The following is a 72,089-nucleotide window of genomic DNA, read 5'->3' as shown; positions in this document are numbered from 1 at the left end:
CACACCCTGCCAAGACATGCCAAGTCATTAAGCTTTAAAATGTGCTAGAAAAATATAATACTTTAAGTAGTTTGTATTGGAAATATGAAACATGTTCACAACATAAAAAAATAATTTTTTGTTTATCTGTAAAGAATGTGGTCACCTGTGATATTCTTAGCATCTATATCTAGCACCTGCTTAGCAATACAGAAATATATATGCATGTAGTGGCTAAGCATTTCCTGCAATCTGAGTTAATGTAAAGCTTGTGAGAACACTCACAGTTTCCCTGTCAGCAATTACCAAGTAAGCTTTGGAGGCAATTGCCACTGGTTTTGACAGTCATCTCCATGTCTTTTAGGATTAATTAGCAAACATCTCATTAAGAATGTACCCTATTTTTCCAGGCCAAAGACAGAGTAGACAGTCTCTTTCTAATAAGTAGACATGTATCTACCAGACAGAACTTTCAGTAGGTGTGCAGCTTTTTCACAAGTACAAGAATTCTTCCATACTCAGCCTTGGTGATTGTTAAGCGTAACGCAAAAAGCGACTCAGAAATGGGAAGATCAACCTCTCCAACAAAGGTCTGCTTTCTTAGTATTAAGTGTTACAAAATTTATATTAATTCTTATATCCACTATCTGCATCCTGTATTCATGAAATAAAATTAAAACCTGCAGTCATCAATATATTTAGGGCACGGTTTCAAACTACATTGAACAGTTAGTTACTGTTAACTATCTGTTAACTATTCCTGTTTAACTGCTGCTTAGCAGATAAACAGGAATAATGTGCCAAATCACTAGGAAGTTCTCACTACAGAATGAAATAAAGAGAATTAAACAATACTTTCATTTCAGGTACTGAATAGATTCCACCTTCTGCTGCGAAGGAAAAATCCATCAGTGCAAAAATCACACGGCAAGGAAGTAATGTGACAAAAGCACTTTTTCTAGGCATAATTCATCATTGGCTTACCTTAGCATGTGTAGTACAGTTGCCTCTCCCTGGTTTTGTAATTATGAAATTTGAAAAGAAAAGGAAACAACTGACTTTGCAGTGATACACAGCAGGGAAAGAATTAAACAGAAAAAATGAGCTTTAGGGCTTGTTTATACTCCTGCTGATATGAACAAGAAATTTAAATGCTTTCCACATCAGCCTTTCTCAGCTGAAGAAATTTATTTTGCTACTGCAAGGTTACTACTTTAATAGCCCCAACAAACTTTAACTACAAATTTTGGTCAATGCAGCCTCAAGGATGTCCCTTTGGTAACTTCTGTTAAACATGCTTGTTACAGTGCCCTGCAAGTGGGATTAGTCACAGTGATTAGAAAAATCATCACTGTCTCTTCCCTCTTGTGTGGCCACTTTCTATGAAAAACAGCATGATCAGATCAGAGATACCTAGGTTGAATTAGAAACTCCAGAGTTTGCACGCTGAGTGGAGAGAGGATCCTTATACCAAGCTCCAACATAGATAACCAAGCTGCAGAGAAGGGCAGGAGATCATACCAGTTTCTTCATGGTAACTTGGCTGTGGGCTCTAGGCCTCGCTTAGCGTATCAGCTTCTTGCATTTTCCTCTGAAGGGACTGCAGAGGGTGTTTAAGACCTGCCGGAGGTGGTATGGTGGAATTTATTCTGCCAGGAATGTATACCTATATTTTAGGGCTTGTGACAACAACACCAAACATCTGGGCAGTTCATTTCTTCTGTGACGTTATAATGAGCACTGGCAAAACATGTCCCTGGAATGAAGAAGTTGACATCGAAGTAAGGGGACATAAGATACAAAATCCCATGCAGATTCCCACACTGTAAACTTCACATTTCTGTGGACATGGCCCTGACAGGGTGCAGCATTCATGGTGGAGCAGGTGGTTGAAAAGAAAAACCCTCAAGTCCAGGGGGAGCCTCACAGACCTCCACAGCTGCCTCCACCCTCTTGCAGTCTTAGGCCTTCCCCCCATCACTCCCTCTCAGTGAGCCAGGTGATTCCTGCTGCAAAACCCTTGCTACACTTCTCCACTATCAGACCCACCTCCTGCAAGGGGAGAGGTTCCCAAAAACATCTCCCAGGTCCTCAGAGGGGAGACAAAAAAAGACCCTTTTGTGTCCGTCCTGCCCCAGGTCCGCAGCCCCTCACATCTTGTGCTCCAGCCCTCCACAGGCACTCCCTGTTCACCTCCCCACCACGGCAAGCAGCCAGCAGACGAGGGGGCCTACAGGAAAGCTGGAGAGGGACTTTTTACAAGGATATATAGTGATAAGACAAGGGGCAATAGCTTTAAACTGAAAGAGGGCAGATTTAGATTAGATAGGAGGAAGATATTCTTCCCTCTGAGGGCGGTGAGGCACTGGGACAGGTTGCCCAGAGAAGTTTTAGATGCCCCATCCCTGGAAGTGTTCAAGGCAAGGCTGGATGAGGCTTTGGGCAAAGTGGAGGGTGTCCCTGCCCACAGCAGCGGGGTTGGAACTAGATGATCTTTGAGGTCCCTTCCAGCCCAAACCGTTCTATGGTTCTATGATTCTATAGCTAAATACATGCAACTAAACCTGTGTCACTAAATGTCCAGTGCGGCTAAGTGATTCTGTCAGAAGTAGGTGAGCAGGGTCCATCTTACTCCCTGAGGAAACTCTAAAAGAAAAGGTAGTTCTGTTTGTATCTTCATAGGGACTGGAGGAGAACACAACCTCCTAGAAAGTGTGCTTAGAGCCTAGATACGTTTTCTTCAGCTGACAGTCACTAACACGTGTTCCTTAACAAAGGAAAAACAAGGCATACAATCACAAAAAGAATTTAAGGGATTGTTCTGTCCTTTATCAGACCCGCTTCATCCATCATCTACCAAATGCATCAGGAACTCCAGCAAGAAGCTGACATGCAGACTTACCTCAAATATCAGGAACCTGCACAAAGAACGAGTGTATTTTTACTTAGCATCTCACTTTCAAAAAGCCCAGACACCATTGCTTTAGATTCAGTTGCATTTCTTACTCTTAACTTCAAATTACATTTGCCACCATTAATAATCTCTTGTCTTCTCACCTTCCTATGAAACAACTGAGCAGATGCCTGCATAGGCCTGAAAGAAGGCTGCTGTCTGGCAACGTAGGTCAAGTTTTGCACTCAGTGACAACTGGCTGAGGCAGTCACACCAGCTGAGTGAATACGAAAGGCCCTGATGCTTTGTTGTGGAACTGAAAGCAGTAGAAGCAATGACGCACTGTACCAAGACATGGTACAAATACCGGTTGCTCATATCAGTGGGAAAAAACTACCATTTGTGTTTACAACAAAGACAGTAAGTCAACAGCATAGGCCATCTCAGGTGTTCCTTTCTGTGATATGTGTGGCTGTACTCCATGAAAATACCAGTAACAGTTTAAGAAATCTTGAGGGAAGTGCTGGCAATAACAAACCTGGAATAAACCTAATATGTGTCTTCCCAGGGAGGCCAGGCAGCCTCCAATGGTCTGTATTAGGGACTACCAGAAGAAGGATAGTATGTTGTCTTCGGTAGTACAGTTTCATAAAAGAAGTCCAGGATATAGGACAAGGACCACAGTTTGGACATCCCGGCATACTGACTTTGGCTTTCACAGAATTCCGGTGAGAGCTAAACGTCATCTCAGGGGAGAGACTAAACTTTACCAGGTGGTGCTTCTCATACACCTGTAAGACAACAGTGGTGCCTTTCTCTTGTGTAAAAATAAGATGTCACAGCGGTAGCCAAACAAGTGAAATGGAGGAGAACAGGTAGTCAAATAAATGCTGAGAAGCTCAGGAAATTGGCAGCAGTATCTGGTATCTCCTGAGAAGTCAGCTGATTTTTGGATGGTCTGCATAATGTAAACTTAAACAATCTATGAGCTGAAAATTTTTCTGGAACATAGACAAAACAACTCCAGAAGCCATAGCATCCTGTTCAACTGTTACTCCTGACTTTTGCCTTACTGACATAGACAAGACCTGTGGCATTTGGTTCAAGCCTGTGCTCTGCAAAAGCTGTTCTGTAAAAATCGAAGTTGGATGAGTAAACGTTCAATTTCAGCTGTATTTTCACATTTTTGCTGAGTAACAAAATGGACAACGTTATATTCTCACTGAGCAGGTATGATAGAGTGCACAATTAAATATGATAGACCAAGCTTAAGAAAGCTATTCACATATCACTCTGTAATTAGTGTCTCAAGGCTGGCACTAGAACAAACACAAGACCCTTCTATCTCCAAGTACTAGTAACAGCTGTATTTGTTCAAAATATTGATGTGAAGCACTTCCTTCATCCTTTCAAATTGCCAGAGGCAATTCAAAGGCAGCTAATAACTGGGAGCATTGTTTGTGGTCAGCATATCAAAGCTCTAGTCAGTACAAGAAGCAAAGCCAGACATTTCCTGGAAATATTTGAAGAGCATTACGGAACATAAGCTATGAAGAACCCACACTGTCAATAATGTTATTAGCTGCCAGCACATTCTCAAGGATGCAGTGATATTGTTTGCTGGAAAGATTTTACCTAACTGAAAATTTTACCCAACTACCTCTGTCAGAAAGGCAGTCTTTTCTTGGATTTCAAAGTCACTTTCACAATCCTGAAGCGAGCAAGGTTTCTTGGTACTTTGGGGTCGATTTGCGTCAGTCTGTTGAGAATACTGCTACCCTATAACCTACTGCACCATGCCTGATCCACTTCCAAATATCAGTGAAAGCAGCTCCATAATGCCACCACACTTGTAGTTCCCCAGCACACCTCAATGCTTATATCAAGATTTCCTATTTTTCCTTTGGATTTTCCCAAAGACCCCATCCAGCTGGGAAAAAAGTGAGATGTTCCATGTAGCAAAATGCCAAATATTCCTTGCACCATCAATAAACTAATGGGCATATTTTCATTGTCCTTATGTTCTGAACCTCCTCAGAGTTATCTGTAGCAAAAGTAGACACAAAACAATCCAAGAAAAGCTACTATCAAGAGACTGTGCTCTTTACAGGATTAAACAGAAAAATCATGGAAGAGAAATGTCACTTTTCTTTTGAAATTGATTGCTTCCGTAGTAAAGCAGGAAGGGAGAAAATCACTAAAGTGACTACAAATTCTTGTAATTTTCCAGAAGTTATCAAATTTTTTTATATGTGAGAAATTTGCATAGGAAAAAACACTTCTACTAATGTTTTCTCTGAAAGGACAGGGAGAGAAAAAGGGAGAAAAGTGGGATCAAATCAAACTCTCTGCACTGTACAATTTTGCAGTATTCCTAAACATGCTGAATTTTGTCTTATGCACACACAAATACACACAAAGACAGGTTGATAAAACTACTGTATTTTTTCATTCCTTACAGTTATTAGTTCAACTAGTTATTAACTAGTTGATTAGTAACAGTAACTAGTTCAAATCCAGTTTCTAGGCAGCAACATGCATTTACCCTAGCCATTCCAATACTTTTATAGCCTTCATTACAGGTAGGGCTGAGCACCAGCTGATTTAAGGACAATAGTGAGAGTGGGCATTTGGGGATCCATTGCAAGCACTACACCACTAATTTATTACTGGCACTTCCATACAGCATTTGAACTTCATTGTTTTGGTCCTTTACTGCTCTTTTCCTTGCCATCTCCAAATGTTCTACCTTTTCCTCACTTCCTCTTTTATACTAACATTATGATTCCTTTTAGGGTACGAGTCTTTGTGTTACATCTCTGAAACTCTTCTTTCTGTGGATTTCAGAGGGAAAATCTGTTTTGGGAAAGAAGGGCAGGAGATGCAGAGAGCATATTCAGCTGCGTGTGGAAAGGCAGTGCATTGACAAGTCTCCTATGTTACTCCCTCGCAGACAGTGTCACATCCAGACTATGTACCCAAGAATGCTTTTAGTGCAAGGCAGTAGTGTCTGCACAGCCAGAGGGAGGTGGGCAGAAGAAACAGGCAGAGATTCCCTGAAAACTCTAGGATGAAGTACTGTCGGTGAGCCTGCTAGGATCAGGAGATAGCAGGGAGAGAAGAGAAATGAGCAAAAAAAAAGTGAGGGGTCTTGAAGAAAGGTCGTACCTCTACAGACAGGATACTACTCAGTTGTAGGTTTGCCACAAGCCCTGCAGGACAGACCCCCAGGCAGAGCAGATGTTACAGAGCAAACCGAAGAAGCCGTTAGGCGGCCCTGTGCTCTAGGCTTTCTACCAGATTGTAGCCAACATCATGTTTTTAGATCAACTGCGGTTAAACATTTTCAGTTCCTGTAACTTGTTTCCTTCCGCAGCCTACAAGAAAACTTTCCAAACAGGCATTAAAAAGTTAGCTCCTTTATATTTTAATGGACACGGAAATTTTCCAATTATCTCAGCGTTTTCCCAGCCCTGCTGGGACCAAAGTTTGGCAACACTGTAACAGGAGAGAAAGGAATAACAATGAGTGTTTTGCATCAGGTGTCAGCAGTGTTATGTTCTCAGTGAACAATAGGGACATTAGGCACACATACCACTGGTCTAAAGTACTTCTTAAGAAAAAATGCAGGAGGTCAAAACCAAACCTTCAGATTTCATTTCTAGACATTTTTCATTTTTCATCATTGTCTCAAATAATTATCTAGAGCCAGTGCTTCATCAACAGAACAAAAGGTGGGCAACACCAGAATGGAAAGGGGAGATGGTCAGTGCTGTTCCCCTAGAAGATTTCTCCTTGGTCTCAGAACTATTTATGTGGTGAAATTGCCTGATCGCTGATGTGGGGAACTGGCCACAGCAGTCTAAAAGGAGCCCTCCAAAGCCAACAAACCTTGTCTGAGCAGCACATGGGATGAAGCAGTAGGGATAGAGGGATCCTACTGCACCTCATACATTTCCTCATTCACAGGAAACACCTGTGAAACGCCTAAAAGGAATTAGGGTGTGTTCCTCTAAAAAAGTGACACGGTCGATAGCCCAGCTTACGTGCCTCTATACCAATGCACACAGCATGGGTAACAAACAGGAGGAGCTGGAAGTCACTGTGCAGATAGCAAGTTATGATGTAATTGCTATCCCTGAAATGTGGTGGAACGAATCGCATGACTGGAGCACTGCAATCGATGGCTATAAAACGTCCAGGAGGGACTGGTGAGGAAGGAGGAGTGAGGGGGTTGTCCTCTGTGTAAAAAAATTGATTGACTGCACACAGTTATGAACAGTTTGAGAGCTTATGGGTAAAGATTAGGGGCCAAGCCAACAAAGGAAACCTTGTGGTTGGTGTTTACTACAGGTCACCTGATCGAAGAGAGTCTCTTGACAAAGCGTTTGTACTTCACGCTTGCAGGCTCTGATTCTGCTGGGAGACTTCAATCACCCTGACATGTGCTGGAAAAGGAACACAGCAAGCTGTAAGCAATCCAGGAGACTCTCTTGGAGCGCACCGAGGATAATTTCTTAATCCAGTGATAGACAGCCCAGCCAAAGGAGAAGTGTTATTAGACCTGTTGCTTAACAACGTGGATGAACTAAATAAAATGTCAGGACGGGCAGCAGTCTAGGCTGCAGTGATCATGCCCTGGTGGAATTCACAATCTTGAGGCATATGGGCCAGGTGAAGAGTAGAGTCAAGATGTTGCAAACTTTGCAGGAGAGCAAACTTTCAGTTGTTTAAGGAATTGGTGGATGAGACCCCCTGGGAAATTGCTCTCAGTGATAAAGAAGCTGAACAGAGCTAGCAGCTCTTTAAGGACATATTTCTTAGGGCACAAGAGCTCTCAATCCTCACGTGCAAGCAATCAGGAAAGGAAGGCACAGCTGAGTAAGGATCTCCTGGTCAAACTAAAGTGTAAGAAGGAAATGCCCCGGTAGTGGAACCAGGGACATGTATCCTGCAAAGAATATAGGGATGCTGCTCAGATGTGTAGGATTGGGATGAAGAAAGCTAAGGCATAGGTGAAGCTGAATTTGGCAAGGGATGCAAAGAATAATAAGAAGGACTTCTATAGGTACGTTGGTCAAAAAAGGAAAATTAAAGAAAAAGTAATCTCCCGATAAATATCACAGGAGAATTAGTGACAACCATCATGGAGGAGGTTGAGATACTTGACAATATATTTGCCTCAATTTTCAATGATAACATGTCTTCCCACATCTCTCAGGTTCCTGAACCTAAAGGCAGAGGCTGAGGGAATTAAGTATCTCTCATTGAAAGTGAAGATCAGGATTGAGACCACCTGAGGAATGTGAATATACGTAAGTCCATGGGACTCAACAAGATGCACCCCAGGATCCTGAGAGAATTGGCTGATGTAGTTGCCAAGCCACTCTCCATCATATCTGAAAAGTCATGGCAGTCAGGTGAAGTTCCTAGTGACTCAAGAAAGAGAAACATCACACTCATTTTTAAAAAGGGTGAAAAGGAGGACCCTGGCAATTACCAACCAGTCAGCCTCACCTCTGTGCCCTGTAAGATCATGGAACAGATCCTCGTCAAAGATATGTCAAAACATAGGGAAGACAGGAAGGTGATCAGAAACAGTCAACATGGCTTCACCAAGGACAAATCATGCCTGATTAATCTAGTGGCCTTCTACAATGGAGTGGCTGCATCAGTGGACAAGGGAAGAGCTATGGATATAATCTACCTGGACTTATGTAAGGCCTTTGATACAGTCCCCCACAACATTCTTGCCACTAAATTGGCAGGATATGGATTTGACGGACGGACTGTCAGATGGATAAGGAATTGGCTGGGTGGACGTGTCCAACAAGTTGCAGTCAATGGCTCAACATCCAGGTGGAAACCAGTAATAAGTGGTGTCTCTCAAGGGATAATACTGGGACCAATACAATTTAATTTCTTCATCAATGACATAGATAGTGGGATTGACAGCACGTTTGCAGATGACACCAAGCTGGGGTGCAGTTGATTCACTAGAGGGAAGTGTTGCCATCCAGCCTTCACAGGCTTGAGGAGCGGTCCCATGTGAACCTCATGAAGTCCAACAAGGCCGACTGCATGCTCCTACACCTGGGTCGGGACAATTCCCAGGATCAATACAGGCTGGGCTATGAATGGATTGAGAGCAGCCCTGCAGAGAAGAACTTGGGGATACTGGCGGATGAAAAATTGAATATAAGCTAGCAATTTGTGCTTGCAGCCCAGAAAGAAAATCATATCCTGGACTGCATCAAAAGAAATACAACCAGCAGATCAAGGGAGGTGATTCTGCTCCTCTGCTCCACTCTTGTGAGACCCCATCTGGAGTACCGCGTCCTGTTCCAGGGTCCCCTGTACAACAAAGACATGGATGTGTTGGAGCAGGTCCAGAGGAAGGCCACAAAAATGACCAGTGGGCTGGAATACCTCTCTTATGAAGAAAGGCCGAGAGAGATGGGGTTGGTCAGCCTGGAGAAGAGAAGGCTCTGGGGACACCTTATTGCAGCATTTCAATATATAAAGGAGGCTTACAAGAAAGATGGAGAGAGACTTTTTATCAAGGCCTGTAGTGATGGGACAAGGCACAATGGTTTTAAACTGAAAGAGGGTTGACTTAGATCAAATATAAGGAAGAAATATTTACAATGAGGGCGGTGAACTACTGGAACAGGTTGCCCAGAGAAGTTGTGGATGTCCCATCATTGGAAGTGTTCAAGGCCAGGTTGGATGAGGCTTTGAGCAACCTGATCTAGTGAAAGATGTCCCTGCCCATGGCAGGGCAGTTGGACTAAATTATCTTTAAAGATCCTTTTCAACCCAAACCACTCTGTGATTCTATGATACCTCAACCAAACAGTCTGTTCTGTGCCTCAGCATGAAAAGGAGACACAAAGGGACACAGCGCTGAGAAAATAGTGGCTGCTAGCACTGAAACATAGCACAGAAAAAAAATGACAAGAAAAGAATGGGTGGCAGCTGCACACTTTTGCACAGCATTTGGAGCAAGTGCTGGTGGTCTTCCCTGCTTTTCACACTCGGGACCACACAAGTCCACCAATACCCTCAGGGTAAGCTTCATTGAGGTCAAGCTCTGAATATGCTGCTTTTGGAGCAGCTGTAAGAACTGCGCAAATCCAATGTCCAGGGAGGCTGGTGTGACACTAGTTTCAGATTGGACCACCAGGCTGCTGCAATACTATTATTGGACTGGGAACATCGAATACTCTTTTGTTTGTCTTTGCTGCAAAGCATGAAACTAAAAACACGTTTGCCCTTTGCAATGTTGAAGAAAGAGACCCTTAGTAGGTGTACATATGTAGTTGTTGGTAATTACAGTCCATTGGTGTTTGGATAAGGTCATGTATTGTGTTTTGAATGATGTTTGACCGTTATACTGACACTTGAACAGTTCTTCAGAAGCTGCCATATCCACACAATGCACACCTTAATACCTGTGACTAAATCACAAAAGGAAAATACAACAGTACAAAAGTCAACAATAAGTTACAAGAGTGCTTTTATTAAGACACCAAAACTCTGCTAAACCGACTCAGCACAGTAGCAGTTTCTGCTGAGCATGCAAGATATCAAATACAAGCTATTGTTTTCCATTTCATCTTGAAGGCTCGTGCTCAGCCTTTGTAAATGGCATAGCTCCACTGAAACTAATAGGTGAATCTCCAGTCCTGTCGCTTTCAAGCAGTTCAGGATTGTTAAGTACTGAAAACTAGAAAAATGTCTATAGTAAAATAGCCTATCCTTGCACTGTGTGCAGAAGGCAAACAGAGAGATATATACTTGAGAGCAAATTGAGCAAAAGTTAAGAGTCCTACATGATAAAAAGCTAATGGTTATGTTCATCAGACTCCAAGACTGCAAAGATAATTTGCAGTTTCACTAATGAATTGCAATGAAATAGATCTTTTTTATATCAGGATCTGGTAACTGGTATTTCAGCAAGGAAAAGACAACTCACAGATTTTTACTCCTTATAGATCCACTTGAATCAAAAGCAAAATGCAAATGATTATTCTGAAATTTGTTGATGTACTTAAAAGGTGTACATATAACCCGTAAGATCAATCAGCATAAACTTTTGCAAAATGCAGAAGTCTTTCACCCAGTAATCACAAACTGGACTAGGGGGAGAGAAAAGCAGCTTTCCAATGCTGTTCTGTACCAAAACATCAGTACCTAAATGGTATGGCTACTAGGAGCATTGATGAGTTCAAGTTAATGACAAATTTCCACTGAAAAGTTAGTTACGACGGTGTCCATTGAGCTTAAAGAGGAATTAGGTTGTTCACCGTACATTGCCGAATTACACGTGAGGCAGACACAGCAGACTCTCTCACTGTGTACGGAGGAGTGCGTGCAGCAACCAGAACCAACGGGTGGTGGGGACCAGTTACTACACTGCTTTCCTCTCCCATCTTCTAACACACTCACTGAAGTGGAGGTTTGGAGCAGCAGTGAAGAGCACGCTGGGAAAGAGTCCTGCAGGAGATGCTTACTCTGTGGAAAAGATTTTTGTTTCAGTTTATCCAGCTGAACAGACTGTTGTTGTATCCATTGGAGCATGTAAGATAAATCTTTGCTGCTGCACTAATGGTAGGGTCTTGCAGCCATGCAAAATTCAGTTCAAATTTATAATTATTCTGGTTCAATTGGAGTGCTTTCACTTAGGTGGGCAGCACACTCTGTGGCTCAACTGTGCAATCATTGTGGTCTAATTAAACAGAATAAGTAGATTCCAATTGACTTATCTGGAGAAACATGGGCTGCTAGTAGCAAAAATAGTTTATTTTCTTTTTTTCCCCCACTGAGTCCTTGTCGATTAAAGAATTTAATCAAATCTCAAAACTCATGCTGAAGAACACTCTGAGTAGGTTAAGTCTCAGATTCATGGTGCCTTTTCTTTATTTGATGGCAAATCTAATGCTTGTTCTCCAGCCTCTGTATACTCAAGGTGTTGCACAATTAGGTCTTTAACATTTCTGCAGCTCAAAGTTTCAACCTCACCTTAAGTAAATAGCGAATTACAAACTGAAAAGGAGATCTCTCTAAATGTTTCCTGATTTACTTCCTGGAATATTTATAGAAACATGCAGCTTGTCAATAGTAATGGCACAAGTGATGCTAAGATGGGCACACATCAACGTGGCATAGTGAGAGAGACAAATGTTGGAACTTGAATAGAGAATCATAAAATCTTTCCTTTTTCCCCTCTATTTTATCTGCAGAAAAAAAAGCCAAAATTCACTTCAACCTGGAGCTGCAGTCACAAATAGTTTTTAGCACACCAGGGAAGAGCTAGATTGTTTGGGGGGGTGGAGGTTGGGGGGGGAAGGATACAGAAGCCTTTTATATGTGACATTAATATGGAAGAGTCAGTGTTGCAACCAGTCATGACCACCATTGTGAAGAGTATCAAAAGACAAATGCTAAGTGAAGACAATCTTCAGTTCTCCATGTGATGGGACATGATCCAACTAGAAAAAGTAAAAAAACAAACTAACCATGATTGAGAAAGGTTGTCAACTACTTTCCGAAGAAAGTAAACACATAGAAAAGAAGAGCTGAGTAGTTCCAGCATCTAAAAGGGGCCGTTAGCTGAGATTCCAACATGCTGATTACGTTATGAGCCTGACAATATCCTTTATGCTACAACCTCATTGCACAACTCCAGAATTCCCATTACTATTAAGTATCACGACCACCTGTGACCACTCATGAGAGCAGAATGATGAATGAAGACAAGCCATTCTTCTCTCTGTGGAGCGACTTAGGGGGCTTCCCATACAGGTGTTAATTTAATGAACCTAGATATGCTCTTTACACTGGCTTATGGCTCCCTAGTGGGACCTGTATCACTGGTGGAACCACACAGCTGCTGGAGCTGTATCAAGGAGTCCTGGATACCTTCCCTTTGGGCTCCCAACAGGCAGTCGTGCCCAGCCTTTGGGAAGCAATCAGAGCATCACCCTTGTTTACAGCTGCCCATAGATGACTACAGAGGGTGGTCTCTGTAATGTTAGACTAGGGGAAATAGAGCTAATAGTGACTATTCAAGACTTTATAAGCAGATAGCTGGGATACAGTCTTACCAGTCCTTTGATCCTTTCTCTGTGATGTATGTTAAGAGTCGTTGTACTTATCTGCAAATACCATCATGATGAGTCTAGTGAATTTACTGTGGTCAAGGCAGCTGCATTGTCATGTATGAGGCCTCCATCAGGAAAGAGTTACTCACTAACTTTGGTAACAATGTCAAATAATCCTGTTCTCAGGAACAGAATTCGATCAGATCTCAAGTAAACATCCTTGAGTTGTGAAGCAATGTCAGGTGTTCTTTTTTTGGCAAACCAGCTTTCTCACCTATCTCTCCTCCTCTTAAAGAGACAAATATACAAATGGTGGTGAGCGGCTAGAACGCACCCATTTTACAGGAAAAGTGCGGAATCCTATGGCATTCTGGAAAAGTGTTGAATTCCCAAGTTGCAGAGGCAGAACGTGTAGTAGTGGTTAACACTCCTCAGAGCTGTGTTTTCAGGCGCAGGCACTTGCAAGCACTGCTTAGGCACTACCGATATTTCAAGTTGTTTATATCTAACATCCCACTATTTTATTGAAAAACAAGCCCCCTCCCAAAAGAAAATTAAACTCAAGCTTTTGCAGAAAGGAATAACTTCTGAAGCAAATTAGCTTCTGAAGCAGATTTATAAAGAGAGTGGTAAAGTTTCTCTCCTTTATTATACTAATCCATGATTCAAAACCAAAAGTGATATGCTTTTTTGTAGAAATGGTTATTGATGTTCTTCTAAAGCAGTGTGACATTTACTCTGAGTGAGACCAAAGCCATGAAGGAAGATGAGGAAGAGAAGGCCATCTTTCTCCTCCGTAGTCTGCAGCATTTGAAAACAGGCAAGAATAGTAGAAATCTCATTCTTACTTCTATGACCTTCACCCACAGCAAACAGGACAGGATGTTCCAGTACCCTTAAACAGAAGACGCTCATCTGCAAGTATTTAACCATTTCAGGAAGAGCTAAACAGCTAAAAAAAAAAGTAACTGATCATAATTCAGTACTTACATCTGGTAACCTGGAAATCGCTAATCATAGAACACTTGGTAGCTGAAGTTGTCAGACTTGATTCGGAAGTTGTATCTTCCCATCTTTCGGTGGTACTGGAAAATGAAAAGGCTCACAACTCCCAGCACAAGACCAAGCACAGTAAAGGCAATGAGGATGATGTATCCAACTCCCATCCCAGCCTCCTTCTCTCTCTTCAAATCAGATGCTAAAAAAACCCAAAAGATGAAAGAAAAAAGCTTTGAAATTTCTCAACCTTTTCCTGGGGTAAGAAACCAACCCTACCTACAAATTTGCCAATGTGCATGTCGAAGCACAGAGCTGTGATACCGAACTGAATCAGTCTTTTGAAGGGGGTGATTCTCAGGGAAAGGTCTGTGATCCACAGTCCAAGTTGTAATTTTACATACAAGTGTAGAGTTCCTGCAGGCATGAGTGTGATGTGTTTGGAATTTGACTCTACAATTTTCCGTTAAAATAAGAATTAAAGGATCAGCACTGGTGACTTTGAAATGCTGCCTTACTTTCAGAACGGCCCTAGAGGTGAAGCATTCTCCCATCTTAATCCTACCCCCATTCATCTATGATTATTACAAGCCACTTGATTTGTTTTTATCTCATATTTAACACTTCTTTAAACATAAAGTATTCAGGGAATGATTCTCCATGTGTGCTGGGTCTCTAGGCTCTCATTTTAGTCAGCAGAGATCTGGCTGGTGCAGTCCGTGGAGGCAGGTAAGTGAGTCACACTGAAGTGGTCATCATGAGCTCAACTCTGTAGCCTGAACATAGGTATCTAGTGCCACTTGAGAGGCCCAAGGGTGTCTACAATTTCTGCACAGGTCTGGCAGACATGGCATGGGACCTGCAGGAGACCTGTTGTCTTTTGGAATAGCACCCAGTCACTGAGAGGAAGGAAAGAATGGGGCACCATGGGTCATAAGCACTAAACATCTATGTGTGGGCGTCAAGTCCCTTGTTGCCAGCTGTCTCATCCACAGAACGTGTTCACCTGGTTCACACGTGGACACTTCCATGTACTTGTCCAAATCTGTGAGCAGAATCCCCTCTCCCTTTAACATTATGCCTTTATTCATGTATGTACGTGTACTCTTACACACTTCTAATTGGTTCTTGTAAACACTTGATGCACCTACAAAAACATCTGTCTACACACATTTTCAGGACAGCACTTACTTAAGCCAAGCACTTGTGCAGTACCTGAGGGGCACAGAAGACAAATACTAAGGCGTACATGCCTGTAATTAGAGACAAGTTCTTTGGTCAAAGGGCACTATTGGCAGCCACACAGGTATGCAATGGCGGTGTCCAAGCTACGTAACATTTAAAGCATCATTCCAAGACAGGCCAAGGCAGTGTTGCATAATATATTTAGGCTTATTTCTTAATTTCAGTAGGAAATAAAGAAATCAAAAATAAGATGCATAGTGAAAATGGCAGCCTGTAGCCAGACACAGACAAAAGAGCCCTTCCTGAGCCCATGTATCAGTGGTCTTTCCTACAGCATTTGGCCAAGCAGTATAGGCAGAGAAGTTGAAGCTTTTTTCATGTTTCACTGCAGCAGCTTACCTGACATCGTAACTCAAGCTGTGTCCTTCAACACAGAGATACGTATCACTATCTAGGTCTAGCTTCACACTTAAAATGCAATGTGAGTATCCAAATTGGAAATAAGACACGACATCTAGTAGTGCCACCTTTGCCTAGGAATCAATGTAGTACAATCCAAATAAAGCTCTCCTCATCAGAGTTCCTTTTGTGTAACGACTGTTTTTCAATATTAGAAATGCATCGGGATTCCCAGTGAAAATGGGAGGGAGATCTACCTGATACAAGTCCCGTACAAAGAAAGCCGTATTAATTGCCAAGTTTTGAAAAAAGAACTAATTCAGAAATGAACACTGAAGGCCTGTTCTAACAGACTAATACTTTCATGTACTGGAAAAAAATATAATATGCTAAGCCAGAGCCAGTTTGTAGGTCCAAAAGAATATTGTGGCCAATACAGCAGAGGAGAAAAAAACACCCTGAACCCACTAACACCTCGGCATTAACTTATCTCCACAGTCAGAAGAGCATTAAGTGACTTTGCAGAACAGGTAACCAGCAGGAGGAAAGCGCGTGACTTCTGTCTATTCACAGTAGCCATGTGTTAAACTCTGATATTGGTGCGTACAAAAACTCTCAATGAGTGTCTTATGCTAATGCAATGTGAATGCAAATGGCTGGAGGTGGCCAAATGATTGAAGATGTTAGAGGCCACAGGTGCTCTTGAAAACATCACTCAGGGTAAATGCAGAAGAGGCAGCTTCGTAACAAATCAGACCTTGCTTGTACACAGTGCCGGAGTTTGCTTCCTATTAAACTGCACTGCACCACTCCACCAGATTCACCAAGGTGCTGTGCATCAGCTGTGCTCTGCCACCTTCCCTCATGGTAGTAATGAAGTCAACACCAGGGAGTCTAAGAAAACATGGTAATACAATCTCTTATCTCCTCTGATTTTGGACCTCAGAGCTCAATTATAATTGCAGTCTAACAACAGTGTAGAGTAAACACTTGAAAAACTGATTGCAATCTAAAAGATTCAAGCTGCTTTCACACTTCACAATTGCAATAAATGTCTGATTTTGTGGCTGTTGTACTTGCTACCCTGCCCAAATAGTTACACAGAGCACTTTACCCTCTCCCTTTCTACATTCTCTTGACAATCTGACAATCACTTCACCAAGGAGGGCATGTGCTTTTCCACACTGCCACATGGCTTCAGTAAGAACACCTGCTCCTCAGAAAAATAAGCAGAGGGGCATAAAAACCTTATATGACAGGTCTTCAGGTTCCTTTGCCAGTGACAAAGAATCTTAAAATGGTGATTACTCTGTGTCCCCTTTTTGCAAGCCTCTATTCATAACTCACCAGCCGATTTACATAGGGGTCCCCAGGATGTTCTGTGTGTAGCGATGGTTTCACCAGTCTTCAGGGATCGAACCATGTGGCATCTCTGCAACAACGAATTCAAACTCCAACAATTAATATGCCTTACTAATTAAAACCACAGAACCTTCTAATGAGTATGTGAAAGTGCAGTGCTATTCTCACTCATTAGGGTCTTTGTTTCTTAATGCTATGCTTTGTTAAACTGAAATGAGCACCAAATGGAAGTTCGAAAGAAATGGCATTAGGGAAACATCAGTATAAAATCTGTAATTAGTACACTGGAAAACACTGCTGTGAACAGGCATTTCTCACAGATTAAATGTTTTCATTTCATTCATTTCATTTCTTTTCACTAACATTTTGTTCATTTTAGAGAAACCTTATGGGAGAATAAACTTCTCGCTATTTCTATATGCCAGGGTTTTGCAAACATTTTTGTTTGGATGTTTCTGCTGTCCACGGCAGGCACAGCAGATACTACAACCAGCACCAGCAAAAGCAGTGACAACTTTCGGCCCCTGCCGAGCTGTGTGTCATTTTGAAGCAATGCACAACTCTTCAGTGACATGGGAATTGCTAATCTGGGAACTACTAGTTTGAAAGCCCTGTCCTGTGAAATGTTGAGGATTCGCTGCTTTAGCTTTGTGTGAGCAGCACGTGAAGAATACACAGCACACTCATCTTCTGCACACTTCCTCGGTAGAACTGTTCAGTCTGTTTGCTACCTTTTTTTATATATATATTGCAATCTAAAGGTCTCTGATGGGAACTGTAGCCTGTTGAGGTTATTCAAAATATACCGTGGCTCTCCTGGGAGTGCACATAAAACCAGAGAAACTGCAGTACCATACTATAATCAGAAAAAAAAAGCAGGGAAGTGCAAGGGTGTCTTACCAGCCTGTCTACACAAGACTCTGCAGTGTTACCAGCCTGGTTACATGGCAAAACAGTCCACTGTCAGCAACAGTCTCTTTAGCTGGGTCAGCCCCTAGAAAAATGCCCATGTAGCTGCAACTTTGGCCTACCCTCAAATAGCTTTCCCAGCTAGGCAGATCCATTAGAGATTATGGTTACATAGCTGTTCCCTTGATGCCAATGATTTTTTGGTTCCACATGGCTTTGGAGCAGTCATGTTCTATGAAACATATGCATGGTGGTGGCACATCACTCCTCTTCCCAATCAAAGTCATGTTTCTTACTCATTTCTTACTACATTGCTCTCCGGCATATTTTTTTTTTTCTACTCTAGAGTACCTTACTCTCTTCCACCACAAAAACAAGGAATAAAAAGACTAGGTTAGAAGAAATAATACAAGATGTAAGTTTCAACTTTGCGGACAATGAGCTGAAGCAAATCTGCCCTGAAGCAAGTCAGTATTCTCCAGAGTAGCATACACATCAGGGAGTCAGATTCTAGACTCTGAGCACTTTCCCAGCCATCTCATGTTATTTCCAAATATACTCTGTTCTTGCTCCAGTTTTCCATGATCTTTGCACCTCCTGCAGCTCCCCCTCCCTTCTTTGTAAATGCCATTGTCATCCTGTGCAGATGTGCCCAGTACTTCTCTTTTCCGCATATTAACATATTAATATTTTTATCTCTATCTAAGATACTAAATTCACTAACTTTTCATAGGGGGTAAATTTTGCATAGCCTAAAAAACAGTATATCTCATATATATATATGAATAATATAGAAAATAATAATACAGAATATATGAAAGAAGAGGGCCTCACTGATGAACTCTTCTCTGTCTTGTTTACTGTATACGTCGATCTCAATCAAACCTTCTCTGGCACTAGCAGAGTTTCCCCATCACAGACTCCTGTAACTCAGATCAAAGCCAGTTCTTCAGTTAATTGTATTCCTAAATTCCCATCCATACAGCTAAAGCCTGCTGTAACAGCAAACCCAGTGGTTCCTAGTAAAGCAACTCTTTGATTCCTTGCAGCAGCCATACCAGTTCACACAGTCCCTGTCCTGCCCATCCCTCTTATTTCCCTGCCTTACACCAACCACCATGTCCCTCCTCAGCTGTGCAGGACACACAGTGAACTCAAGGAGGGCACCATCTCCTCCAAAGCAGGTCATAGGCTGAGGGTTGCTGAAGCACTGGTTCTTAACAGCAAATTCAGCTGTGAAAACTGGAGCCATCTTTCCATCTGTCAGCTGTGTTTCCTGTCCCCACTTTTTTTTTTTTTTAAATAATTTGGAGGAAGCTTTATACTTTGAGAAAGGAAACAAGTATCTTCTGCTAGCCATTTTTAATCTTTTAGGAAGAGATCGTTTTTTTTATAATGGGCTTAAAGTGAGTTATTTAAAGCTAGAGGAAAGTGTTAAACAATGGAGGAACACCAAACTGCTAATGAAAACATCCTTGACAGAAGAAGAGCCAGGAAAATTGGCAGAGGGAGAGGAGAATTCCTGTGTGTCTGCTATAAAGAAAAAAAAAGCCATCAGCAAAACTTATTTTTTCTTATTTCTATGTTAGCAACACATTTTTAGATCACGCAGTGTTCATCACTTACTTATAAGCAAAAAGAAACAAAGCAATGCTTTGGACCACAGACAATTAGAAACCGAAGTTGTTATCAGAACATTGCTTGGTTTATTGCTTTAAAAAGCAACCAGGTTTTAAAAAGTTTTAATAAATAATAAGCCTTAAAAAGCCTTAGAGTCACAGCCCTATAAACTTAATGCCACCAAGCTTCCTTTCCTGGCACCTAAACTCTCACCTGGAGAGGCAAATCTCTAGAGGAAAAAAAAGACAGAAAAAAACATCCCAAATCAAGGTACTCAGACTTTCCTGCTGACACTGCCAATATGGGTGCTCGCTTTTTTGTGACATGTCCATCCAGGCTGACATGTTTCTGAACAGTCTATCTCATTGTGACTTCTGTTCATTGCCTTATAGCCACCCCTATGCAGAGGTGAAAGGTTCAGTTCTCGGGTTGCCCAACTTTGATTTCCCCATTCCTGTGCAAGCTCCATGCTTCTAACTATGAGGATGAGGAACGGGGAGAAAGGTAGACACTCCCATATGGTTGTAGTTCTTCCCCACTCCTCTCTGCTCTCAGCAGAGAATGAAGGAAAACTTCAAGAGCTATTTTAAACCCTATTTGGAAACATTACTCCTTCAATTCCATAGCAGGACTGCATACGGCATGTTGGAGAAAAAGAGCATTCGGAGCAAAGCACTTACAGTCCTGCAGGTGCTTCCTGGTGTCTCCATACAAATACGTATTTTGCAGTGTAGGTAAACCACAGAATTGTTGACAAAGGAAAAAATTTTCATCTTAAACTGTGCTTTGCTTGAATTCCCATTCTCTAGTAGTGTGGTGTACGTATTTGGGATGGGACAGCTGAAAAAGAAGAGTGAAAACATACATAGCAGCTAGGGCTATAGAAGGCATGTTGTGATTATGGCACACAACTCGGGTTGTAAGAGTCCTTTAGAAAGCCACAGACAGACCTGCCACGGAGCAACCCTCCAGCAGTGCAGGGGTGACAAGGGGCTATTTACTGCTTTATTCTCACAGTACCCAAATAGAATAGGAGATTCAATTGTTGGAGCGTGTTCAGAGGAGGGCCACAAGGGGCTGGAGCACCTCTGCTACGAGGACAGGTTGCGGGAGCTGGGATTGTTCAGCCTTGAAAAGAGAAGACTTCGGGGGACCTAATAGCTGCCTTCCAATAACAGGAAGGCTGAGGAGGGACTTTTTACAAGAGTGTCCACTGACAGGACAAGGGGAAATGGGTTTAAGTTGAAGGAGAACAGATTTAGATTAGATCTTAGGAAGAAATTCTTCAGTACGAGGGTGGTGAGACTTTGGAATAGATTGCCCAGAGAGGTTGTGGATGCCCCTTCCCTGGAGGTGTTCAAGGCCAGGTTGGACGGAGCCTTGAGTAGCCTGATCTAGTTGAGAGGCGTCCCTGCCCATGACAGGGAGGTTGGATTAGATGATCTCTAAGGTCCTTTCCAGCCTATGCCATTCTATGATTCCATGATCGGAAAAGAAGGGAAAGAGTGACAGAAAGAAGGATTTAAACTTAGCTTCACTAAACACAAAGTGAAGAACATCATACTAAAAGTAATAGCTTTTGTTACGGAGTAAAAGGACCATCCTGTACTTTAAGGTGGTGAGTGAGCCCAGGGAATATGACAACAGGGTGAGATCAGGGATCCAGACAGAAACAAACCTCCTCTTTCACTAAAGACTGCATTAATATCGTCTGTGAGTCACAACACATAGGAATCAACTAACCAACATCTTCATTGATGAGAGTCACATAAGCTCTTGGTGACATCTGAACCACAGAGAAACAGATAAATGACTCACTTTTCAATGTTCTTTTATTACTGACTGCCAAACCCACCTATTTCTTCAGGTCAAAAGTATAATTCCTTTACAAAACAATGAAGAAGACAATCAAACTCTAATAACTACCACGTTATCCTTTGAAAACATTTTGGTTTCATACCTACCTTTCTTGTTGAAAGAAGGTGTGACCAGTCAGAATGGTAAGAGACAGCATATATGAATGATGAGAACACATAAAAGACATTTAAAATATAACATATAAGGAGTCTGCATCACTGGAAGATCTAAGGTACGGCCCATGCAATTTGAAAGTGGCATTGCTGTACCTGTTGCTGATAAAAGCAAATGAGAGGGGATCCACTGAATTATTAGTTGGAGTCGCCCAGCAGTCAGTGAGGACCACCTTTAGCTTGCTGTCTGCTCTCTGGATCCCCACTTCAATCAGTATATCATCACTGGCAGAAACACTGAAATTTTTTGGTATTGGAGAGTTTCCAATAAACAACTGCATTTCCGTTCTAAAGCGTCCAGATCCGTGCAAATCCTCAAAGATGGTGTAAAGTCTGAAACAACAATTAACCTCCTTTAAAGACCACAAATTTGACTGTGTGTTTCTATAAATCAGTGCCTGCTTCTCCACCTCTTGCACATTTAAGTAGTGAAGAGTTTTCTACAGTCCAGAATGTAAGGACACTGTTCAAGAGGAAAGGGTGAAAATGCATCGAGTTTTCAGTTGGGAAGGTAGGAGGCATGGAAATGGAAGTGGAAAAAACCAAAGGATGGAATGTCTTGGCAATACAAATAGAGCAGAGACAGAGATTTGAGTGGAACAATTCTTTGAGCTGTTTTAAAGTTCAAAACAAGGAGAGTAAGTGAAGTAAGAGTAAGTTAGTGAAGAAGAGCTGAGCCAAAAAAATTAAGGACAAGAGACAAATCTGAACAGTAAGTGAGGGACTCAAATTTATAGAGGTCAGAGAGAAGGGGCATGACAAAGACTTTGCAGGGAGACAGAAAGGAAAATACAATGTCTGGAGAGTTAGGAAACAAAGTGGTGATGACAGCTTAAGCATGGTGCTAGGCAAGAGAGACGAGGTGCACTTGTGTGAAGGGAGAACATTCAGCATCAGAGCAAAGCTTGTGCTGCCACCTTTTCTGTGAGTAGGGGCTTGATTTTCTGTGAACAGTGGATTAGATTCCACCTTACTTGGAGATGGGGCCTTCCATAAAAAAGTATCCACGTTACATATCTTCTCTTTTTCCCAAGTTGGTCAAATAAGGATTTGTGGGGTTACAAATTGCCATCCTCAGCACCCGTACAGCAATCTGCACGCTATGCACCAGTTGAAAAGATACATCATTGTTATGTTCCAAAGCAGGAAACTACTATTACTGCTACACATGATTTCTCAGGAAGGCAAAGAGAAGTCAGGAATTCTGGCTCCCAAACCTGCACCAGAATCTCCCAAAGGTTTATTTTCATCTTTTAGCTAGGCAATTGCCAATCTTGTTGGCTGTTGGATCCATCGACACAGGAGAGAAGCCTGTAGCAGGGGTCACCTAAGTACAGGACTCACAGGATGGCAGACTACTTGGCACAGCAAGTACTGTCACTGGATACAGCTAAGGTCCCTGGGGATTTTTTCAGATGCAGAAGCGCTCAGCCACACAGCAGCATTTCAAAGCAGAGAGAGTTGTCACTTACCCTTCTGCAGTGTATCCAGAAGAAGTCAAGAGATTGTTTTGAAACACACAGTGAATGGGACTGGCAACTTTTAAATGGTGGATTACTCCCTGAGCAGAAACGTCATTCCGAAGGATGGTTTTCACCACAGTATTCGTCATGTTCTGGAACACAGAAAGAAGAAAGCATAATGTGTGAACATCAGTGTATCTAGGGATATAACAGAGCTAGAGGCTTACCAGCTCCAAATGCTTAGGAATTCTCTATTTTCCTAGCTGCAAAAATCAAACAGATTAAACCTCTAGTATCTTATTTGCTGTACAGTGAGACAATGAAAATCCACCAGCTTTCCTTCTCTTCCTCAGTCTGCTCCACAAGGGAGTTTCTATACATTGGCATGGCCTGAGCATAGCATTTGGTTTGGGACCCAAAGAGATGGACATCAGTCTTTGTGCCCATTACCGGTAGCAATCAGGATATTTGTCTAAATATGATAATCAAAATGCTTTCAAGAAAAGAGAAGCTTCTGACAGCTGCAGAGGGAACCTAGAGAGACATGGGAAGTGACTCTCAGTTTGGAGAAGCCCTTGAGTTTTGCTGCCTGACCTCAAAGATTCCCTTTCTCTTTCTTGCTTGCCCTCCTCTCCAACCAGCCAGGTAACTTTCCACTTACAGGAAAAGGTTTTCTTTCTCCAAAGAAATTTCTTAACCAACATTTCAGCAACTAATAGACTGTACTCCCAGCTAAGGATCTACCATTGGCCCACTCCTCACCCCATCCCTAAGAACAAAAACAAATGCTGCAGGGCTTCTTCACGTTCACCAGTTCAGAGGACTTACAGTCTCAACTTCAGTGCCGCAGTCGCTCCAGCCTGCCTGCAGCACAACGTGAGTGCCGTTGCTGATGCTTACGTTGCAGCGAGGCTCCCCAAGGTACAAGGAGGTTTCCGGGATAGATTCCTGCTGTAAAAATCTCTTCTGGATGGCAAGGATGATCTTCTCAATTTCACAGAACACTCTCACCGCATCTTTAATGGAAAGCTCTTGGGCAGGTTTAACAAGGGGGACAGGAGATGGTTGAGGAGAAACATCAGGAGTAGATACAGGATCCGTGGTGAGAGGAGGCAGCAATACACTGGAGAACATGGTGTCCTCCAGAGCTTTGTGCTGAGCAGTAGAGAAGTCCAATGAAGCAGGGGAGGAAACATGAGTTGAAGTTTGCAAAGATGTTGCAGGTAAAACTGTGTCGTGTATAGGTTTCTTATCCGTCAGTGTTGCCTCTTGGCTGATAGGAAATGCTGAAGAGTGCCAAAAATAAAGACACTTTTGTAATTTACAGATTCAAATTAATTTTATAAGGTAAGAAGAAACCCTTAGGAGGAAACTCACAGTTACCAGCAAGGAAACTAGCTTCTTTTGTTTTTTTTTTAACCCACCCTACTTACTGGCAAAGCTGTGGCTTTTTTTTTTAAGAGCACAAGAGAAACATGAAGTGCCTGTGAGTAAAGCTGAAGTCCTTTATTTCCTGACAGCTGCAATAATTAGTGTGTTCAAGTAAAATATGTATATACAGCTTTTGGAAGATCAGTGCTTGCAAAATATCCCCAGCTGTAAGTTGCTCAGCAAGTGTTCATATTTTTTTGCCTAGTACTGTAGGAGACTTCATACCTCTGGATGTGAGGTATGAACAGGAGCAGAGTTTGTTAAAGAATCTGGCCCCATTTGTGCTACTGAAAAGATATGACCCTGAACGCTTTGAAAAACTCATTTCGGGGGAAATGTGGATAAACCTCAGGTAGCGTGCCCATATCACACATATGTGCCCTGAGAGACACAGTGAGGAGTAGAACAAATGTGTTAGTAGCAATCTCGAATGGTTTCAGGAAGAAAGCAAGCAGGGGAAAGGGGAAGCACAGGTTGAGATCAACGTGTATGTTGAACACATGACATCCAGCACAGGCTCTGGGGTTACCCCATGGCTCTTTGCTGGTAGAAACAACCTAAGTATTCATCCACCACTGACTTGGAGAACACCAAGATAATAAACTCCATCTGCAGTGAAACACAGAGGATGTGTCTCATGGCACAAAAATTCTCTTAAATAATTTTGTGGGTTGTACATATAAATAGCATCTATTTCCCAAGCAATACATGGAATCTGTACAAATATATATATCCTTCTGGAACTTCCCAGCTTTCGGAAATGTCACAAATTAAAAAGTTGCTGATTTGAACATAAAAGGAAGAAAAAGAAAAGTCTGAGCTCTTTCAGAGCTGAATTTCCCAAGAGATCAGTATCATAATGCTAAATCTCTTGGTTAAACAAAACTGAGCAAAGGTTTGTATCAGTCGGCAAATCCTTGTGACTTCAGCCAAAGAGTAGCTTATCACCGCGGTTACAAAAACAAATTTAAATTACTGAAGAAGGCTAAAAGAATTTAGGAGCTTAAAGACCCATCATACATCAGCTAACAAATGATTTAAGGAAAGAGAGAAGCCAGATGAACTGACTCATACAAAAAAGTAGTTTGTCATATCAACACTCCATCCCTGTTGTCATACAGAGGTCAAATCACATACCTAGTGATTTCTGTTACCTTCTCCATTATCTCTGCTGTCCCCTCTGCTACTGCTAATGAAAATAACTAACAATCTCGACAATCCTATCTAATTTCAATGGCACATATGAGAAAACAGAAGGATTAAAAGAACCTTACAAAGACAGCATTAAATATTAATATAGTAAACTTTCATGATGGACTATTACAGTCAGAAATATTTAAAGCGCACTACAAGACTCTTCCCATTAGGTTCCAGCTGAAAACAATGAACCAAATTAATCCCTGGCAAAATTTCAAGACCTGTGGCAAGTGTGACCATAATGCAATAAATATCAGATCACTAAGCGTTCAGTTAGCCATTAGATAAGAAAAAAAATTTTTGCCTTCACAGCTTCTTCCAGGGCTTTCTGGATCCACATCAGCAAATCCTTCATTGCAGCTGCACTGGTAAAACCCAAGTGTGTTATGACATGATGCATCCGGGGAGCAGTCATCTTCTTCACTTTTGCACTCATCATAATCTGTTGGGTATATTTAAGCAAAAGACAAAGATGGAGAGTGTATAAATGAAATTGTGATGGTTCTGAAACTGGAGCACGGTCATATTGTCATGATATCATGGTGGGATTACACTTCTTAGGCGTTATACTCTACTGTACGTGTCAGGCAGCTGTTGGGTCTAGAAGAGGTGGGATGCTGGAAGCACAGTCTAGAAGGCTAATTGCAAGGCACTGACAAAACCCTCCAGGAGCTGTGCTACCAGTGATGTTCAGCAGATACTCACTGAAATGTAGGCACCCTGCTGCAGAGCTATTATCCTCCTACACTGATCAGCAGCCCAAGGGGATGTTTCTAACCCCAGGGGTTGCCTCAGCTGCCTCCCTCATTCCACACTCCTGAGGAGATGATTAGTAAATGCTCAGCATAAGTGAAGCAGAAGGTTTGCGTGACTGGTCCAAGTTGCAGTCTAGTTGCTTTCTTAATTTTTACCTGGCCAAAATTTTCACTTTTGAAAGGAAAAATATGCTTTACTTCCCTTTCTCTTTCTAGGGTCTAATTGAAACTGTGCAAATAAGGACGTAACACCATATGTGAGACTCAGAAAGCAGTGCTAACCACCTGCTCTATGGGGACCTGCACCTGAAACAAACCATTTGTTCTAGCATAGGTTCGAGGGGGGCAGGCACTCTACAAAGCCATACCACAAGATAGTCATGATCTTGCCAATTCACAGGATATGGAACTTTCCAGATTCACAGCTCTAAGGATAACAGGCAAAGAGAATGTACAGGGTGGACTATATACACCATTCTGAAGTAATTTTACATGAGATTGTAATTGATAGCTTATAACAATATTCTTTGGACAAACACATCGTCTTAAGGATATAGAATTTGCTATTTTTTCCAGAGATGACACATCGATTTGTGAAACAAGTCAACAGCAGTTAGTCAGGAGACTAATGTTTCTTGCTAATGACCTAAAATATATATGAAGGAAAAGAAGTTGTACAATCAGCCATTGTGCTGGTCTTGGTAAGGTGTGGACTTTCATCTGAATTTGCAACCCACAGGTGTATGAGGAAAACGTATACTCCTAGTGCAGAAGAATTCACATGTTCATTTATTTGTTTCTTGAGGTGTCTATCAAATTATCAGTGCAAAGCAGAGGGTAATGTGTTTCAAAATTATTTTAAACAGAGCTAGTTGTGTCTGTGTACAAGGACTTGTCTCCACTGGTAGCTTATAAAACTGTCAATTTGTGACCATTGTTTCTAACGTCTCCATATCTTCTTCTCTATTAAATTAATGCTAGCTATAGACAAAAAGACCAGTTGGTTTTGTCATTTTGGATCAGGAGTACCTCACTTCTTATTTCATCTTTTGATCTTCTCTGAAAAAACTTATTTGATGGATAAGCAGGAGCAATATAAGGAGATAAAGTGGCTTTTCATCCATCCATTTTACAGATACTTTCACCTCAAAAAACACAGATTAATAAGAGGCTTTATCATCTTTCTAGTTCTGAAGAACTATTGGGATACAAGCTGCTCCTCACCATTTATGGAGAGACTGCTCTTGTCAACTGTGAAATAGGAGCTGTGTTCAAAGGCATCACGAAAAGTGGTGTTGATGTAGTAGATATCCACATCTTCTGCGATCAGTAAATTGAAACTTACCACTGTGCTCCCATTAGTAATACCCATTACCAACACTTTAATCAGACCAGCATCCATCTGCTGAAGAACCTCAAGGGGCAGAGATTTATGTACCTGGAATGAAAACAAAATGCTTGTGGAGGTAGACAGATAGAAGCAATTACATTTTAGTCTTTGTACACTACCCAGAAGAGAGTATTATGCATTAAAATTGTGCTTCATACTCTGGAGAGAGGCAGCAGAAAATTGACTTTTTGCTTTACAACGTTTCCACTCTACAGCAGCTGAAAGATATGGTATATATTTAACTGTGAATGTTAAACAAGCTAAGCAACTAAAATACCTCATCTGTCATTTGACACAGGTCCTTGCCTCTGGTAGCGGCAAGGGAGGGAGGAGACTGCAGGGAAGCTACCATGTTCTACCTCTCAAAATGCCTCTGCGGAGAGGGGGCAACACAATATGAAGAGGAGCTGCTGATGGAAGTGGAGAAGCCTCCTGACACTCCACGCTGCATATATATCCTAGAGAGCTCCCTCGGATCAGGTATGTTATAGCTTAGAGCAGACCACTCTCAAGTGTTTCTTCACAGGTGATTTCTCATCAGAGCCAAGTAAATCAGCAAAATTCTCCTGCTTATCATTCAGTGTAAACCTGCCTCTTTTTAAATGCCTAGACCAGAGTAAAGAAAACCAAAAGGTGTTTCATGCCATCAGCATCGCCACACAACTCAACCTCCCATCAAGTCAGTCCTCAAGTTGATTTCAGAAATATTTCATTAAAACCTTCCCTGAGGAGTATCATATTATTTCTGCAAATTCTGACTGTTATCGGGACACACAGCCCTGACTCACAGTCCTCCCCCAAGAGTCCAAGGGCAGGGCAAGGAAATGGCTCTGCAATATTTTGAATGGGAACAGTCACCCTCAAAGTATTGCCAGACCAAATCACAGCTGAACTTAGGGCAGTCTAGAGAAATCAATAAAATAAACATTCCATGACCTTGGACTTCAATACCTGACTAAGAAAGAAAATGCCATCTTTTTCAAAGCACACTGAGCCTTATTCACAATAGCCCCTGAAGCAGCCTCCTTTACTACACTGGAGAGCGGAATAATCCGCTTCCTGTGGAATAGGAAAACACAGCCCTGTGTGAGCCTTTGCATCAGGTGGGCTGCTCAGCCTCTCTGCCATCCACCTCAGATGGAGGTGCCAACACATCTCAAAGAGATAAATAGACTGAAGTTGTAGGTTTGACCTCTTCCCTTTCCACCCTCCAAGGCTGAGCAGGACCTCTGGAGAGCCGCTGCCCATGGGAACACCTCCTCCTCCTCCCACAGGAGGTTAGTCCATGGGGCAGGGCATCTGAACACAGGCAGGAGCCTGGTGGGGACATTCAACAGTTTTTGCATTTCCAGCACTTTTCCCCTTCATCCCCAGGCCCAGCACCAGCCACAGAAGGAGCAGATGCACGCCAAATGGCATCATCTCACGGGACCAACCCTGGACAAGATACAAGGCTAATATTAATTCAGCTTTAAAGAACATGAAGAGAAAACATTATACATAGAAATACAGACCTATTTCTGAGAAACTCACCACAAAGAGAAACTGGGAAACATCCTCAAGGGCTTCCCTCAGTCCTTGTCCTTTAGCCGCCCAGACAAGGGGCCCGATAAGACTGCACTGGACTCCCTGCCTGCCTGCGTGTCCCAGGGGAAAGTGGGGCACACACACACACAAACACACACACGCAGAGGTTTGCATGCCAAGTTTTGTTTGCCCCAACATCTAACCCAATGCAGGCAGAGCCCACACCTGAAGACTTGATGCCAGGGTAAGTACAGGCTGTGCCATACCATCCATCAATATACTCAATTTTCCCATTACAATTGTATATTTTCTTCTCTCCCTTTCTCCAGGAGATGCTCACAGATCCTCTGTGCTTCTTAGAATCTTTCACGTATGTCTGGGAGAGTCTTTTTAAATTCTTCCTCACAATAAAAAGTGCGGGAACATGAAGTGTGGGACATCATAACTTTCAAACCTGCACCAGGGAGGCAGTACAGCCTGTTCTGAGATCTTTGTATTAAAATTGCACTTGGATACTGCCAACAAAAGTCCAGTGGGAAACTGTTCATGGTAAGAGAGCAGCTCCCAGCAGCATACAAAGGACAAATCCCATGCCGTACTTGTCAACCCTTCTGAGGCTGGGATACACACAACTTCCTTCTACATAGCAGCCACTAGCTTCAACGAAGGACACAGAGAGATGGAAATAGCCACCGAAACACCTAAATTTTTGTGATTTCTCAGCATACTTGCTCTTTGCCTTTGCCCTCCCGTGGCTGCCATGCTCCCAGGAGATGCCAGCAGAGACGTAGGCACAGGGCAGGAGAGCAACCACACTATAAGGGCCAGGTGAGCAGCAGTTGGCCTGGGTGAGAGCTGGCACATCGCTGCACTGCACAGGAGAGTCGCACCTCTCTCCCAGCACCTTGCTCTGCTTTAGACCCTCTCTTTAGGGTACATGGCTCTCTTCCTTCCGTAGCTCAACTTTCCAGAGAATTAAGGGGGCAGGCAGGGTCTATGTTGTGGTCACCTCCAACCCCTTCTTCCTCTACACATGTCCTGCAGGAAATATCTGGAGCAGCAGGGCTGGATTTCAGCCATGAGTTTAAGGCAGAGCTTATGTCAGTGGTGTAATGTTCAAGGGTGCAGGCAGTGACTCCTACTAGGGAAAGCCCAGGGAAGAGGCAAGGCAAGGGTCAGTGGTGGGAGCCGATGGGAGAAGCCAATGGGAGAAGAATGGGTACATTTCTCTTGTACCCAGGCACAGAGCTCATGCATTTTGTGCTGTATTCTCCCAGGTGATCACAGCTTTTGCACACCTACATGCCAAGCCTGACTTACCTGCCTGCTGTGTGTTATCCAGCCCCTACTCACTTGCCCCCTACGTGTTAAATGGGCTCAGTGGCAAGATAACACATATGGAGCAACCCCCCTGCTTGCACCTGGAAAAGGCTCCCATGTGCCTGGAAGTCGCACACAGCAAACCTTGCAGTGCCCAACAGGGCACGCAGGTACAGCCAGGAGGGTGGAAAGTTCCCTACGAAAGCCTGGGCAAACTATAGGCTGTCCTCCTCAGCTCCAAAATCTCCTGTTTCACCAAGCCAGGTGGCTCTTGTGCCCCTTCTCCTCTCTCTTTCTGCTGTTTCACAAGCATGTACCAACAAGTTGGAGGTCAGTCCTAAGTTTTCATCTTTCATAGCTTTTGTTTGTCTGAACTTCTGGACACCCGTGACAACCTTTTAGGCCATCCCCAATTTCACATGTATTCCCTTTGCATCCGTCCTGAAGATTTTATTTTATTGGTGCTTCTTTTTACCTAAGGCTTGAGAATTCTTTTTTTTTTTTGTCGGTTTGTTTGGTTGGTTTCTGTACTTATTCATATTTTTCCTCACAAAGCAGGACTCGAGCTTGAAAAGTGGCAGGGGGCCATTCACAGTATTGGTATTTAGCCACTAGGTGACACTATAAAACCCTTTATCCAGAAGGCTACATGATTTCACAACAGGTACCACACCCCAGGTTATCAAAATAATGGTTGATGAAGTGGGGCTGGAAAAAAAAAGGAAAAGAAAGAGTGAACTTCTTAGAAGGAAATATTCAATATATAATACCCTTCAGTATGAGGGGTATTTATTTATCTAGTATTCTTACTAGATAAATAAATTATCTTGGGGTCCGTCATCGTATCTACAATTTCTGTAGCACACAAAGGAAACACTAGCAATGTCAGACCACGAGCAATCAGTATGCCAGAAGAGCGACAAAAACAGAAGAGAGCATGACCAAAATTAAAACCAGCATCAAGGGAAGCGAATGTCTCTTGCTCAGGGAAGAAAAACAGGAGTCAGATGAAGTCCAAGTTCAGGGCCAGATGGAAGCCACACTAAAACTGATTTAACAGGATGGGAAAGGCCAATAGGTTTTTTGAGCAAAAGGAAAGCAGCAGGCTCAGGCAGCCAGGCTCACCCCATGGGTGGCTGTGGCGTGTTCGGTGGTTTTTCTGGGACCACCCATCCATAGGTCCCAAGCAAAATGTCAGCAGCTTGTTGGAACTATTGTGGGTACCTGCACAGGAGCCTGTGTGGCTGGCAGAGCAGGGAACATACTGGCAGTCTGGAAACTGGAAGTAAGTAAAAGGTACATTTAACTTGAACAGAACGCTGCATGAAGCCTGTTTTTTCACTTAAAGAGAAAAAAAATGCTGCCCACTGTCTGTGCTTTGGCTGCACCTTCAGAGAGAAGGTACTGGAGTGCACATCCGTCCAGCAGCTTTAAGGATGTTCCAAACTGGGGATAAACTCGAATTAACAAAAGGGGTGAAATTACACTGGAATAATGAAACTGCCTTAATCCCTGTATCAACACTCCTTCCACATTCAGACACTTTAACCGCAGTCATTTTAAGTGCATTAAGCTACATCAAACAAAGGCTATGTCACTTCCTAATGAGAGAGTCATCTTGATAAGGCAATACCATTTATTAGTTTCACACTTTTTCCCTATCGGTTAAGTTTGAGACATCCAAATTCAAAACAACCTTTTCCACTGAGGAATTTAATGCACCTTAGTGAATGCACTTTCAATTCTAACCTTTTGTTTTCCTGATTCATTCAGCCCTAGCTGCCATGATATTCTTCTTGGCTGTTGCAAAAGGCAGGCTGAGCAAAACCCAAGATTAAAATACTCTCTCGGCCTTAGCTATGTTGTTTTTCAGTTGCCTTGCAAGGAGGACAGTGAAACTAGCCTGGACAATAACAGTGCAAGTTGTCACATCAAGTTTTTGCCTCAGTCTCATCTAGACATTATTTAAAGGGCAGTATTTCCATTTGCTGTGCTGCCAGTTTAACCACATGGCACTTAAGTGCTGGAGCAGCTCTATGCTGAAGAACATCACACGCATTAGGATTTATAAATCCTCTGAATTGTAGATGGTGACTCCAAAGAGGTTTAAAAAAAATGTCTGGCAAAGGTTATTTAACTGGAACCTGATAGTGCTTTTAAAGCCTGTGAAATTTTCCTCATTTACTTTAAAGGATCAATTCCTGGACCTTATAACTTGAAAACAAAATAGGCAGATCTTTTTGTTTTCCTAAACTTCCTTTTCTTTGGCATCTAGAAACACAACATTCGTAATAAAACACTCGCAACATATTTTGCCATGTACAGTAGCTATGATACTATAGCCTATATATGGTGGCTCAGAGGTAGATGGAATCAACACTTACACGTCTCGCCAGCTGGTCCACGAAACCAGTGTGCTGAAAAAAGGAGTTAGTCCCTTATAACCACAAGTGATAATTTTCTGCTTGAAACTTTGAGAACTGGGTAAAACTGATATAAAAAACATACTTTAGTTCCTTTATGTAATCATTTTACAAATTTTCCAAAAGTATTTTTATCAATTGTTTTCTGGATTAAGGTATCTGACTGAATAACCCATACAGAAAATATATTCGTTTTAGTCCATTTTAATACTATGCTATTCCAAAATAGCCTTGGGCAGAGAGTGATGCTGAATGAGAGTGAGGTCACTGGAGAATTGTTCCGTTTTCACTTTGCTAATCACGTCGCTCTCATTCTGTGACTGTTTTTCTGATGCGACAGCTTGCGACCGAAACAGCCCCAAGAAAGCTGTGCTCCACTAACACATCCAGAAAGGTGCAAACTGGTAACGACCAGTGGGAAACCGATTTGATATCCAAGAAAACATCATGCACAGCTAAATGGATCATGCTTTTCCCTCCTTACAGTCGTCTCTAACTCCACACTGGCCTGACCTCTGCCCGAACACACGTTGCTGTCAGTGCACCCACTGTGGACAGCTGTACTTCAGTGACAGGTTGTAGCTCTGGACACAGCGAGAGTTTGGGGAGGCCGCTGCAGGATTTGAAAATTCATACGACTGTCAGCGAAGGATTTATCATCACAGTTATCAAGGCCTCTAAAAACACAAACAGTTAAGGGGAGATAAGGAAGGCAATAAAGCAGCCCAGCATAAACAGTGGTTCCCCAAGCACAGGTGCGTTTGAGTAAACACCAGCAGGCACAAACTTCCAATAAATTCACTAAGAAATTAGGAGAGTAATACTGTCAAAGGCAGTGCCTGAGAATTATGAGAACATTAAAGGCACAGTTGATATTGCAGTGTGCTTTGATACCTTGTGCTCTAACTAGAAGTGAGGGCAGAGGTGATATCAACAAACCACTCCCTTTCCAGATACGGAGCTACAAAATCAAGGATGATTATAAGAAATGTGAGCTTTAAGGTAAAATGACAAAGGGTAATAACAATCATACAGTTCATTAATATACTGCTGTGCAGGGCAAGGATATCAGAGCACTTTCCAAATATCCATTAACTTTTCACCACATCCCTGGAGGAAATCAATAAGCCCGTATAAGTGGATACAAGAAGCAGAGGAAACAGAGGCACCAGAGAATCTCCAAAACCTGATCTCACTCTAAAACACTGCTGCATGCTCATCCTGCAGTCTCAGACATTCAGGGGGACTCAGACCTTACAGGTGTATCAAGGGACGCACATGTGGCATACAGCCTTCATGAGAAAAAAAATCATACAAGTGGGTTCATTGGGACGGGTAACAGGTCACGTCCTTCTTAGCCACTTACTTCATTAACGAAGAGCTGTGCAAAGGTTTGGTATTCCTCGCTGCTTGTATTGCTAAAGCCCAGAGAGTATTCCACATTTGTTATCTGCACCATGCCACTAAGTTTCCGGACAGCTGCAAAGCAAGAAGAAGACAATTTTAATTATTGCTCCATGGACTGTAGTCCGTGGACAAGTGTGTGACAGTCGCTGGCACGCCTGGCCACACGGGGTATGTGTCAACTTGTAACAGTGGAAGACCAGCCCTCTGAAATGTAGCTGAAACCCCAAATGCCTAAACACAAGCATCCAGCACCTTAGTCTGCCCTGTCTGGCCCCTGGATGCCTCTCAGGAAGGGCACTGACCTTCTGCACGTCTTGTATCTGCCAGCTCTGTCTGTGAGAGGCTGCTTTCCTCCCTACACACATCTGTCCTGATTTCAGCAGTATATAAGGCACCAAGTTCCAGCTCTGAGACTGTCAGACTCATGCTGAATTTTGGTCTCCCATATTAGTTGTTTTTTATGAAGCAGCAAGAATTGAAAAGCAGGGCTCTGCACAACCCCTGTGGATCACATTACATTAAAGTTAGTTGTAGTCACACTGGGGACAACAATCCTTGGAGCTGGGACAGGTACTAGAGAAAAATAAATAGTTGTCAAGTAAAGCTTTGCAGGGCAGAGGAGGAAGCCATGCCTCCTTAAAGAAAGCCTCTGAAGCAGGCTTCCTTTATCTCAGCATACTTCTGATCCCAAAGGAACCCTCAACACCACCGGTCAGATCAAAGGTTTTGGGCTTGCTTTTTGCCATGGCTCGTCCTGTCACGTGAACATAGGTATTTAGGAGATAAAAACATTCTAATGGTGAGAGAGGAAAACGTTCTGAGCAATTTTCGAATTGAAAAAAAAAAATAAAAATCAGTATTTAAAGACATGACAGACTACGCAGATTTGGCTGAGGTGGACCCTCCAGGCCAGAGACGTTGCCACAAGGAGGAGCTCTACATTAAACTACACCAAACATGGATTTTTGCCCTCTAAATTTCCTATCTCAGGCTGGTGAGATACTACTATGTTGGCTCTTCCTCTTGTTCCCCAGGCATAATCTCTTCACAGGCTTCTTTCCTAGCAAAAGGAGTTGGCTGAATTTTCGATTCATCAGGAAGAGAAAAGAAGTTTTTATAAACTGAACTTGTGTGTGTAGAATTCTTTGATTTGTTCTCCAGCTGGAAGAAAATGACCTTCGTTTTTTGTCAGTTAAAATTAGTTATTTCGATATTTAAAAAAAAAAAAAATTTTTTTGTTTTCATTTTGAAAAAACACAACACATTTTTTTTGCTCTTCCCTACATTGAAAGAGGGCAGGGGGAACACAAAACAAAGCAATAAATAGAGCTTTTCAATGTCAACATGTTGTTCAGTTCAAAATTATTTGATTCTTCCATTTGGCCTCCTAAGTCCCAAATCAGCAATTTGCCCAGCTCTGTTCCCAGGTCTCACCAATGCCAGGCAGAATGAAGGGTACAACATGAAGTAGAAAGAAGCAAAGCAGAGGCATCAGCATGGCTGCCCAGAGCTTAACAGGACTGGAGAAGTGGACACTGTGGCACTGGCAATCAGGACTGGTTGTACAAGAGAGACTGGAGAAGCAGCAGAGCTGGCCTTAGGTGGCTGAAAAAGAAGTTTTCCAGGGAGAAGGCAACAACGGAGAACCAGAAGTGGGACTGGATGAGTGGAGACCCCAGGGAACAGGAGATTGTAGATGAGGGGAAGAGAAAAGAGCAGAAAGGAGTGTGGTCTGGGATCAGAGAGATATGGAGGGCATGAGAGAAAGAACAAAGAGGAGCAGAAACAAAACTGAAATAGGTATTACTTACTAACACACTAAGGAAAAAACACATTTAATGATGGATAGAGACAGCAGCATTCCTATCCCAAACAAAATCACAATTTGAACATCAGATCTGACTCTAACCTTGAAATATGGTTCAGCTCCAATCAACAGAAAAATCCTCTAATTAGCTGCAATACATTTGCCCCAATCCAAACAGACTAAGTCCTCGCCACCAGCCTAGTTATTCTCAACTACAGCTCTTGAAAAAGTGGCTCACAGGTTTCCACACAGCTCCTGCCCCACAGGAGATTTGTGGGGCTCTGCCTAATCCGTGCTCCACTGAGAGGAACAGGAAGGTCTCTATGGTAACTTTATAGGCAGCTGCTGCTGCAGTACCCTCGTGCTGGAGCACGCAGGAGAAACGAAGATGCACGGCAAAAGAACAAGCAGTATACGTTTTGATGAGCCACACTCAGCACACTATATGATTTGCTTCATCTACTTTGAGATGAAGAAACGTAACATTGATAAAACTAACTGCAAAATCATCAGAAAGAGAAATTATTTTGACATGCTGATTTAGAAAAAAGTGACAATTCCTGCAATAAAACAATTTTGACATAGACTAACTAGTTTCAGATGCCTTCATGCCAGACCACTGATTCCAACCGTGCATCTCTCTAGACTCGCAGTGAGGCTTTCTTCTCATGCAGCTGAATTACCATGCATGCAGGTCTCTGCCGGACGGATACTCACTGCGGTCCACGGTTTGGCCTGGCGTTGGGCTGGGAGCTGGAGAGACGTCTGGCAGAGCTGATGACCCCAGGGCTCCAGAGTATTCCTTGGACCAAGAGCTTTTCTCTCTTCCTGTCTCTACATGTGCTCTGAGAGTGTCGTTGGGGGTGTGAGCACCAGCATCCCCTGTGGCTGGCAGAGCTGTGCCAGGACCACCTTGAGAGTTGGCTTGAGGCTCACCAAAAGCTGTGTGACTTCTAGTGGTAGCAAAGGCTGTTTGATTTGGAAACACCAGCGATGGTGAACTGAGCTGCCCTTGCCCAGCTGTGCCCACGGGTGCATTTGTGAGAGCAGCTGCTTGCTGTGATGCATTGGGGGAAGCCTCAGCTGCAGAGCTTTGCTGCAATGGACTTACGGTCGCCAGCCACGCTGTGTTCATGGCCACTTCCTTGCTGGCTGCGACCTCCGTGGCCATGGGGCTGTTGTCCCCACCAAAGCCCATCTGTGGTGTCAGGCCTTTTTTCCAAGGGTCTGGAGGAGCGCTGGTGGCAGAATGACCATGGGGCACTCGCTTGTCACCCAGGGGCAGTGCAGCAGGGATGTTTACGGCAGTTCTGATCTCAGAGCCTACAGCAGCCACCATCTCAGTGGTGGGAGGGGAAGCAGGGCCTGCAAGGCTTACTTCTTCAGGAGCAAACTCCGTACTGTTCGTTACTTCAGGAGCCGTTGTTTCAGTGAGAGGGCCCACAATCTCACCTGCAACATAGCAAATGTACATTGAAATGGGACCTCAAACTGGATGAGGAGCACCAGGGTCTGACCTGAAAGTGGGGCTGAGACCACTCAGCCACACATAATAGCAGTTCAGAAACAGGTCTTGGATATTTCGTTAACACCTTGTAGCATACGTGACTTACAGTGTTGAATCTGGTTTGTGCCTACACAAAGAAGCAGATTTGATTCCTGAGTCTCCTCTTCTGGTTTGGAGAGCATGGATCATTACAGTGGGAGGAAACTAGCCACAGACATACCAACAGAAGAAAAAGTATTTACTCTGTCAGCCAGAGACTGCAAAGGTACATCCATATACGCTTTGTGTGCTGTAACCAGTTGCAGTAAGAACAGAGGTAGAAAACCACAATTCATTTCAACCTTTCATAGCTAAGAGAAACTACATGCCCGTCTTCTCCTCACCCTCACAGTTTCTTCCAGGTCGAGATGGATTGGTATCCATGGTTGTCTTGCATCTGCACAAGTATGAGCCCATCAAATTGATGCACTCTGCAAACACAGAGCAGTCATTCTCGGTGTGAGAAGCGCATTCATCCCAGTCTGTAGGATCAAAACCAGAACATCGGTCAGACAGCCTCCCTTCTGGCTGCATTAAGCTAGAAATAATCACAAACCAGCCTTTTATTCAGTTTTTGAATTTATGAATGTGGTCTTCCTTTTTTATTATTCACCTGATAGACAAGCTTTGAGTGATGCAGATCTGTATTGTTATTCTCTCACATAAAAATCAACCTTTGTCCTTCCACTCTGAAACAATGTTTTCTCCAGGTAAAGAATTTTTTAAGAATTTTTTTTTAGAAGTATGTATTTATTTGAAGTGAAAAAAAATATTGTAGCTTTGTAGTATATCTATATCAAAAGCATACTTTATACCAAGTTCTGCGTACAGTACCTCCAGATACATCAGATCTGTTACCACAAGCTATCACTAGATAGAATATCAAATTGAGACTTAATCCAAATAATTTTCTGCTTCAAATAAAAGTTAAATGCAAGTAACTCCCCTGAGAAGCACTTTTCACTTCTTAACTAAGGACGTGCTAAGGGCAAAAACTCTTTTTAGAAAAGATTTCTTCTCGCAGGTAACACTATAAAACTCTGACCTTCTTGCTGGTAGTCTCAGAAAAGAGATCCTGGTTCATCAAGGCATGAGTATGCTCTAAGGGTGCTCCTTATGTCCAAATTCAGCTGCTCTGAATCAGCCAGAGATTATTCTTTCATGCAGTTATAGACCTATTTTATTGCTGAGTCTCTTCATTCTTGAAGGATTTAGATCTGGAGTCTTATATTACCATTCGCACTCAGCTCCAGCAGACAAGGGCGAGTTAATGTTTTGGACACGAATAATCCCAGTGAATCCCATGTGAGCCCTCCCTGTGTGCATCCCTTGTGCATACACCTTCGCTGCCTCCGTGCCGTAAGTGAAGGTGGGCAGAAAACTAGACTGAAAACTGCCTTGGGACAAACAATTCTGCTCAGAGGCTAGAAAATTATTTTGAACAATGCAGTATTGTAAGTGCTTCTTCTGCAACATGCATAGATAAATCACTGTGATTATTTCTCCGAAACAAAGGAAAGTCCCGTTCCAGAAACAGAAAGTGTAGAGCAGGTGTGAGCATGCGCATACATGCGCTCATCTTTCTGCTTGCACCCAGCCTTCCCCTTTTATTTCCTCCCACCTAATATTGCGTTCTTTTTCCTTTCTTCCTCATTAGATAGTTGTTGTATCCGTGATCGTTTCCATCCGACAATTTCATGTGCCTATGGCCAGCATCTGCCGATTATGTTGCAGCCCAAGCCACTTAGAGGGAATACCGAAGTTGGCAGGACTGACTAAAGCACCAGCGATGAAAGTGCCACACTACCGCCTTGCTATGTATGCTACGAGGTAATTGTGATGCCTGATGGCTTCAAACACGAGATGCTCCCGTGCTAATTGCCAAACAGCTTACATTCACTGGCTCCATTGTCTCTGAGGGCTTCCTTTCCCATCACTTAGCGTGGCTTTCCTCCATAAATACTACATCTCAAGCCAAGATGCGCTCCATGCTCTCTTTCTGCACTCTTGGCCTCTCTCTGGCCTTTCACATTTGGCAAGTGCCTTCCCCCCCACACACCTCAACCAACAGTCCTACTCCAAGAATTATGAAAAAATCGCCGTTGTGCTTGCTCTGATTACCCACTATACCTGTAAGAAGTACTTGTAATGGGGAAAAAATCTGTGAAACTCCTTGCCTAACGATGTTGCAGATGCTAAAGGTTTGCATGACTTCACAGGGAATCCATGGAGGAGAAACCCAAAGAAATCACTTTGGATTCAGGGACTCCTGGAGCTGAAAATAGTTGCTGTCTAAGGGAGTATTAGTAAGACTCATCCTCTCCACTTGCTATATTCTTACAGTTCTCCAGGAATTGGCTCCTGGCTGCTACCGAGGACGTGATACTGTGCTAGATGTATCTTGGGCCTGACTCAGCACACTTCCCTTTCTCTTTTTTTTACCCTGCCTCACACAACAGACAAGACATTTTAGTGTCTCTATTCATCATGGCAGTGAAATTAGTAATTTATGAGTCTTCAAAGAGAGACGCAATTGCTTCACTCCCTTCAACTGTGCTATACTTTCTGACTTCTCATCCTTGCTGTTTCAAAGTTGAATTCCCTGATCTGCCACTGTCACTAAACCAAGCATATAGCCTTTTGATGGCCAGGCTCCACAAAGGATCCAGGTGGCATTGCTTCACTGGTGCGTGAGGAGCTGTGTGGGCTTACTGCCACAGGACATCTCCTGAGGCTCTCAGGGGTCAGGAAGCAATACAGTCCATTATACAAATCTTTCCTTCATGTGCTGCACTCCTTCACCTTATCTTCCACATCTGACTTTAGGAAACACGTGTTAAACAAATGCTTGTTTGGGCAGAGCTAAGAAATAGACTCCTTTTATCTGCCTCTAAGGAGGGGTGGAAGAGTTGGCTGTGCTCCTGGCTAAGAGTGGTGCTACTGGAAGCCACCTGGCTTTCTGCAATTAAAGTGACAGTCCAGAGCTATTGCCTTCTTCCTCCTCACTCTTTCAGTCTCGGGATCAATAATGTTCGTAAAGTATTTTGGCACGCATCAGCATCCTGCAATTCAGTATCTGCTACCACTGTGATATTTGTAGGCTTCAGGCGCAATTTGTCTCTCTCAGTTTTATCCCCATCCTTTCCCCCTTAACCTCCATACACTCTGCAACTCCAAAGGGAGTTTTCCCTCATCACAGTAAATAAGTTTTTAAGGGCTCAATACAATGGGAGAGAAGAATAACCCATTCTGTTGATTTTGGCAACTTTCTAAAGTCTGGCTGGCTCTGCCAGCTGGGAAGCCTGAAGCCAGAACTTAGTCCTTTGAAGATAAAACTGGTGATTACTGAAGATCAAACAAAGGCCTAGTTTAACATAAATTTCATACGTATTTTTTTAGTCCTATTCACTGAGAGGGCATTTGGGAATTTATCTGGCTGGATTTCTATAGTGAAGATGTTAGATCTCTTTTCTTAAACCCTGGCCCAAATATGGCCCCACAGCCTTGAAGAACAAAACTGTTTAGAGGGCATGTGTATGCTAAAGGCTACAAATATTTCACAGTAATCCTATCCACAATTCAGGGAGAGAAAGATATGGCAAACTTCCAACTGTTCGCGAAGAGGAGAGAGAGGAAAATTAATAGGGAAACTAAGGTCTCCACTCCTCTTTAAACACAGTGGAGGGAAGCAGTGCCTGCAGGTACCTGAGGACAGCCAATGCTCTTTCTTCCGACCACTTCTGGGCTTATGGATGAAAGCCCACAGATGAGTTCTTGGCCTGGTTTTCCCTCCAACGAACCACTGTAAGCTCCACATATTTTGTCTCTCTATAAAGTACTTTTCATTAGGAATGCTGGTGATACTGTGCATGATCAAAATACAAACCCTGTTTGGCTGTTTGAGAAAAAAAAATTACCTTCTACTGCAGTGTTTTGCTGATCCACCAAAAGCGAAGAACGATTATGCAGGTACGAAAGCACTGGGGTAAATGTGGAGGCATCAGCTGGAAACTCGTAATCCTGCACAGTGATTCTGAGCCTCACAATGATGCTTCCGGCTTGCAGGGATTCAGTCTGCACTTTCAGCTTCCCAGATTTGTATAAAGCAGAAATGTTGAGTGGAAATGAATTTTCAAGCTAAGCAAAAAGAGAGAAACATTGACAATCAGGAACCCAATGGGAACAGCTCCTTTTAAAACTGAACTATGGTGGTATCATTTCAAAGATTTACATATGTACAACACGGAAAATGTTGTAAAAAATGTTGTCCCAAGTTTCAAAGTGTTTCAGAAATTCTACTTTTCAGAGATTATTAAGGCACAGAGAAGCATGAGTCTCCTTGGTGCACCTAGGTACCCTGGGAAATGGTACCCATCTGACCACTGGTCTTACAAAACAAATTCCATTTTGGCCCAACGGAGCAGAATTCCTTCTGCCCCTGTTTCCATGCGTCACAGATGAATTGGCCCAGTTAGTTTGCATGCATTAGATCCTTGATGTTAGCTCTGTGCGTCATGCAAACTTTTTCTCCCAAGTCTCCAATATATTCACTTCTGCACTCCCAGACCCTGGAACTCCATCATCTCCACTGTGGTTGGGGTAGACTCGGGCTTGATTTTGGCTGCTACCAGCTAGCAGTCCCCCATGAAGCACCCAGGTAGAGATGACACTTAGCATCGGCCAGGGGCCAGTCCCAACAGGCAAGCTGAATGTGACTGCTGTATTTTGGAAGACTCAATTGCATGGATTCAGGCTGATTAGTGCCAATTGATGTCAGTGTCAGAGAACAGTTCAGGAAATGTTTCATTTACGAGTATGGGCATAACTTTAGCTCTCAGAGATTATTTCAAACTCACCAGTCCAAGTCCAGCCTGCAGCTGACTCTAATGACAAAGAAATCTCAGGATGAGAGATAAGAAAAACGGGGGGGGATAACTTCAAGAAAATGTGTTTGAGACAGCCCAGCTTCAAGGCAGTATATCAATTATGCTTGTCTACCGATCCGGTAAGTAGACACATCAGTTGAAAAATGGTGTTACTCTGAACATTAAAGCTGGCATACTGCTGTCAATATTTGAGCTGTGCAGGAGTCGGCAGTTTTGCCTTACATCTCTAGAAGGCATTTCCGCGCTTGAGCCTTTTGCTCCTACGTACACCTCAAAGCATGCCCTTCAGCACGCAATGCAGCGCCATAAATCAACACAGCTTTGCTCCCGTTTAGCTGGAGTTTGCTCCAAAATTTCCTACAAGCAAGCTGTTTAACTGGTCTAAGTTCAGATCAGGCTGGGGAGGTAACAAAATAGAGGAGAGAGGAAGTTAGAGGGGGATGTCGTGCTTGCAAACACCCAAGGAGACAAAAGTAACACAGATGGGCAACGCTCCTTTTCCTTCCCAACCCCATGATGCCAATTAGGTCTGCATTAGTCTTAGAGGAGATTCACTCACAAAAATCCTCCTGCACCACAAACACAAACAATTTGCAGCTATGGAAAATAAAATCAAGTCAGCAAGTTCAACTTGCAATTTCTCATGAACAAATGCTTCTTCTGTGCTGCCTTTGAAAGTATAGTTCCATTATTGGTTTTTTTTTCCCTCCGATTTATATTCACTTACGTTTATGAGTCCCCATTTGTTTTGGGAAAGTCTCATTTTGGACAGAGATCCCAGTTCCTTTCTTTGGGCCCTGTTCTCTACAGCAAAACAGTAAGATATCACTGCATCTGAAATGTCCCTCCTGTTTGGGAAGCTGAGAGCTAGTAACAGACTTCATTACTCAAATTTTGTTTAAGGCTGATTACACCTGAGCATGGACAGTGGTTACATATGTGCATGCAAAGAATGAGGCTGGAGAAGAAAGCCTTATCTGGTCACATTTCCTGAAGAAGAAAGAGCTTTGAGAGCAATCAGACATTTACTGAGAAGACAGCACTGAAATGAATGCCAGCAATGTCATTTCAATAATCCATTAAGAAGCCTCAAGTCAATTCAGTGTGAGTTTATTGCCAAACTAAAGATCCAGGTTTGGCAATAGAGAAGGGAGTTCCTGTTGCATGCCTGCAGCTTTAATTCCTTTACTCTTCTGTAAGGGAAAATTCTCATTGGCTCCATTGCTAATAAGGCCAAGGGCTTGATCTGTCTAGTCAGTTGGATTTTGTTTTAATTATAAAGAAAGGTAACAGGAAACAATATGATGATTTTCAAGGGATATTTCAGCCAGGCATAAATCCTCTATTACATTAAATAAATTCTAAATTGAAAAGAAATGTATTACCCACAGGTATTTTAGCATTACCTCTGTAAGCAACAGTCTTGAAAAATCTTCATATGCTGAGCTGCTGGCATTATAGAAATCTTCAGTGAAGTTGTAGTTGAGAATCCTCATAGTAATAATGAATATCTTGGCCTCTGTAGGACACAATATTTAAACACACTCTGACAAAGCAGAAGAGGAAAGGATTCAGTCAGAACTGAAATACGCAGACCAAAATCTCAGGTGATGTAGAGGGAAGGAGGGGAGAAGGCTGGGAGAGTTTGGTATTAAACAAGAAAATAAAGCAAATATTCTGCTACAAGTCTCCCAGACATTGAAGAGATGCACTTACATTAGGTCCATAAAGATATTTATAAGCCATTGAAGAGATGCACTTACATTAGGTCCATAAAGATATTTATAAGCCTAATTCCAGCTGCCATGAGAGCTGGGTATACACATATCCCTGTGGACCTGGCTCTATGTAACTCCTGCATTTGAATTACATCCAGGGTTGAATTGCCAGTGAGCTCCTCCCTGGTCCACCAGTCATAATTATCCTTTTTTTCCTGATCTTAGTAGTGTGGATAGGAAATATATTATTAAACTGAAAATAATAACAAAACACACTGCATGCCACTCCTCTGTCTCGTAAGCCATGACAGATAACATACAGAGCATGTAAGCTGAAACCAAGAGCCAAGGAATCTATTAACCATTGTAACCTGTATAAACAATCTGAGGCTGTTACTCTTTGGGTTGATCTTTGGAAAACTTTTCTTTTTCTAAAGGGCTCCAACTTCAAGTTCAGCCCCCTGTTTCCGTAACCATTAAGCCTCCTACTTTTCCTGTACAAGGCAGGAATTTCTCCCTGATGCAAACTGGAGTCATCCCTCATCTGATCAAACTATGGATAAACATAAACAACAGCATTCTCACTGTGGCCAGTACTAAATAGTTCAGTGCCTGCTTTTTGAAGAAAATGTGGAGAGATTTATTTCTTTATCTGCATGAAGGCTTAGGAAATAATTTGAGGACAAAGGAAATGTAAAATTATGTTTGATCAACACAGTAGGGTCTTGTGGAGCCAGCATTACTAGCTAATTGAACAAAATTATGCAGGTGTTCTGCAAGCTTTCTTACACAGCCCTTATTATTCCCTTTAATTCTGGTCACTCACAAATGTTCAATCAAATCTGGCCTTCCTCTGGGCACTCTTTTTAGCTCAGTTGAGCCCTTGACAACCTAGTTGACTGTATTTCTCACTGGCCACAGCCATCAACCAGGAAAAATGGGGCCTGATGGGAGATGGGTGGCAGAAGAATGCAGTGTCAGGCACAAAAAAAAAAAACACCACCAAAAAAAAAAGAAGTATTCTACCTTAGGCTGATATCTGTAATAGTCTGAGTCAGCTCCAGCACTGCTTTAACAACTAATGCCAGACCTGTGCTACCTGATAGTTCGGGTTGTGTAAGTGCTGGAGAAAAGTGCTGAAGGAGGAGGGAAATGGAGTTCAGAGAGAACGAAATGGATCATTGCTGAACTGCAAATGAGTGGAGAGAGAAAGAGAAAGCGAGAGTGAGAGAAAGAGGGGGGAAAATACTTATATTTTAAAGTGGCTGTTTACCTGTTTTAACATTTTGACGGGAGATGCTGCTTTTTCCACAAGTTTCATAGCTGATCTCTACTGAATAGATCACACCTGCTTCCAGTCCAGACACGTCCATTTTCATTTCCTCTGTCTTCAGGTTTTGTACAATCTCTTCGCCCTTGAACACTTGGACTTGGAAAGTATGGTTCAGAGCAGAAGTGACAAGCCAGGACATTTCAAAACTATTGCTGGTAACGTTGAATATTCGGTGGTTTCTAACTGCAGAGGGATCTATTGCAGGTCCAGGAAGAGTCATCACAGAAAAAGCAAAATTTCATCTTTAAAGCATTGTGCTATCCTAAATCCACTATAGACAAGCACTTTGACAATCAGTAGAGGAAGCTCTTCTTCACATTATGTCAGGACAGATTCTGCCCCTCTCACAGTACCAGGCTCCCCCATCCATGAACCATCTCACCAGAGTGATTAATTGGGGTACTTACTCTTTTTATTTCCTTTTGCTGTTTGTGTTGAATCTCTAGTAACACTAATAATCAGACAGTGAGCTACGGATTCAAGCAACAGAAATAAGTTTGGAATAGTGAATCTGTGTACTCTACCTAAATTCACACCTACTGTGCCTCTTGTCACTTTAATGATCAAAATGCACCTTTTCAGGCAAAGGCTGCCTTGATTTATGCCTGGAAAAACCCTGCAGACTCTAGCTTTTAGAGGCTGGGGGCAGAGAAGTGGGCAGCATTTCACTTATTTATGCCACTGTAGTCCAGCGCAATCATTGTCATGTCAATGGGAAAAGACAGGACCCTTCAGAGATGATTCCTCTCCTCGAAGGAGGTGTCTAAATAAGGTAGGATGAATTGCCCTCTAGCAGAGCCTGTCTGTCTCCACTAACAAGAGAGAGATCCCAGACTAGACTCCTCTCCTGTAGACAGCAGGAGTCAGGTGAGATGAACATCATCCCCCACACTAATCTAGAGATCATGGCATGCTGCTGCCACAACTTCAATTCTTTCATGCTAATGGTTAGCCTGAGAAAAAAGTTTGTTTTCTTAAATCGTTTCAATAGGACACAATTTTTTCCAGGCCTCTGAATCCCATGGCTGCCAAACACCCCAAAAACCATACCTCCCCTGCTCTAGAGGGACTTCAGTTCAATTCCTCTAGCTTCAGCTTGGATCAGAAGCTGTGGATGAAGATCAAGAATATCCAGTCTGTCTTTCTGAACTAGGCAAAGAACTGCTTAAAGCTACTTCCTCCCACAAAAAGAACAGGATGTCATTAAAAGCATTGTGAAGAGCTGAAAGGGCTAAAGTCACCCATTTAAAGAGAAATCTACTGGGGTTTGTTGCCATCATAGTCTCTCAGACAGCTATCATGTATAGCAGGGAGAGTATTCACAAAAGCTAACTCCAGCGTAGGGTAGCTGCAGCCAACCTCCCTGACTCATGTCCCTCACCATCATCTTAATGGACTCAAAAGCAAGAGGCCCACACCCCTGTGGCCGTGGCCAGGAGGATCTCCTGGTGTCGGCAGTAGATCCTCGCATACCTCATTCCACGACAAGCCTGGGACACTCAGTGAGCTGAGTCCAGGGCAAGTGAGCAGTGCCGGCCTCACACAGCTCTCACTGGCATGCTTCTTGCGCTGGAGGTTTATCCAGCACAAGCCCTGTGATGAGACCTGCACTTGAATGGCTCACCAGCACAAGTGGTTCAAGAAGCCCAGTGCAGCCACTTCAACTTCCAGAAGGCCAGTTCACTTCAGTAGCCGTGGGGATAACAGTGAGGCTTCTCCAGTGCTCATTTCAGAGCACCACAGCCCTCGATTCGAACGTTCGGTTGGGGAAGACTCTCTCTGTTCCCACAGGTGGAGATTCACTCCAAAACCATTACCAGCTTCTGTAAACACTCTTCTGTAACTCAACCAGCCTCAGGAAAAAGGGATCAAAGAGCGGCTGAGTTAAAAACAAGACAATATTCATTCAAATCCAAGGTTACTTACAGCACCCAGCATCTGTAGATTGGTTAGTCATGAACAAGAGACTTGAATTACTCATAGACGGAGAGCTATTGCTAGTGTTAATGAGACCCAACACTGAACTTGGAGTAGATGCTGCCATGCCTGGGGGAAAAATAATATTATCAAAGAGTTAAAGCATTCCTAACAAAACAAATCCAAAATAATATCATTCATGTTTTCCACAGCTGAAAAGCATCAACAGAAGTAATACAAATAGAAACAAAAATAAACGTATTATCATTTGACAAAAGCATAAAGTAATCCATTATTTTAATTTTTGAGATTAAAAGATTGTAACGTTGTTTTCTAACCAAAACATTAAATCTGCAAGCACTTATTTATTTCATTATCTTTAAGCCTATTAGCAGGCCGATAGATGTCTGCAGGCTGTAAGAACATGCCTCTGTATTTTGCTGAACTGGTATCGCAAAGTATTATTTCACCTGTTGCCAAACTCTGTCTGCCTCCAGCAGAGGACCCTGTCTAATCCAGGGTGGGATTATACTACCACTTAGTCCCAGCTGCAGTCACACAGTCAAAATGGGAAGGAGAGTTCATGTGCAAATAGCATCACTCACTGTATTTCCCCGAGTGGCCAGGGAGGTGAACTGACACTGAGTGACTTGCTCTGAGAAGCAGTCAGGGTCTGAAGCTACAGGGTTTGGCAGGTGAGTGAGGACATCTGAGGGTGAGATAGGAGAAACAGCCAGGTACTGTCAAATAAATACACTGCATTTCAATCAGAAATAGCTAACAGCTGGCTTATGTGGCATCTTCTTCCAACAGGAAGAGAAGGGGCACTGCGTGCTCCAGAAATCTTTGCCTTGCAGGTGACTCCTGCAACAGACCACAAAGTCCTGCAGAAGCATTCTCAGTTTTTCCCAGGGTGAGACCTACATTTCCTACCTTCCTCTCTTGTGCTCAGCTGGTGATAGTTGACATCTGCAGGTTCGTGTTGAGGGTCACAGTTGTAATAACCCTCCAGATTTACACAGGTGTTCTTCTCAGGACAAGCGTTGAATTCAGCATAGGAACATTCATTGACATCTAAGAAGAAGAACACACCTTGCACAGGTATTGATGGCAGCGTCAAGATTGATCTGCAATGTGTGTAGACCAGGCTCTGGACATGATAAACTCAGTGTAAACCTCTAGTAACCCTGCTGAAGCAATTCTGGATGTATATGGGTGCAATGAAATCAGAAAGCTGCCCTTCCCCAAAACTAGCCTCCGTTCAGTTATAACTATCAATTTTTATTCCAACTCTTTGGAATAAAAGGACAGTTAGCGGCAGCTTCTGCTTACAGTTGCAGGGTGCCATCCAACCTAAGAGACAGCAGGCAGAGGAGATCTATCCAGTGATTTCACTGGAAGTTGAACTGTTTTCAAAAGCGAACACAGAAGTGATGAAAGCAATGCTTATGGATGCATTTCAGGAGTGAAAATGTTCAGATTAGTAAACGGTGATAAGTACTTTAAAATAATTTAAAGAGAATATATTTAAATATTTACCTATCATTTTAAAAGTAGGTAATAATATGTTATATTAATACTCCTTGTTTCGTGCAAGCTAGTGGAAGTTGGCATACATAAAAGCAGAGTATATCCGCTTCTCAAGAAAACACTTAATACAGCTAATGATTGTGCTACAAATTTGAACACCTTGGCTTTTGCATATGAAGATGGACTATGCCATGGGCATAAAGGAAATTTAATTAAGGAAGCAGGAGAATTCCCCTCCAAACTATTCACTCCAAGAAAATTATTAGCTAACTACAACTCTCCATCCTATAAGGGATAGGTGAGGGCCATATTTGCAAAGTTTACAAGATTCAGTACGCAGTATTTTTGAAAGCAAATTGGTAGCCATACAGACAAAATTCCAAGTGAAGAGAGATGAAAAGCCCTGAAAAATCTTCTCCTCATGACAGGATTATAATAATTAACCTTGCACTTCTATGTTGATCACTTCATACGTGCGCTTCACAATGTCCTTCAAGGAAGAAGAAACCTCTGCTAGTGGAGCCGGCTGGTGCAGCCCAATGAGAACCTGAGAGGCCACCGTCCCAGCGTACACTTCTGCACGGTTACTCTGGATATGGTACACAGAGGCATTCAAGGGCTGCAACGCACCAGTAATCTGAAAACAAGGGAACGAATACTTCAGTATCTCATTCCTTTCTCAGCACAACAGTATGCCAATGAGCCAGAACCTATTCAATGATTATCATCATAATCTGAGTGTAGAAAGCACCAATTCAGAAACCATAGCCAAGTGGCAACGTTTAGTTGTGTGTTTATGCAAGGTGAGCTCTTCTTATTAGCATCATATTTCACAACAGAGTTACAGTATAGTAATTCCAAGCTAAAGAAAGGTGTGGAGCTGCATGCAGATCTCAAATGCTTAGGCAGGAGGATGCAATCCAGAAAGATATGGGAAAAGTCTCTTTAGCTTGTAATGCTTAAATGTCAAAATCTCAACAGACAGAATAGACATTAGACATACTATTACAGTGCATCTGTAATAAGGCTGTCCAACACTTTAAGCAACTGAAAATACTGCTGAAAAAGGGAATAGGAAAAGAAGAAAAGCAATAGACTGAGCAAGGAGGCTGGGACTAAGAGCCAGAGAGCTCCTTGAGGATGAGGCTGACATTCACTAATTAGGAATAAATTAGGGCCAAAAAAAAATGATCTAGTAGAGCAAAGGGGAAGTGACCGGCTGGTAATGTTACGCCCAGCAGAGAGGATTATGAAGCAAGAGGTGGTTATTGAGTAACAGAAATGTGGACGCAACAAGCAAAACATGGGAGCGTTTGTGTTTGTACATACCATGGAGTGCAAGAGGCGTGAATGATTCAGAAGGTGGGAATCCACTCTGATTAATTCATTAAAATCCATTTTCACAAGCACTGTCACATTGTACCAGAACATTCTTCCTGAAGGGTACAAAATAAAACCGCCAAGTCATCTGAGGTCTGATGCTCTAGAAAACGACAGAGCTGTAGGAAGGATCTGAGAAACTGAAATGAGCTTTGACTTGGTAAATAGGAAGGGCTCACGTACAGCCATCAGCTGAAGCCTAGTTCGCCATATGCCACAGGCAGCAGCATCAGCAAAGGAGAAGAAACCAAGCAAGGTCCACTGGACCTGTAGCACCCGCAGTTCGGCACTCATGAGTGCAACACTGAAACTGAATACCCTGGAATTCATCCAAAGCAGATTCCCATATTTGTTTAATGAAGAGCTATGGTAATAATTTTCCTGCCCACTCCCACCCTCAGAAGGAAAAATAAAGCATATTTCTATTAGAAGCATTCTTGAATTTATCAGTAACATACCCTCTGGCATCGGATCCACACAGCCTGCTCCTTTGGATGAGTTGCAGCATTTTTTAAGCCCTGGACATTCAGTATCGAACGTGCAAGGATAATCAGATGTTTCCACACTCTCCATTGGACAAATACCAGGTCTTGAGGAAAATACACTGGATCTATTAAGTGCTAATTAAAAAAAAAAAAACAACAACATTTCTGAGAACAAAAATAAAGAAAATTGTTTCCATAAAATTGTGATATTTAATTTATAGCAAACACCTCCTCCTCTTTTAGAAGTGCGTCTGTTCATGGGGAGAAGATAGCAGCCTAAAATGCCATTATTTCATTTCAAGGGTGTAAATGTTCTCAGATTTTTCTCTTGTTCACGACATTTCTGTTACAGAAATTTTTAACTGATAATTTTCTATTAGTAATTATGGATAGATAGATAGATAGATAGACAGACAGACAGACAGTTTCTAAATGGGGAGACATTGAAGCAATGCAAAACAGAAAATGTGTTTGATGTCAGCTCTGACTAATCCAAATAATATATAATGAACCAAGGAAACAGGTAATGTCGAAACTAGAAATCTGGAGTTTTCATTTAACCTTTTGTTGTGACAAAGTTAATCTTTAGTCATACTAATTGAAGATGCTACATGAGAGTGGAGACAAAACGCTGTTCTCCGGTACAGTTAAGCAGGTTACAGAGAGGCAAAGGAGGGCAGAACTGAGCCCGTGGTCTGCAGCCTAGCAGCACACACTCTATATCAGCCAGCCAGCCAGCCACGCTGGAAGGTCCCTAGCCCACACCAGACAGCCCTGCAGAGAGGGCAGCCAAGGCAGAAGGTTACTGCTTCCCAAGCCAAGGGCAGATAGAGATCCTGGCTCAATGACAGCGCATACTCTTCTCTGGACAAAAGAGAAAATATTTCTAAGCTTTATGAACATTACTCTCATCTATGGTCTCAAACATAGCTCCAAGTGATGCTCAGCTCTGGTCTTTCCAATCAGCCTAAAAGATTTCTCTTTTCCGCTCATTTTGTGCCTGCAGGATTTTGGTCCTACAAACCCTTGACCCATTACTGGGCAATTAAAGTCAGTGAGGAGAAAACCAGAAATTATTCTTGCAATAAAAACAGGTTGTAGTGTAGGAAAACCACATTTGACATAATAAAACCCCATAGCAAATGAAAGGTCTATAGCAACCTACAAATCTATCATGAACTGCCACTTCTACGGATTTTCAATTTCTGTTATTTCAAGGCTTTGAATAAAAGTAAATCTGAGGTTTCAGAGAAGTTGAAGGGAATATTAAACCTAGGACTCTTGGCCTCAGCAAAGTAACCTTCTTAAACAGGCAAATGATCTTGATTAATCAAGATTTAAACTAAATCTGTGTAACTTGCTGCCATGTGCACGTTCCAGGTCCCCCTCTCTGCCAGTTCATGGGAGACTGGAGGCTATTGCAAGCAGAGAGCCTCAGCTTTTTAGAACACTCCATAACAGATACCATTTTTAGTACTTTGAATCCCCAGCTCATGCTACATCCAGGGACTGAGCTCAAAACATGGCATGCAAAATTCAATATGTATAATTTTCAGCCACTTCTGCAACTGGACATACAGTCATATTTGCAGAGAGAAATAGACTATTAAGACCAGTGGTTTTAAGACTACAGTCTGTGTCTCTTGGAGGCCCACAGTATGTTTGTCAAGGGTCTCTGAAAGATAATTTAAAAGTAAGCATAATTTAAGGACAGGAGTCCACACCTCCACTGAAAAGCCTGTCAAAACCTACCAGCTGGAGAACAGGGAAGGCACTGAGTTGAGACCTCTCGGCAGCGTGCAGATTACTTGCACGTGTAATTTTAAAGATTTGCAGGCAAAATACATGGGACAGCACTTTCCCACACTGTTTTATATTGTATTTGACACACTGTGTGTGTATGCTTTGTGTGCTCACAGTAAATGAGCATATGCTTTAACAGGGCTGTGAGGCCCTTTCAAGTAGAGGTGGTGTTAGAGAGCTCTGGGCAGTAAATTAGGAAACTCTGCCCCCGCTCCTAACCCCAATGAATGGCTGGCTTCCCTACAGGGAGCAGGATTTGTCCTGCTACCTAATGCAGCCTAGTGTGGGCCCCTTCATGCCTGCAAACCAAGGGCCCTTGCCTTCCTTAATCTTCTCCAGGACCAACTCTGCCTCCAAAATTCATTCTGAGTCATAGGCCTAGGTTTGCAACTGGAGGATGAGAGAAAAAATAATCAACCCTATGCAATCTTACTCAAGTTACTTCTGAGTCCAGCAAGCCCCAGTAGTCCTATTTTGCTTCCCAGCATGGACTAGGAATCTCTGTTTCTGGCTCTGGGGCTGGCACTACAGACCATTCCCCTAAATGGGTCCTACTGCTAGAAAACCTTTTCTTGATTTCTAGTCTAAAGCCACAATAAGGTGTGATACAGCCTCAGCTGCCCTTACCTGAGTCCCCCATACCTTCCTAGTCTCATGCAATTGCTCTGTGCCAGGGAGGCTAAGCAGCCTCTCGCACTGGGAGCTTGCACAGACATGAGAACCAAGGGATTTCTCTGTGTTGGAACGCCACCAGTGCTCCTTGCCATTCAGACCAGGTGGATCTTGGTAAGCTGGACTCATAAACCCCTCCAGCTCTGAGATTCAGGTGCAGTTCCAACAGGTTTGAGGTTCAAAGCAGCTTTTTTCCACCTGAGTCTTTTTTTGGCATGTTTAACTGCAGTGTAAAAGATTTAATGAGTCACATGCAAGCTCAGAAAACACTATTGAATCCTGGCCGAGTGCCACACTAGCCATTTATCTAAAATCAAAAGGTCATCATTTCAGATCAGCGGAAACACAGATGGATTTACCTCATATTTCTGCTTAATTGTACCAGATGCACTTTGAAAATTTTATTTATGCTCTCCACTTCAGTCATCTTGGGGACAGTCACCTACCAAGCAACACTACCAGTACTGGGGAGCAAGCTGGCCAACTCCTCTGTCAGTTGGATAAAGCATAGGCTTTTCTCTCGGTTATTTGCATGAACATACAGAGGCAGAAATGCAGCACCCAGTGCTTAGCAACGAGAGCTCAGTTACCAGCCTGCTCACATGAGAGCTGCTGGGTGTGCTGTCACTGCAGGACAGGGGGGGGATCTCCCAGGAGACATGCTGAGGGACATCATTACCTCAGCCATAACCTCCTTCCTCTCCCTCCTTCCACCTGGATGGGCCGGGTTTCATCCAGAGGGTGCGGCAGAGCCAGGGACCAAAAGCCTTACATTTGTCTCAGGCATCAGAAGGTGGAGACAAATCTATGACATTATAGAAGAGCTCCTAGCAAAGCCTGTTACAGAGGCAGACTGTAAGTTTTCACCATATGACCCTGTTTTGAGGGTCTTTGAGCATTGCTAGACGTTACCTTCTCAGATGGATGTTGTCCAAGGATTAATCGGGATGGAGGGCAGCGTTGGGATGTGCTGGTTCAGCATCTGACAAATAGTTAACACCCCTCCCTAGGAAAAGCCATGTCATTCACTAGAACATAATCAGGAGCCATGGGCCAAAATTTGGCAAGGACACAGCTGTTGGACAATACAGGAACATGGCCTTCACAGCACAAAAGCAGTATGCATGCTCAGAATAAATTTAAGGAAATTTAGCCACTGTCATCTCCAATGTGTTCATCCTGCTGGCAGCACCACGATGTAGCCATGCTCTGCCCATCGGTGCTTGCACCAGCAATCAGTGAAGAGCCAGCAGGAACCCATGGTGAGCCTGCAGCTCAGATGCGACTCCAAGTACCCCTGCTCCCCTAGAGGTTAATTCAGCTGGGAAAGGCATGGGGTGAGTGACTGAATGGAGCAGATAACCTGCAAGGACAAACTACTAAAAAGGCTGGGACTTTTTGCTATGGAGAGGAGAAGGCTGAGGAGATGAGATCAAGGTTTACAATATCCCAAAAGCAGAGGGTTAGGTGAAAGCAGAGCTGGTATTCACCAGAGCCCGCAGTAATAAAATGGGTAAAAGTGCACACTTCTCTACCCAAAGGGGAGTGAACTTCTGCAATTTGTCAGCACAGGAGGGTGCAGAGGCTGACTGCTTTAGTGAGCTTAAAAATGGACAAGACAATCCTCAGACAAGGGGCCCATAAGCAGACACCATGGGCAACAGGCAGGGACGTACCCTCTGACATCCATAATCCCATTTCTGTGGCTGCTAGGGGCACACAAGGGACCCAAACCGCAGGGCAGCCAGAGATATCTGCTTCTGGGAGAGGTCCCCCACTTCCTACCCTGGAGGGATGCTGCAATGTTGCCCACATGCTGACGGTGACACCGCTGTCCCATGGCTTTCTGGTGACAACCCAAGCAGGGGGGACAGCTGTGCTGCAGCTCCCCACTGCTCCAGTTAGACCGAGCACGCAAACATCCACATGCAGGCTCTGAAAAGTCCCACTCCTGCTGAGTAGCTACCTGGGCACCTAAAAGGAACGTGTTTTTTTTTTGCTTTACAATTGTTTTTCTGAAAACCTTTGTAAGTTATGCACACAAAGAGTACTCTGATTAAAGTGTGGCCTTAACATTGAAATTAAGTCCTCTCAAGTTAAGAAACTCCAGAATTAAAGCTGTCTGGGCCTTCTTATTTCAAGGAATTTGGTATATGTGTGCTTAAAAAACAGCCTCCATTGTATGCTGAAGCACTCTTTTGCTCCCTGCCTGGAGATCAAGCAGGTTTAGATGGCAGATAAGGAAGCTCTCTGGTTCCATCTTATGCAGTAAGGTGGAAGGTGAGCAGCAAACCAGAGACCAGGAGATGGGAACATACAAGTAGCTGGAAACTAGCCTGGAGAATCGGGGTCCCTATTTTTGCCTGAAAGAAATGCCTGCAAGATGGATAAGGGGAGAGCAACTAACATCGTCTAACTGGACTTGTCCGAAGCATTTGATACTGTCCCACATGACATCCTTGTCTCTAAACTGGAGAGACATGGATTTGACAGATGGACCACTTGGTAGATAAAGAATTGGCTGGATAGTCGAACTCAAAGAGTTGTGGTCAACAGTTCAATGTCCAGGTGGCGACCAGTGACGAGTGGTGTTCCTCAGGGGTCAGTACTGGGGCCAATGCTATTTAATATCTTTGTTGGTGACATGGACAGTGGGATCAAGTGCACCCTCAGCAAGTTTGCTGACAACACCAAGCTCTGTGGCGCTGTGGACACGCTGGAGGGAAGGGATGCCATCCAAAGGGATCTTGACAGGCTGGAGAGGTGGGCCTGTGCGAACCTAATGAAGTTCAACAAGGCCAAGTGCAAGGGCCTGCATGTGGGTCAGGGCAATCCCATGCACAAGTACAGGATGGGTGGAGAATGGATTGAGAGCAGCCCTGAGGAAAAGGACTTGGGAGTGCTGGTGGATGAGAAGCTCAGCATGAGCCGGCAATGTGCGCTGGCAGCCCAGAAAGCCAACTGTATCCTGGGCTGTATCAAAAGAAGCGTGGCCAGCAGGTCGAGGGAGGTGATTCTACCCCTCTACTCTGCTCTTGTGAGATCCCACCTGGAATAACTGCATTCAGCTCTGGAGTCTGCAAGACGAGAAGGACATGGAGCTGCTGGAGCGAGTCCAGAGGAGGGCCACAAAGATGCTCCAAGGGCTGGAGCACCTCTCCTCTGAAGACAGGCTGAGAGAGTTGGGGCTGTTCAGCCTGGAGAAGAGAAGGCTGCGGGGTGATCTTATTGCAGCCTTCCAGTACTTAAAGGGGGCCTACAGGAAAGCTGGAGAGGGACTTTTTACAAGGGCGTGCAGTGATAAGACGAGGGGCAATGGCTTTAAACTGAAAGAGGGTAGATTTAGATTAGATCTAAGGAATAAATTTTTCACTCAGAGGGTGGTGAGGCACTGGAACAGGTTGCCCAGAGAAGTTGTGGATGCCCCATCCCTGGAAGTGTTCAAGGCCAGGTTGGATGAGGCTTTGGGCAACCTGGTATAGTGGAGGGTGTCCCTGCCCATGGCAGGGAGGTTGGAACTAGATGATCTTTGAGGTCTCTTCCAACCCAAGCCATTCTATGATTCTAAGATGCTAGGCAAGTTCCATACAACAAACTCATAACAACCTTGCAGAGCCATGGGTTTCGCAGGAACCTGACCTGCAGCCCTAGGACCTGCTTAGCAATCAGGGGACTGCTCACAGTCACCACTGAGGACACAAGGCTCTGCAATTTAAGCATGCAAGTCGCTAAAAGCAGCAGTTCTTAGAACTCTGAAAATCAAAATCAAAATAAATTTAAAAAAAAATTAAAACTGCACCCTAGGTATGTGAGAGTGGGCACACAAAATGGTTTGATCTGTCTCTCTGCAGCTCAGTTGCCCAGCTGTGAAAGGCAGAGAACCTCCCTTCCTTCCTGCAGGCTTTGTGAAGACAAATTGCTGTCTGTGAATTGCCCCAGGATTCACCTCAAGAGGTGATTAATAATTCTACGTTGAGAGAGAGGCTCAGCAGAGCACTGCACCACACACCGAATGCAGAGTCCAGGATGATGCGCTGCTGGGAAACTCCTTAGAGGGGCTCCGTTGTCCCTGAGCACCACAGGGAAAGGTGGTCCTGGGGCAAGGGGACAGCGCCAGATCAGGTAATTAAAAGAGTTTACTAACCTGCATGCATAGGCACAAAGAGAGGAAACAAAGATTGTTTTTATTTAACTCTACCTTCAGAATTAATTCTAGCACTTTGTAACTTTTAGATACATAACTTTGCAATTTTTATTTAAAAAAAGGTGAAGTCGTTTGTGTGTGCATGTGTAACACTATCCTAATGGATTGATGGGCAACTAATGAGAACTGCCAGAGCAAGTTGACTAATGATATAGACATTTTTTTCCCTGACAGTAAAGAAATAAGAAAAGCAGGACCTGCCGTATCTCAGACAGGGGTAAACGTTTCCTTCTAGGAAGAAAAAAGGGGGAGTGGCCAGGAGCAGGTTACTGCGAAAGGTCATGCAGACCTTTCCGCTCCTAGTTGGATGGAGAGCATGCCAACATGGATAATATCAAAAAGAAAATAACAGTAGTTTAACAGCATGCTGTGCAGTAATTTCAGCAGTTCCAGTTTCTCTTTTCATCATTTATTTAAGACTGTGTCTAGACAGTGCATTACCATTCACAGAATTTATGACTAATGCCCTGAAAAGCAAAGATACCGGAATAATGTAAACACAGAAATCACCTAGAAGCCATACAAATCCTTTTACAGTTTAAAATGCTCCCAAATTAACTTTGACAGGAAAAAGAGTCAAGGTGACCACGATATTTCATGGGCAAACCTGCCCAGAGCACCCATCAACAATGTGGCATGGGCAGAGTGGAAATTCCGCAGCTAAGCTTTACAAGAGATTTACAGATTTGTTAACGTTAGATGAAATAAACTCATCAACGGCTCTCAAGCAAAAAATATCCCTAGAGATGCTTTTAAAAGGCATAGAATTACACTGGGAAAAAAACATTTAAAATGTTACTAGGATGCCTTTTTTTCCACCTGAGAAGACGGTCTTGATTTGGAGAGGTTCTGAAACACCTTGAAAATCCCGATTACTCACAGAGTTTCTTGTGCAAATGGAGACAACCATAACTAGCTAGTGACTCTTCAACATTTAGCTGGCACAGCTATTTCCTTGTACCACAGAACTAAAAAGCAATTTTCTCTGATTGCTTCACAGCCTTGTCATTTGATACATGTGTGCACACATGTATGCATATGCATGAATGTTTAAAAGACCTTACCGAGGTGACTATGCAACACTAATTAGATATACTGGAGATTTTCCCCAGCGTGGGACTGCTGCTTGGAAAATACATATGATCAACAGCCGGTCCGTTGCCAGTGTGAGAAGACTGCCTGGACATACTGTAATACACAGGTCAAATTTTGCCCTGGCTGACACTTCACAACAGCCACAGAGCCAAACAATTGCAGGACACAACAAATGAGGGATGAGGTGTATCTAATTACGCTTTCATTCCTCTTCTCTAGCAAATCATTTTAAAAACAAGTAAAACACAATGACCACTTCTGTGTTCCCATCTTTCTGTTAAAGGAATTTTTTCACTAGACACAATATTCTACTAGTAACTGTTCAGAAAATCCCTTGCAAAAATTGTTTGGAGGTTCATTTTCTAATGCTCTGAAGCAACTTAAAAGTAGGATGAACACATTGCTCTTTACAGATCCCATGACAAGACATATGGCTCATGCCCTCTCATGTCACATTATATGATCAGATGCAGGAGCAGGTTTGGGGACATTCCCATAGAACTGAGTCATCCAAGTCTTATGACTCAAAGCAAGGGCCAGGGCTGCAATAGGACCTTTCCTTTATAATCTTTTCTTACAGTATTGAAACTATGTAAATTCCCAGGACAATAACTTTAAAAGAGGAAATGGAGAAAATGCAATGTCATACTGAAAATAGGAGACAAAATTATGTACTGCACAACTTCTCTGGATGCTGGAAAAGTTTACTCCTGTCCTAGCTAATCCAAGATGTCTGTTCATCTTAAAAGCATGTGGCTTTATCCATTAAAAAAAAAAAAATGTTCCTTTTCCCCAAGAAATCCCTTCCATCTACGACTCAAGTTCTGCTCAAAATTAGCAAATTTTGTTGACAACTAGTAGCGCTGATGTGGGAAGGGGAAAAAGCTTCCATCTTGAGTTAAAAGTGAATAAGTCTTCCCAAGTAGAGTCTTGTTAAAACTCAGAAGTTAGATCAGATCCACCAAAAGGTCCACCAGTTTCCCCTCCTCCAACACAGCCCTTGGTAACCAAGGAAGCCCTGAGAATATGTGCCCTAATGTAGTTTTGATTGGGAAGCAGTTGGTACCGACTTGTCCTGAAGCCATAGATTGTTTTAAATTAACACCAAAACTGACTTTGCATCCTGGGAACTGGCCTTGCTCCAAATCAAAAGGAGATGTTATCCTAGTGCATCCTGAATTACTTTTGAGAAGAAAGCTTCTACTGTAAATGCAAGCATGCTCAGAGAACACACAGCAAGAGGCAAGGCTACATGAATTATTGCACTTGGCCACAGATAGTGGCCTGAACCAGGACACATAATGAGCCCTTGTAGGGGTAACAAGCAGGTGCCTTCTTCATGATCACCTGGAACTTCAGTGATTTTGCGATTAGGGGTGGCAAAGAGCAAGAATCAGGAGCATTAGTCTTTCATGTTTACTCCTTACTATGTTGGACTAAGTTTACTGTAGATTTTTGCAGACTCAGTGATTTCAGTGAACAGGAATCTACTGCACAGAACTGAATTAAGGCTTTCATGTCTCAGTTTAAGTGAATTCTCTTCCATCAGAAGTATTTATTTCAATTATTAACCTGATTAAAACTTACCTAAAGAGCAGTAGAGTCCAACTTGTTCATATCCTTCACAGCAATCTGTAAGAGTGATGGTTTCAGGAACTTCAACAGTATGATACTGCATTTTATAGTACGTCTGGGGACACACCATCCACGGTATCCATCCTCCACAGGAAGTGCTTTTCTCATAGGACTTTTGGTAGGCAACTATTTTAAACACATTTTTGGTCAGGCTATAGTTGCACAGATGGTACCCCAGCAAAGAGAGGCCTTTTTCTACGGAGGGAAAAAAAAACAACTAACAAACAGGAAAAAAAGGGATCAACACTAACTTGTCACCCCAGAGTATAAGCTCCCTTCAGTATCTAGTTAAATATATTGTTACAAGAAAGCAGTGACAGAATCAACATAGATGAATGATTTCCAGGAACGCTGATGTTAGGAAGAACGTCACTTCAGAAAACAGAAAGAAGAAAGAATTAGTAGTGACTGCTTGTCATAGGCATCACTTCAGTCATAAAAGGAAGCAGACTTGCAGAAAATTCTGAGTTCTCAGTGCCTTTAGGTGCAAAGTAGAAAAAGGGCAATTTAACTCAAGTAAGTAGAAAGGAAATTAATATACATTAATATAAATTAACAGTAGACCAGAACAGGCACTTCTAGGGCAGAGTCTTCCAAGTACTTTAGACATCCACTCCAGGCTCATGCTGCCGAATTGTTCATCTTTCTCTGCTGACTACGAAGGGAATAAAGGGCAAGGAACTCATTGGCAGATGAGTCAGAGCAGATGTCTGGAATAAGACATCCTTCAGACATTGCCCTAGGCTAAAACTGAGTTTTAGTCACTTCAGAAAACAGAGTTTTAGCCCAATTCATGTGTCATTGGGAAGGACTTTCAGGTATCTGACACAAAAGCTATTCCTGGAGCAACTATGTTGCCTACCTGCATTTGTAGCAGACCATATTAGACCAGGCCCTTTGAGAGTTGCTGCGGTTCGTTGACTTCAGTACAAACTAAGTCAGTGATAAGTTCATTAACTACATAATTTTACACAGGTCTAGGAACAGGATTCAGTTTCTGGAGTTCTGAAACAAGTCACGATGAGGAGCGAACTTGTCACATTCTTTACTTAAAACTGAAATACTTGAGCAGGAGCAGAAAATAAAATTAAAAAAAAACCCACAAAAACAAAAACAACCAAACACAAAGAAACCCAAACAACAACAGCAACAAAAACAGATGGAGTTTAAGAATTAGCAGTAAGCAACCCACAATCATGCCACAGACATCAGGCTGTCTCCTAATGAGACGATATAGAAGCCAGAGGGGCTGACTCACCCTGTGTCCCATTTGGGAAATAGATGGGATAGAACTAAAATGCCTATATCATCCTTTAGACAAAGCAAAAGAAGCTTTAACAAGGAAAAACATGAATTAGCTGCAGGGATTCAAGTATGATAGGATTATTTCTGAGAGCTCTGAGGGGACCAGGGCCAGTCAACAGACGGATTGAAGCTAACATAGTATACACAACAAACATACAATAAAAAATATTTACAGCTTATCTTATTTGTACAGCTTATCTCCTGCCTCAGAAGATGAAAGATGTAAAAACAATTCAAGGAAAAAAAAATTATCAGGTTCTTAGGTTCATGTGCTTTATCATGTTTAGATTTCCAACTAAAAAAAGATACATGTGCAATTTGAACAGGACTGGTAAAAGAGCTTTAAACAGGACAATTCATTTGTAACGCAAGGACAGTCCACAAGGAAGCATGGGATAGATACCATAGGCCACAATACATCTCTCAAGCTGGCTCAACCAAGTCATCCACCAAGAAGTTCTTCCTCCAGCCCTAATCCTAGCAACTGCTCGAGTGAGAACAGCCTGAAAGACATCCCCTGCTTTATATGTTCAAAAGGCCATGAAGAAAAATAGATTTGCTTGGTGCAATTCCAAAACAGAGGCACAGACACCTATCTGCGAACAAGGGCACTTTGGAAGAGCAGAAGGAAGAATGGGCTAGGACTGTCCACAGACCACTCCTAGCCTTCCCTCCTGACTATAACCCATGTCTGACCAGACCCAGCGAGGACATTGGGCCCCTGGAAGTCCAGTTCTGCTCTGCCTAACTCATCTGTGTCTTCACTCTGCAGCAAAAGGCAGAATTAGATGCCAGGGCATGTTACAGAGCAAGTATGTGAGAGGAAGACACCTCCCAGCAGGCTCCAGGGGGCCCTGTGCTGTTCCTTAGAGCAGGTCAGCAGGAAAATATCAAGAATAAGGGCATATCTGAAAATATCACTCCCTGCTTCTGCCTCCTCCCCAGCCTCAAGCAGGGCACCTCTGTGTCCAGTCCCTGAAGCTAGCTCCAGAGACAGCAGCTGAAAGTCCTTTGCATCACTAAAAAGCACCAGGGCTGTTACTTATCCTTAAGAAGAGAGTGAAAGGAGATGATCATGAGGGGCAGGAAGGAAGACACTCAGCCTGTCTCAAGCCAAGAGGCTGAAACCCATACCCTGCCTGACCCAGGAGAGGACCTCAATGGCTGAGATAGAGGTCTGACCAGGACCATGAAAGCCCATACCCAGCTGTTGCACGTAGGCTGCCATGCAGGAGGGAACTGAAAGTGAAGTGAGCCAGAGAAAGTAAGGTGGCCTCTCTCCCCTGGCTAACTTTAGGATATCCCTCTGGGAGAGGGGGAAAGAGAATAAATGTGAGTTCTGGAGCAGAAATCAGAGATCAAGGGCTGCTTTTTATCCAACGCATTTGATCAATTACCACTTCACATAAGTCACTATGTGCCTTACAAGAAACAGTTAGCTGTCCTTGCATTCTGTAAAGCATTCCCTTGCCATGTGCTAGGAGTGCTCCAAGAATACCTACCCCAGAAAGTGCTTCTAGACATGTAGGCATGAAAAAAAAAAAAAAAAAACCCACACCAAAAACCCCTCGTTTCCTGCCTTTCATTATTTTGGGACTTGAATGGCTAAAATGGGGTGGAAAGAGTATCTAAAGCATTTTGGATCTAGACTTTATCTGGAGAAAGTGCACAAACATCTGTTGGTGATCAGCGAAGGTGGGAGCAGCAGGACAACTTCTTCCCTACGGAAATAAGAAACTATTGCACTAAGGAATCATACTGTTATAGTATAAAATGATATTAGAGAGGGTAGAGCAGATAAGGAAGAACAGTTCAGCCTGGTTCCTTATCACTATGATCCCTCCATTTCTCCAGAGCTCATGTATTAGCATGGCTAGAGCAAAGCAGGAACTGGAGGAGAACAACCGAGTACAGAGAGCACTGAAGATTCGTGCTGTCTGTGCAGAGCTGCGGCTGTGGCAATGACGTAGCACTGGAAAGCTAGAAATTCCAGAGTCAGCTGAGCTGGATTAGGCTCTACAGCAATGTGCAACATAAATACAGGTATGAAACTGAGAATAAAACAGTATAGAATTAGACACAGTTTATAATTAGAAGCTTCAGCTGTCAGAGCAGATATGAAATCATACTTAAACATTGATACTAGGTGTAGAATGAAGCTGCCAAAGCCAAAAGAGAAAGTTTGAGATATAACTATGGTGGTACAAAAAGATACCCTCACTGGAAGAGGTTAGCCTGAAGGTGACGGGGAAAGGTGCAGCACCACCAATGTTACCATCGTCCATCAATTCCATCCAGTTTAATACAAGCTTTGACACTCACAGCGTTCAATTATTTGCTGACAGCAGTTTCCTGCTGAGCAACGTGGCTTAGATCAATTCGGGCTCTTTAGCAAATTGGCTTTCTGTTCTCATTAACCACCATCTGTGGGATTATGGCACTATCGAATGGAATTAAAATGCACTGGCCGTTGTTTCCAGCAACACAAAGCTGAAGTCAATAGCAAAGCAGGAGAAGGTGGTCATCTGACATTAATAGTGCTACATTACACCTATCATCTCTGGACTTTAGGTCTTTATCCTAGCAACCACCAGCTTTCAGCACTGCCAGAGAAAATATAAATTTTATTATGTTAAGCAAGAGCAGAAACAATTAAAGCAAATACTTTATTAATAGAAACAAATACTAAGAGGAAAGGCTGAAAGGGAAGTCTGCAGCAGGAGCAGGCTGCTTAGAATTCAAGGTCAAACCCAGATCGGATCTGAGAGCATGATTAAAAAATCAGCAATAAAAAATGCTTGATAGAATTTATGCCACAGAGTTGGCTGCAATTCTAGAAACTTCACTGCTCAAGTGCCAGAACCGCCACCGTGAGCTGGGATCTGCAAAATCTTTTCTCACTGGAGAACAGCAAGAGCCAAAGACAAGCCCCTTTCTTGTCTTGACGTAACCTTAAAAATAATCTGTTGGAACAGGTTCACAGAGGGCAGATTCAAACTCAGCTTTAATATGCAAAGGCTCTGAAACATGAAGAAAAATGGATTAAGGGCTCAACTTTTCCAGAGTATTCCAAATCCTTTTTAAAGTCACTGCCACTGACTTTAAATGGCACTAGAAGAGTTCTGCTGACTCCTAATCTGCAGCAGACTCTTTTTTAAATGTGACTGACAGAGTAACAGCAAAGTCTGCAAGGCTTTAAAAATATGGTTTGTATTTCAACTGAGACTTGCAAAACCACTTAAGTAAAAAAATGCTACAAAAAGCAGCCAAAAATCACGATGCTTTCTCATCTGAATAAAACAAACCAGAAATTAAGAGCAAATTAGGATTTAATTTAGCAGTTACAACCTAGCAATTGGGATAGTTTTTTAACAAATTACACCCTATACCATAGATGAAAGTTAAACATATCTTCTACAGCTGCATTTTACACACCTCTAAGAATTCACCAGATACATTACCATATAATTTCCTCCAAAAGTGTATTTTAAAGACAATTTTCATAAAAATTTACACATTACTGAACACAGCGGTGATCCTATCCATTCACTTCTGGCACAAAGGGGATGAAGAGTTGGGGACAAAGGTTATATTTTGGCTTAGCGAGATTTTATTTGTTTATTTATCAACAGAGGATTCTTAAAAGGTCACTGAGCCATTGCCAGTTCTCCAGAGAGTGGCCACCTTGGCGAGTTTATTTAAAATAAAGAGATATCCCACATCCAATGTAAGCTGTCCTACATAACAGCTGTGGTCCTCTGACCAGGTTTGCATCACTTACCTGTAATTTCATTTCCCTTTCCCTGCTGTGTGGCTGCCCAGAGGACGAGAATAGAAATAAGGGTGATCTTGGCCACTGTACCGCCCATCCTAGATAAGCAGTTCTCACCACTTCGTTCCTAAGGTGGTGGAGCTCAATCGTCCTTACATGCAGCCTTTTCGATTAGGGGAAAAGGTGCTCTGGTTTTTTACCTTTTGCAGGTGGGTGATAACTACAGGCAACAGAAACAAAGAGGCTCCGGTGGGAATTTTGCCAGTTCTCTCTCCTTCGCAGTCTCCCCAGGGAACCTGCCTCTTCTGCCTGCTCAGCTTGGCTCCCCCATCACGTGCCTTTGAGAAAAAGGCATTTCAAAATTGCTGGTTTAGTCCATGTTTATCCTTCTGAATACTTATTCCCTCTCACACCTTGAACACCTGACAGCTAGGAGCCAGATTTACATTCCTTGAATGTCCACACATCAGGTGATACTATTTTTTAGGTCTTTAATTCTGAACCTTGAAAACAAAAAAAGAGTAAAAGCAAATGTCTATGTCAATGTTTTTTTTCCTGAATTTAAGCTGTTTCACTAGTTGCCTTCATTGTGCTCCTCATTTCATTGCAATTTCAGCGCCACATAAACCAGAGCAATGCTAGGCAAACAAGAACCTTATTAGGCAGGGCATGAATCTGGACATTTGAGAAACCAAAATCCCTTTCTTTTCATTGTGTAAATCATGACGGCATGTTCCCAAGACAGATGTGCCTGCAGCTTTACAGTACAGGACAACAACGTCGGTACAACATCAATTGGCTTATGTAAAGAAAATGAGTAAACACAATACGAACTTTTATGAGGAGCTGGCACTGAAGAATGGAGAATCACAGGTACGGTTCTTGGAGCTGAGGCAATATGTTCAGACCAGCAGTTAAATACATGTAACAGCACTGCAGACAATTTCATGTGGATGAAAGAGCCAGATGTAAGGGAGTATGTTCAATATCAGTAATATCACTTCTGTAAAAATACTGTCAGGCAATCACCGTGTTAGCGCTCACAAAGTAAGAGAGCCGAGGCCCTGGAGAACATGCAAGGACAACAGGGGAGTAGCTGGATGGTTCAGATCCTCTGGCAGATGGCAGAGCCAGGGCTCCATGTAGGGTCAAGGCACTTCTGAGCTGTTCTTCTGGCCTGGAAAATAAAATATCAAGCTCATCTGGGGGAAAAAGAAAAAAAGGAAAAAAAAAAAAGGAAAATTAAGGCTTGCCCAAACTTCAGCTGAAAAATGCTTTTGCAGAAAATGGAAAAATGGGTAAAGGAGAACATTTCAACCAAAGACACAAAAGCCAAAATATATTCTGGTTTGGAAACATTTCTGTTATGTCTAAGGAGAATGTATACCTTACCATCCCTTCTCCTGCATGCACCAGGATGTCTAGTCAGGCTCTATCCCCTAAGTGCACCATTTAAATTTCCTGTCAGCACAGGGAGGCAACAGGGAGACCCTGGCTGTAGATGGTGCACAGAAGATGTCACCTGACTTAAAATGCCATCTAATAAATAGGGGGAAAAAAAAAATGAGGACTTGAGCCCATGAAGTTCAATTTGCAAATAGAAATGTTTCTCTTTGTGGTCTATTTTTTTTTCCAACAATCTAAATTTTCTGGAAAAAATATCTTGATCAAAATTTTTCAGCTAGCACTAACAAAAAAGATCTATAGACCTTAGAAATGACTTGGCACCTTCTGCAAGAAGAGTATGTCCTGAACAAATTGAAATATAGGTAATTCCAGACTGGCATCTGAATTCGATTGCATTTGGGGTCTCCCACTTACAATCCTAAATTGCTGGATAGGGTTGCCATATGTCTTAAACAGCTGCTGCTTTCCAGAGTTAGCTATGAAGCAAATGTCATCATCTTCATTGCTGAGGACTTCTATGACTGAAGTATAATCCTCCAAATTGCAATAAAGGATGAATATCCCCATTCTAAAATATTTAGGCATACATGCTCATGTTTAGGGCTACCAAAAAAACATGGATAAAACTTTGCATATTTACAGCCCAATCTTTTAGCTGGCAGCTGGAGCAGGCCTATGTTCAGAGTGAGGCAACGAACAGTGAATTGCAACTTCATTGCAGTAGTGAATGGAACAGTTCCTAAATACAGACTAAGCAGAATGCCCTTTTCAAACAAAACTGTAAGTGAAGTCAGTGAGTGTTTAATCTAAACAAGAAATGGGTACAGAAGTTGTGTATTTCAGGATTTACTTTGTAATTTGCAAATTATTTCAGGTTCTGATTAATATCTGCACTGTTTCTCCAGTTACAATCACTTAGGCACCTAGCAAATTAGTTTTTTAGCAAAGCAGATGTTGCAAGAGACCACCCAGGCAATTAAGCCTGCATCCTATGTCCTATACAACCATTTTCACATCTTCCAGACATATTCTTGCACTGCATTAACTGCAGAAAGTTTAAGATGATGCCCTGCATCCCAGGCAGTGGCACATGCTCTTCATATTACTGCCGTTGCTGTAATGAGTTGCACTTAACTCAGCACAAGATAATATAGTGTTTCCTGCAGGGAAACTAGATGGATTCATCAATCATTTTGGAAAACTGACTACCTGTACGGGCATGGCTGATTACATAAAATTAGATTTTTCGTAGCCATTGGTGTATTTCATAGGTAAAGTTTTGGTCTTTTTCCCCTTGTTTCTTTGCACTGGGTGTTATCTTAGGAACCCAGCGCAAAATTTGCTCACTTCTGCTTTGGTGGTGAGGAAGGTCAATAGAGAGGAATGGAGGAGGAGATGTTTAGTGGAATAAAAGCCCTGGCTGTGTGGTGCTGGTAGTGAGCTGGAGTGCACTCTGGAAGGAGCTCATCATAGTCCTCCTGGCCCAGTCATCTGGAGCTAATCAGTTCTCCTGGCTCTGTTGTTTGTATTTCCTGCAGTTACATTTGTAAGGTTTGAATTGATCTAAAGTATGCAATTTACACAACAAAGGGCTATGCCAACAAAAGTGGCATCAAAATCCATTCATGGGTAATTTTGTAGGATAAAGAAGCAGATTTTTAGAGATGGGATTTGACTTTCCTAGACTGTACTATCAGTAATTGGAATATTGTGGCTGACAGCAAGTTTCTCATCATGCTTTCTGGGCATTTATTTCTTTAGATGGATTCACTTTAGATTTAATTAGTCACTTAGAAGATCCTGATCTTCTTTAGGCTACGAGTTCAACACAGAAGGGTTAGTGGCTGGAACATTTCTTTTGGCTTTGCATTATTTCGTCTATGAAGTAATCATTATTTCAGATGCCCAAAATTGTCATAACGTTTCAAGATAGACTGGTTTGTCTGCAGGAAACAGGGCTGTGCATTTGGGCTCCATGGGAATCTAACAAAAGCTGCTCTGTGCTCCAGAAGCCAGCATGCCATCCTGCAGGTGTACAGGACCTAAAGTTGGAGTACCATTACATCGTTTAACCTGTCATCTCAAAATGAGCTGTCAGTAAATTTCTCCCAGACACCTCTTCCAGACTCACGTCGTTTTAATCTGATTACAGCCTGTCAGCCTGAGAAAGCTCAGACTATGGCCACAGCAGACTGTGGGAATGGATGGAGGTGCCACCAGTCTGGAGGATCTCACAGTGGAAATAAACTGATCCAGGTCAGGAATGTGCAGGTGAAATCGTGCCACCAGCTGCCAATGAAGGGGACAAGAAGTTCAGATGGACCTGATTTCCATCTGATTTCTGCCCTGCGAATGTGTTGCCTGGTGCCTGTGACTCCCACATGAATTTTGTCTCATCATCAGGGCAATTTTTAAAACTGCCCCTGCTGTGACATTTCAGATGTTTGTTAAAGGTTGAGCTAAAAACAGTCTTTCCCTTAGTGGAGCATTGCTGAAGTTTCTTTCCTCTTCCCTCCTGATCTTTGCGAAGCCTGCAGGAACTTAATTTTCTTTGAGCCTGCAGCTGATCTGTCAAACCGGCTTACATTGGTCAGCAAGGCCAAAAGGTGTTAGAAGAGAGGAACAGGCTGACTTAGCCAGAAGTAACTTTTCTGCAGCTAAAGACAAAACAAAATAAAACACTCCTGCCATCAGGATACAAACTTATTCTGACTTCTGAAAATCAATACATATAAGGGACACCTTAACATCCACTGCCCACTGAGGGCTGAACTCAGAAACTGTAACTATTCAGGGCTCAGATTTAAAATGCTACTCCACGATTCTGGGGACTTCATGGCTCCCTGCTATGGACCTCTTGTGCAGCCACGAGCAAGTCACATAGGTCAAATTTGCCAGTGCAATGAAGTCACGGGGGGGGCAGAAAGCCCAGTATTTTAGACCTTGTGAAAGACATGGCTACAATACTATAAATATGCTTTTGTTTATGTTACCTGAGAAAAAAGTAGAATGGAAAAAGTGCTGTTTTGCCAGCATATGCTAGGCCTATGTTAGGATGGAAAACAGCTAAACTGGCAATTTTTCGAAGGGGTCCTTGTCTCCCTGAGCTTCAGATGCATATCCAAAAAGTGGAATAGTAACACTTGCGTATTTCACTGGTGTGTTTCATGCATTAAAGATGAAGGGACATGCACAAACGACAGTAAAAAAAACATTTACTTAAAGCCCTAAGAGTTAATTAGCTCAACTGTGCAGGCAGAAGAGTCCCTGACTATGTTCAGTGATTTGCTCTGTCTCACCGACAAACTGTTCCTCAGGAAAATCTGCGGGTTTTGTTTTTTCCCTGAACATGCACAAACTGTTTTAAAGTGACTCATGAGGAAAAAGTTCTTATTGGTAACAGGAGGAAAAAATATGAGTCAGGCAGAGGTCATGCTGAACCTCTGCCTGGCCTTGCTCCTCCGACTGAGCACTGGTTGTGCAATCTCACCACAGAGAAGCTCTTGTTTGCTCCAGTGCTTTGATGGCCTGGTCCTATTCCCAATGCTGAGCTTGGTACCATATGAGACTGTTGATCACACCTCATACATGATTTAGCAGTACTGCAAGGAAGTAAATCCCATCTAAGACATTTCGTAGTGTGCTTCTTGTTCGTAACTCTAAACCCAGGCATTTTTGAAAGGAAGCAGTCTGAGTGGTGGGTATTGCCTTTTGCTATGAAGGCTTACTTAGAGGAAAAGTCAGAGGGTCTCCTACTCAGCATCCCCCATGGGGTACAAGGGCCAAGACCATCTGAAGGTCCCATTCAGCAAAGAGTATCACACCTGGCCTGTATCAGCACTTGGTTATGGGACCAGAGCCCTTCCTCGCTCTGTCCCACTGGCTGGACCATTGGTTCCCTGCAGTAAAGGACCAGGAACACAGCACTGACACCAATCTCACACTTCCTTGCTGACCTGACGCCACAGGGCTCAAGAACACCAACATCTTGCAAACACCAGTGACCAGCCCGCAGATGTGACCAGGTTTCATTGATTGGTGCCAGCACTGCTGCCTGTAACCCATCTTTGACTGAAGGCACCTTCTGATCCTCATGGATCAACAGCAACTTCCCATTTCTTATCCCTCCTAAATCCATCCGGCATATAGCCAAGATACGTATGGGAAGGACAGAGGACTGTGCATTCAAGTGGCAATTCCCCTCGTGAATCCATCTCTGGCACACACATGTAAAATCTGCCTCTGTTAAGCAGATCTGAAGCACAAAATAAACCAGCCAAATATACAATCCACTTTTCACTGTTAGTCAACGTAAGATTTGGCCCTTACTTCCAGATATGCACACAGGCCCAAGTATATGTTTCTGATGAGAGCTTTTTCTAAATTGTTGCAGAAGCTAATCTGTAGTTCAAACCCCAGAAAATGTTTCACAATTTGTATAAGATCTTTTATTGATGTATTAGGTTTAAATGCTTACAGGAAGATTTTCACTTTGAAGGACCTAAAGGAAAATTGTTTCCATGTGTTTCTGAGCCAGCTCAATTAGAAGTAGGGAAGCTCATGAAGGAAGACGAGCCTTTCCAAGCAGAAACACTGAACTAAGGGAACCTACTACATAGACAGAGCAAGTGATGCCACCCCACTCCTACTGTGTGAATACTGAGTAAGGACTTCAGGAGGGGTTTGAAAAAAAACAGCACATTTTAACCTGGTTAGAAGGTACAAACACTTAAATAGATTTGTTTAGAACAAGGAAAGCAGTAAATTGTTTTGGGGAGGTGTATTGTTTCTTATTTTACCCCTGTTAATATCTGTAATAGTGATCAACTCAGACAAACACTGGATTACTCAGTACAAAGGAGGCAGGGAGCTTTTTAAGTGGACAGAAAACCACCAAATTACTAAAAACAATATGGAGTGGAAGTTTAGGGTAAAGAGAAGCTTGGGCTGCAAGAAAAAGAATAAAAGAGTTAATATTTGTGCCAAAATGTAATGTCCAGACAAGTTAAGAACCCAAATCTGCGTTTCCAAATCTGAACAAATAGAATACTCACTGGTAGTTTCAGAGATCTCACTGTATACAGTGAAGAAATGCTTTTCTTTTTTTCTTCTCTTTATTTTTTTTAAAAAAAAGAAAATCCCTGCCTGCTGTCAAGCGTAGCTGTTGTTTTGAAATTATTTCTGGTTTGAGATTGATACTAA

At 42.8% G+C, this 72,089-nt stretch overlaps 1 protein-coding gene across 1 annotated transcript; it reads right to left on the bottom strand.

Moving 5' to 3' along the window:
- Positions 1 to 13,988: 13,988 nt before the first annotated feature.
- LOC104372277 (uromodulin-like 1) lies at positions 13,989 to 65,559 on the bottom strand. Its single transcript, XM_086608277.1, has 21 exons — positions 65,490 to 65,559; positions 60,356 to 60,598; positions 50,968 to 51,129; positions 50,459 to 50,565; positions 49,574 to 49,766; positions 48,533 to 48,673; positions 47,609 to 47,728; positions 45,623 to 45,877; positions 44,038 to 44,150; positions 41,663 to 41,882; positions 38,090 to 38,227; positions 36,917 to 37,651; positions 34,352 to 34,464; positions 27,550 to 27,763; positions 25,875 to 26,012; positions 23,771 to 24,228; positions 22,952 to 23,094; positions 21,576 to 21,812; positions 20,130 to 20,289; positions 16,906 to 16,990; positions 13,989 to 14,176 (listed from the first exon to the last, which is right to left on the bottom strand). Exons 2-21 carry the CDS (start codon positions 60,471 to 60,473, stop codon positions 13,989 to 13,991), a joined length of 4,038 nt encoding a protein of 1,345 aa, XP_086464403.1. The 5' UTR covers positions 60,474 to 60,598; positions 65,490 to 65,559.
- Between the last annotated feature and the right edge of the window lie 6,530 nt (positions 65,560 to 72,089).

Source organism: Tauraco erythrolophus, chromosome 1 (assembly GCF_009769465.1).
Source record: "Tauraco erythrolophus isolate bTauEry1 chromosome 1, bTauEry1.pri, whole genome shotgun sequence".
Classification (NCBI taxonomy): Eukaryota; Metazoa; Chordata; class Aves; order Musophagiformes; family Musophagidae; genus Tauraco; species Tauraco erythrolophus.
Note: the sequence above shows the minus strand (reverse complement) of the source record. Positions and strands in the feature narration are given on the sequence as shown.

Bases quoted from the DNA above. Each gene is read 5' to 3' on its own strand.
- LOC104372277 (XM_086608277.1), bottom strand. From the start codon at position 60,473: ATGGTGTGTCCCCAGACGTACTATAAAATGCAGTATCATACTGTTGAA. The intron at 38,228-41,662 runs GTAATTTTTTTT...TTGATCCTACAG, and splicing joins GCAAAACACTGCAGTAGAAG to ACTGGGATGAATGCGCTTCT. The intron at 14,177-16,905 runs GTGAGTTATGAA...GGGTTTTTTTAG, and splicing joins ACCCCTATGTAAATCGGCTG to CATCTGATTTGAAGAGAGAG.